Raw genomic sequence first — 72089 nt, 5'->3', positions numbered from 1 at the left:
GAGATGACTTGCAGCAGGTGGTTTTCTCCCGCATTGGGTTTCCACCTTACATCATTGTGTTCATGTGTGTGCCTTATGTGTGATGATCTACTTTATGTTACTGCATCTGTTAACTGATAATATGGTTGTTAATGTTCTAATGCACTCATTGAAGATCGATTAACTTAATCATAAGAAGTTGTGGAAGTAGCATATATGAATCTGATTATGGAAATGAAAAAGTTTTATTAATATGATAATACTGATTCACCCCCCCCCTCTCAGTATTATTTCCAACAATTGGTATCAGAGCAGGTCCTTTGATAGAAGCTTGATCGCTTGAAGGAGATCCGTGGAACAATGGGAAAGAAGCTTAAGAAGAAAGCTAATAAGAAAAAGAAGTCATCTCAGAAGAACTATGACAGTGGAAGAATCAATTGGGGATTAGGCATAAGAAGCTCTTCAGATTCAGAATCAGATTCAGAATCATTATCAGGTATGAATGTGTTATCCTCTGATGTTCCAGCTATATTTCCTTGTGAAAGAGATGAAAGTGATAGCGAAACTATTGAATTTGCTCTTATGGGTGAACAAGAAAGATATCAAATAGAGGCAGAATTTAAAAGGCTGACAGACAAAATTAGAGATCAACAAGATCTATTAAACAAAAAGGAATGTGATTTCAAAGAAGAAGCTACCAAACTAAGGGCACAACTAGAAGAAGGAAACAAGGTAAGAAAGCTACTCAAGGACAAGGAAGACCAATGTCAAAAATTGCAGCATGAAGTGACATCATTAAGAAAAGAAGTCAACGAAAGAAGCACAAACATCAAGAAACTCAAAGATAGATCCAACTACTATGAAAATCTTGAAGCTACAATCCTCTCACTAAAAGGAGATCTTGAAGAATCAAAGAAGCAGAATACAGATCTACTCCAAGCTATTGCAAAACAAGAAAACAAAGTCACCAGCTTAAAATCTCAACTAGAATGTGCCTTCCGAGTTCGTCAAATGCAGCAGGATCTGTATGAAGAACAAGAAAAAGAAATTCTCAAACTAAGGGAATAAATGGAAGAAGGAAGGAACGCTGAAGAAGTTTTGAAAAAGAAATCTCTTGAAAAGGAAGAACAGCTTCAGGTTGAGGTAAATATCTTGAAAAGTAAACTAGAAGAAAAGGATAAGCTTTTACGATTTCAAGATAGCTCTAAAGTATTGGATGATATTCTTAGTAGTCAAAGGTCCCCTGCTATAAAGACTGGTCTTGGTTTCCATAAAGGTGAATCTAGTTCACAAGGTGAGGCAAGAAATTCTAAAGAGAAATCTAAAGTGATCAATGAAGAAATAAAAGATCAATCTCATCATCAACCAAGGAAAGAAATTCCTCAAAGAAAATCCTTTACTCCTTCTATGAATAATGTGGAATGTTATGTATGTCATAACCTTGGACATGTTGCAGCTAGATGTAGAAGAAGAAGGGTTCAAGACCATTATGCAGAAAGATCATCACATTCAAGGTATTTTTATGGATATTGCTTTGCTTGCAATATGTTTGGTCACAAAGCCGCTGATTGTTACAAGAGGAATATGAAACATGTAAGATGTTATGCATGTAACAAAACTGGACATATAGCTAAAGAATGCAGGAACAAAGTGTGGGCACAAGATCAAAAGGAGAAAATGTCATCATCACGCTTGAAGATATGGAGGAAAAAGGAAGTACAGTCAGAAAAGGATGGCACAGTACAATGTACAGACATACCAGAATCAGAGGAAGCTGAAAATACAGGACGCAGTGCAGTAACACGAGACCTGCGTGCGGACGCAGGCGAGACCAAGTTCAGGTGCATCCAGAATGCAGTTCAGTAACTGGAGATCTGCGTGGGGAGGCAGAGTGACTGAGGATCAGGTGCGTCCCTGCAGCAAAAGGACGCGGCGCTATAGCAATTTCTTGTGCGTCCCTGGGTAAAAGGACGCGACGCGATAGTGTTCTTGGGTGCGTCCCTGCAGAACAAGACGCAGTGCAGCAGAAGATGAAGTGCGTACCTGTTTCAAGGCATTTATTAGCTGATTCTTCTTATTGATATGCATTGACAGATGGCACTGGTTCAGGGGGAGCATATGTCCTGAATGCATTGTTGGCATTATGGTCCTTGGTGACAATACTTATGATTCATCTTGCTATTATGAGTTGGTCACTGATCAGATGTATGGTTGATTCTCTAATGATGCTTGCATGAAGTTTTTATTATCCTTGGCACATATATGGATGAGGTTGGCTGATTTCGTGGATGATTACTCAAAGTCGCATTGTTGGAGACATAATGATGATGAGTTACTCATACATGAGCATGATGCATGAATTCTTTCTTGGCACAAATGCATGAGGATTGTAGGCTGGATACAGGGATGATTATTCATACATATGTTGATTGATGCTGATGCTTTCATTTGATGGCTCTTGATTCATATAGATCTGGATGGTTATGAGTTGATGTTGACAGATACTATGGAGCAGATTATACAGTGTTGTTGTTTGATGTTTGGAAGGTTGTAGCAAGACTCATGTTGTAATGGTCTATCTATTATAGTCATCTCTTCAGGTCATGTAACGGCCTATGTTCCCCCACTATGCATGGGATGAAGATGTAATGTATCTGGTTCTCATATTTCTGATGTATTCCCACTTGGTTGGATGGATGATCCTTATTGTGATAGGTGATGGATGTATGTATTGAGTCTTTTGGTGATAGGAAGGTCATTTATGATATATAGAGTCATGTTCTTCTTGTAGAACATCTTTTTGCAGACCTTGCTTACAGTTAGGGGGAGCTTGACCATGAACAAGCACTATACAGAGCAGACATCTCAGCTTGTTCTCAGAAAGACCATTATCAGATTGGAGCACCATGACATATACAAAGGGGGAGCTCATTCAGAGACTTCAGCAGATCTGGTTCATAGTCAAAGGGAGCATGTTCTTAGGGGGAGCATACCCCTTTGCCCTTGATGTCAAAGGGGGAGAATGATCTGGTGTTGTTGCCATCAAGTCCAAAGGGGGAGATTGTTGGCATTATGATGCATGTGTTGTACTTGATGGCAACCCCCCTCATAGAAGACCATCTCACTTATATACATTCAGAAGAGATATCAGATGTAACATAATACATAGATGCAGGACAGCTCAAAGGAATCAAATGGCAAGTTCTTAGTAAGCTTTGCCATCAAGTCCAAAGGGGGAGATTGTTGGCATTATGACTAAAGTGTTGTCCTTGATGGCAACCCATTCAGGTGGTAGTTCACTATTCTTCAAAGTCAGCAGCAGAAGTTGATGATCAGGCTCTCAGTTTGTTGAAAATTAAGAAGGACACAGGAAACGAGTTCAGAAAGTGCGTCCCCGTAGGTATACCATGCAGAACCCGCGTCCAGGGACGCAGGCCAGCCGTTCAGGGGGTGCGTCCACCCAGTGCACACATTTCAAGGCAGAGAAAGGCACGTGGGGGTTTCTTGTGTGGTATCTAGCCGACGGTTTTGTGTTTCTATGGTGTCGGCTCATGGTATTGTTCCATGTTTTAAGGAGGAGCTTGCCTATATAAAGCAAAGGAGATCATTTGGATTTGGCAAGTCTTGGGTTGAATATCTTATGAGGGTTAGATCTGGTCTAGATCTAAACAAGGCGAATCTACTGATGGACCGAGATCTCTTCGGCGCATGTTCAGATCTGTGGATCTGATTGTCTGGGTTACTTCTAAAGTCTTGAAATCATCTATGCCCGGACGGACGCAGGTGCAGTAAGGGTTCAGGTGCGTCCGGGACGCAGGAGCGAAGAGTTTCAGGTGCGCCGGACGCAGGTACAGAAGGGTTCAGGTGCGCCGGGACGCAGGAAGTTCAGTAGACTCAGTGCGACGGACTCAGGCTAGCAGTTGAGCAGAGTGCGTCCGGGACGCAGGCCAGCAGTTGAGCAGGGTGCGTCCAGGGACTCAGGCCAGCAGTTGAGCAGGGTGAGTCCGGGACTCAGGCTAGCAGTTGAGCAGGGTGAGTCCGGACTCAGGCTGGCAGTTGAGCAGGGTGCTTCCTTCTCTTAAAATCTTTGTTTATCATTGTTGTGTTCTGGGTTTGGTCCTATTATTGTTGATCTGGTTACTTCAGTTGATTGGGTGTTTCAGAAGGTTGTTTGAGCTTCAATGTTGTTGTTGGGTCCAGTATGAAAATTGGATGAAATGTGGCCTTTCAATTTATGGGTTGTGCTTCAGTGTATCCAGTATGAAAATTGATGAAACGTGGTACTTGAAGGAGAGAAGATTGTAGGCCGGCGCCTACGTACTAGTATCTAAGCTAGTATAAGAGCTAAAGGAAATCTTTGGAGCATTGTAGCAGGTAGTAGCCTGCGTACTAGTAAATGGATCGGCTAGTACAAGAGCAAAGGGGGTTGTAGCTCCCGTACTGGTATAAGGCTGCACCAGTACAAATATTGTAAAAGAATTTTCTTATTAAGAAGAAGATTGAGATGACTTGCAGCAGGTGGTTTTCTCCCGCATTGGGTTTCCACCTTACATCATTGTGTTCATGTGTGTGCCTTATGTGTGATGATCTACTTTATGTTACTGCATCTGTTAACTGATAATATGGTTGATAATGTTCTAATGCACTCATTGAAGATCGATTAACTTAATCATAAGAAGTTGTGGAAGTAGCATATATGAATCTGATTATGGAAATGAAAAAGTTTTATTAATATGATAATACTGATTCACCCCCCCCTCTCAGTATTATTTCCAACATCCAAGTGGTGAACCGTTTTCTGATACCACTTTGTAACACCATCATCACACATCTACCCAACCAACTGTTCAATCGGGGTAAATATGTGATGAGAGGCCACCTTAAGGAAGGAAGTGGAATCCATGGAAACCCACAACAAAAACCTTCTATACCTACTATAAAACTCCCAGAAGCCTTCATAGTCATCCCCATGACCAATCCCTGGGTCCCACTGAGTTTTTAGACCATTAAAGCCTTGGATTCTCCCTTGATATGGACAAAGGTGCATCTAGGAGGCTCTAGTCGCTCCCACAGTAAGGCATGGGTGCATCTAGGGTCTTTTAACCTCAGTCTTGTGCCTGCGACTTCAAGATTTGTGCCACTTTTTCAAGCCCAGAGCCAAGGTCATTGCCCAGAACTCAATGGCAGGTTCATAAATGGAATTTCATAGCATAATAAAGATACACTTACAAAAACATCAATAAGGACTAGACTGGACGCCTACTAACCATGACAAGAATTTTGTCAAACATGTCACAAACATGAAAGCTACAGGTCGTAACAATATAATTGAGCATATGGGTCTCATTCTTATCTAAGAATCGCTAAGAAACATTCATGCCTCAACACATTAGCTGCAATTTAATCTATTAGGCCATAGATACATTGTTCATTCATTTACAAGTAAAAACATGATGAGATCCATACATAGAAATTGTCATAATACATGTTCATAACTAGCATAAAAACAACAGAAATACCAAGGAAATAACAGCCATATAATCCACATATATACTGGTATAATACTGATGAAACAACAAGGAGAAATAACCTCATATTACTGATGCAAAGGCCAACCAAGTTTGGGACTTCCACGAAACACCCAACCATAGATTGGCATAACCAAATATTTCTTTCAGCTAATCACCTCCATGCCATATTCCAAGCATGAATGTGGGGCTTAAAACCAAACTCATTTAGGGCTTCTCGAGGCTACATCACCTCACCCTCATCAATAGAACCACACTTTACTGCAATCCGTCCTAGATCACTAGGCCATAAGACAATCATGGATGCCACTAGATTTCTCCACCTACAGTGTGAGGATTTTCCCTGTCTCCTAGTCTCTAGGATTTACCGCAATCCACACCCGATCACTAGGCCCTAACCGAGACTCCAACCTCTAGGATTTATCATATATCCTTCCATTAACCGGTTGAGGATTCCTAGGCCCACTGAGGAACACAATACATGGTTTTACCGCAACCCACAATACAGTTTAGGGGTCACTACGGTAGTGGCTTTACCACAATCCACAATCTGGTTCAGGGTTCACCAGGCCATGTGTTCTCTCTTTCGGAGATCCAACTCACTTAGCTTTGAATCCATTTGGAAATCCATCTCAAACAAAACATGAGAATCCCATCATACCATGGCTATCCGGAAATGGAAATTCTAGGATGCAACATTGTCACACCTGTCAAAACCCGTGCCATGATAGCAAGGAACCACATGAAATACCAGGCATGCCAAATCTAACAATGAAATCACACATGCAAATCAATACCTGCAAAGAATCCTGTTGTAGTTGCTCAATCATGCTCTTCCTTGCTTTCTCCTTCCTTCCTCTTGCCTTCTTTTCCTTTCTTGATCCAATGCCAAAGTGCTCTAAGAAAAATCTAAGTGTCCAAGAGTGAGAGAGAGAGAGAGACTAATGAGAGAGCTCCAAAACTAAAATGACAAAAGGTTACATTGACCCCCATAAGCCTTTTATTAATGAGACCTCTATTTCTTAATTTTCCATTATTTTCCTTCATTTTACTCCTCACATGCAACCTGTGACCTTTCACCTTCCTTTTCTCCTAATTTCCATTATTTTCATAAATAATTGTGCCAGAAATGTCATTTTTCCTTTCCAACACCTTTTCCACCACCTTTGCCAATTTCCTTAGCCATAATAAACCAATGAACACCCACATTAGGATGCCTTTCCCAATATTCAGATTGGAATAATTGTCCCATCAACCATGGTTATTATTTTTCCTTTATTAATTTTTATTACATGGAATTTTCACGAGGTTTGTTACACTTTTCCACACTATAACCCACCAGTCACTGATCCTCTTGACCCATTTTTAGTGCAGTTGAATCCTGACAGTAGTAAACAATTTTACATGTGTGTTCCTTACATGCCTAGTGAAGTTACTTCTTCTTTTATGGAGGATTCAAGTCCCACTTTACCTTTTTCATTTGTAGTATTTGATGCCATGACATCCTTACCACCACTAAGTGTAGTGGGATATATACCTCCTTCCACACCTCTCACATCTTTTTGGGGCATTCCACCAGTTATTCCTGTGATCCCATCACATTTTCCACCTGTCTATGTATATTCCTTCCTATAGCTTCGTGTTTGGAGTGGGGCAAAACCTTGGTCAATCCAAAAGAGCTGAGATATTTACTCCTAGCTCATCTCAACCTATGATTCCCAGTTTTACCATGGGTATTTTTAATTCACAGAACATGATGGGGGAATCGTTTGTTGCTTCTAGTCATCCCGGGGGAAAATTTACTTATGGAAGCACTTCTCAACCTTAGTCAACTTCTATGTTGGGAGGGATTCCCTAATATAGAGGTTCATTTTTCTTTGGGGTGGCTAGTATACCTGGGGGAACTGTCCCCATTAGTACTACTATGCATATGAGTTCTCATGCTTACGATGGTGCTTCTACACATGGAGGCTTTTTCTCTAGCACTAGGTACAATCTTATTGGTGGCCAAGCCTATAGGATTCCTTTTTCTCTCTGGGGGAAGTTATCCTATGGGGCATAATCCTTACACCTCATCTATTGGCCCAAGATATCAGTATACTGGGATGAACTATAACCTTGGTCTAATTTTTTCTACCTTTAACTATGGTATAGGGGGGCCTTATGGTCCGTCAGGGGGCTACAAACCCTATGATCCACTTGGTCAACTATAGATTTCTTTTCTAACACCTCTTTGTTGAAATAATGAATTGCCAAGAGGGGGGGTGAATCAGTAATTAAGAAGGTCTTTTTATTTTTCTTATTATGCTTTTAGTCCCTTCTTATATTCTTTAACTTCTAAGAGCATTCATTCACAAAATTAGTGGGTCAACAATATTTCAGACACACATGTTCAAACAATAATCACATGAGCAACACACATTTGACATAGTGTTTTTCATGTGGAAACCAGAGCGAAAAAACCACCAATTTTCTTGTTTTTTTATGATGTAAATTAAGCACCCACTTAATTACATATGTTTTTTGTGAGCACCCACTCATAGGAGGCACCAACCCCCTTTGGTTAGCAAGCACCAACTTTCCAAGAGGCACCAACCTCTTCAGTATGTAGGCACCAACCGACTCTTGCCACTGCTCTACTATTTCATAAAATTTTCAAACTGAAAACAAAGGCACACAATTATACAAATAAATAAAATACCAACAATAGTTTTTCACTGATTTGAATTTTGCATTCTGCCTTCTGAGCTCACTTGCAGCAGGTATCCTCTTTCTCTTCATAGTAACACTTCCTCCGTGCTCTGCCTTCTCTGTCATGGGCTCTATATCGACTGCTCTTTAGCACTACCCTTTCAATTCTCCATATAATCCTCACGCTACTCTTGCTATTTTATTACACAGTTCCCTCCCAGGTGCTTCCATCTCTCTGATTCAGTGCTCTCTCTCACAGCACTATGCACACACACATATGGTCACGTCCCCATATTTTCCATTTTCGATGATGGTTTTATTCCACTGAGGCACTCTGCATGAGGGAGTCTCTCCTCTCTATCCTTTAGCTTCCAATATGTACTTAGGCATGGCTTCACTTGACACTCTTGTGTCTTTCGATAGTTTCTTGTCACAACACCCAAAATAGAGATGTATCTTGGAGTTCTTCATAGTCTTATTGCATAGAACCCCTGTGCTGAGAAATTGATTCTCAGCTGACCTGCACACTCCTCCGAGAGCCCCAATTTCATTTATCATTCAACAGATCTTGACAATCCATAGAGGCGATTGTTCTTTTCTTATTTATGAAAGCCATTCGGTCACGCGAAACAATTGATTTCTTCCTTCATGCTCTTGAATTCATCTCTACTACGAATGTTGTCCTCGATTTCTTGTTACAGATTCTTCTGCAGGTTTAGCCCCTTTCAACTACCAACTCCTTTGTGTGTACATTCAACTTGACAAACATCAACCCATACATTCTTTAATTCTTTGTACTTCCTTATCAGAGAAACTCCATATCGCAACTTCATAGTGGTGCAGTGTTCTGATACTCCTCAGTCCTAGTGTCTTTAGCTCCTCTAATGTTGAGCTCCTTGAGTATTTCTCCTCCATGGGACTGTGAGCTTGGACTTGGAGCTTAGAATAGAGGTCCTAAGGTGTTTTGTTCCTGCCAGGGGCCAATCTTCCTTTTCTACTTCTCTGCGCCCTTAATTCTTTGTATTTACATGACCAAGATCCAACCCAATATCGGAAACCCCCTCCATCGGAACTTTTCAATAACCATCTGTTCTAGAGTTTTGATATCTTAATCCTTTGATATGTCAAGCTCAAATATGATGTCATTAGTCCATGTGGCATATTTATAGTGATGCCACATGTCACCTTGATCTGGCATACTAGGGCACCCAATATCGTTGAATCATCCCGCATGTGTCCTGTCATACGACAACATCATGCTGACATCAGATAACATTGTAGCTTATCGGAACCAATATCATGCTTCCATGTTTCCTGGTGGGAGGAGAGAGAAGAGGGCCCGTTAACCCTAGTATTTGCAAAAAATTCCTTTGTTAATCTTCTATGGAATTACTCGGCACATTTAATACTATTGGAACTTCTTAGTGTATCACAGTTAAGAAGTTCTGATACCTCAATGTCATGGTTCTTCGATATTTCAATGCGCTGATACGCTAACCTCTGATATTCCAATGTGTCGATATGCCAATCTCTGATATTCTGATGCTCTGATCTGCTAACCTCTAACATTATGATCCTTGATGTTATGATCCTTCGATGTCACAGACCTTCGATATGCCAATACTCGGATGTCCCAGACCTCTGATATGCTGATATTCCTTCATTCTTAAGGCTTCACAACCATGAACTTCAGCATACCATATCCTTTGATCTAGGAACCCATTTCTGAACTTCCGCATATCATTGGAAAACTTTTCCAGAGAAATTTGCATTGGATGGGGTCTAATGTAGGATTTGAGTACATTTTCTACCTGTGAGATGGCTGCAAACATTTCTGCTCCTTGAATTTTCTTTACTTTGTGCTTGGACAATTGAACTCTCAATCACCATGGTGATCATTTTATGGCTTCTTCAGTAAGCCTGCTACTGTGATGATTCTCTACAAGAATCCTATAGCTACCATGGAGTTCCATCTAGCCCATCACTGTAATCATCATTTTCTAGCTTCTTCATTAAGCCTGCTATTGTGATGATTTTCTACAAAGCACTTCAACAACCATGGGATTCCTCCCAAACACAAAATCATCATTCTGACCCTTGTTTGAAATCAATGCCAACACTTACACATTCACATTGATGGCTTCTCCCCCTTTGTCATTGATGGCAACACCATAATCTCCCCCTTAGGCTAGGCATGGTCTACTCCAATGCCAATCTTCTCCCCCTTTGACATCAGTGGCAAAGAATACTTCTCGAGCACTCCCCCTAAACCATTGTATCCTACTCTCCCATGAGTTCCACATGCTGAGTAGCTGCCACATCCTACCAAAATGAAGTCATTTAGAGGGAGAAGTCACAACTCCTATCTATTTCTTGAGATATTCAAATGGTTCTCTTGTCAGTGGCTTGGTAAATATATCTTCTAGTTGTAACCCATTCCCTCATGAAATGGAACTTGACTAGAATATGCTTAGTCTTTGAATGCATGATTGGATTTTTGGAGATGCTAATGTCACTTGTGTTGTCACACATTATTGTAATGGGATCAGTCAACTCTACCTATATATATTTCAAGGTTTTCTTCATCCATAGAATCTGTGTATAGCAGGTAGAAGCAACAATACACTCTGCTTCAGCATTCGATAAAGAAATGGAGGCATGTTTCTTGATCACCCATGACACCAAACATTTTCCTAGGAAGAAGGTTGCACTAGAAGTACTCTTCTTGTCATCAAGTATTCCAGCCCAATTTGCATCCATGTAGGCCTTCAATTTGAATTCTTTTCTCTTAGAATACAACAATCCATATTTTGTTATACCTTGAAGATATTTGAAAATCTGATTGACAACAACAACATGACTCTCCTATGGAAAGGTCTGAAATCTAGCCAAAATCCCCACTACTTTCATGATGTTTATTGTTGAATCTATTAGATACAATAAGATTCCTATCATTGACATGTATTCAATCTAATTTAGCAGCAATGTTCCATCTTCTTATCACAATTTGTAGCCTGTAGTCATGGGCGTGCAGACTAGTTTGCAATCTTCCATTCCAAATTTCTTCAGGTTTTCCTTGAGATATTTGGATTGGGATATAAACACTCGTGGAGAATGAGTAATTTGTAGACCCATAAAGATGGATAGTTCTCTGATCATGGACATTTCAAAATCTATTTGCATACATTTTGCAAATTTATGCCCCAATTGTTCCATATCGTTGTCAAATTTTCTGTCATCCACATACACAACTACTATCAGTAGATGGTCGCCTTCAGCTTTTACATACAGATTACTGTCAACTGTGCATTTCTTAAAGCATTTTTGCTGAAGGTACTTATCCAGTCTTTCATACCAAGCTATGGGGGCCTGTTTTAATCCATATAGGGCCTTCTTCAGTTTGCATACGAGCCCTTCATCGGAGGTGAGTAGAAATCCTTTTAGCTACTCAATGTAAAATTCTTCTTCTAAATCTCCATCGAGAAATGTAGACTTCACATTCATCTAATATTCCTTGATATTCTTATGGATGACAAGAGCAAGAAAGATCCTTATAGATTCCAGTGGAGCTATAGGTGCAAATGTTTCTGTTATCACCCCATGAAACTCTCCTAGGTTTTATTTTAGAGATGCTCGGGAACATTACAAACTCAACAAAATGTTGGAAATGGATGAATGGAAGGAATGATGCTTGTTCAAGCTAGATAACCACTTCTACTATGCTTAACTCCAGACATGGGTGAACACTCGCCAGACTACAAGGCTTTAGACCACCAATTTATCATAGTTTGACAGTTAGGTGAACATGGAGAATACTGACCACACCAACAGATGCACAAGACCATGTGATGGCCGGCTGCAACCAGTAAAGAGGTCTACAAATCTATTGCCTAATGCATAGACAGGATGACAGCTCTCTGGCACTAAGTAAATAGAAACCTGCATAACACATTCAATGATACATACTAGACTTCAACACAGAGGTGGGAGACAGCCCCTCTAATGCTAAGTATCAAGAGCACATGAACAAATGCATAACAGGCACAGCCTAGAACAGAGTAGGAATGGAAAGTGAGCAATTAATAGCAAAAGAAGCTTGTATTAGCTGAAAATGATGACCAGACGCTGCAAGTATCAAAGTAGTTACAGTCTCCAGAAGTTGAAACTTACATCAAAACAACAACCATCAACCCTAATTACATCTCTTTTCTGGGTATATATAGAGTTTGATTACAAAAATATCCTGTTGTTCTATGCATGGAGGGGTCATAATTGACCACCAACCGCTCTAACTATCCAGCTATGGGTCTCTACTGCAATCTGACTGCTTCAATGAATGATTTTGACATTCTCTGGTACTTTGTTGTACTCCTCGAGCAGCTGAAGTGTTATATTGAAGAATTTCCATAACTAATAAATGCCATAATCTACTCGAGGCATGTCCTTCTCGTCCTTCGGCCATGCTATTTGTTGAATGCAGTGGTTGAAGATTAACTGCGTAGAGTGCTAGTAGGTGATCGCCTTCTTCCTTCAGATGCATGGGATAGGCCAAAGACATGAAAACTACATGGGGAATGAATGGAGGGCAGGGAATAAATATTAGCTGTTGGATGGAACAGACAAATGGCTGAGATCTCTTGGTGGGAGGCATCAGGAGGAAACGGAGGCACAAATGATTGTGAGCCATCGGATGTTGCAGATGGACGGCGGGGATTGATTTGCAAGAGCTATCAAGAGACATGAGATCGGGATGGACCAAGGCCGTTGGATCTCATATGGTCTGATCCAACGGTGATCGGGGGATGAAGGTGCGCAGGGTATAACAAGCGAGAAGGGCAGTTTTGGCAGTGAGCGGTAATTATTGCACTACCTTTGGAGCTGCGGTGGTATTCTTATAGAGGACTGCGATCACAATCAGTGGGTGATGCATGGTAGATGGGACCGGTGGCAAACTGCTTTCCCCGTAGGTTAATGCACTGGCATCTTACGGGCGTGGGAGGAGCGACTGCCATCTGATCGTGGCAGAGTTGATCGGACGTCACAAGTTTAACGCACATGTTTTGTGTGATGGATGTGACAGGAACAACAGTGGTAAAGGTGTGTGGTCATGTGAATATGGTCGTATGGGTTTAAACTTTGCGCCTGGGGACCTGGGGGAATATGGGTTTATAGAGAAATCTGGGGGAAAATGGAGGTAGCGGGAGTTATAAGATTGCAAGGCAAATGAAGGGGGGGAATGAAATAGACTACTGTGAGCTCCCTTTTTGCGTAAACACCCTGATCAGGCCTGTATTTGGTCCTCCAAATGATGAATTGAATAGCAGAGCTAACACTGGCTCCTTCTGGGGATGAGATCCTCCCTGTGAGGTCTCAAGAACCTGCAGATCAATGCCTTTTCGATGAAAACAAATTAGAAAACTTCCTAGTGTTCCATTGGGCATGGAGTCTGACTGAACCTCCACTAAGACTGATAAAATCAAATATTTACAATTTTAAGGCCAAAAGACCTTAAATTACATAAATTTTCAGAAAACACCCATTAACTGGGCCATCAAAAACTGCCCCTCCTCCCATACTTTTCAACAAGAAGGTGTTGTTCCCTTGAATCTGAGAAATGATAAAAGGCCCTGTCCAGAAAGCATCAAACTTCCCATGATTTCCTTTCTTTTCCTTTAGTGCATCCCACTTCAGAACCAAGTCTCCAACCTGAAAATTATTTGATTTTGTCTTTCTATCAAAAGACTCCTTGATCTTTTTCTGATGTGCTGCAGACTTTTCAACCAGCTGTTCTCGGACTTGATGTACTTCTACCAAATTAGTGATCCTTTTTGCCATGCCTTCCTCCTCATTCTATTTTGGTTGCAGGAACTTCACCACAGGGAGAGTTAACTGAATTGGAAACACAGCCTCAGTGCCATTTACCAATATGAATGGAGAATTCCTTGTGGATTTCTTAATGGTCACTCTGTCGGCCCACAGTGTGTACTTGAGCTTAGAATCCCAATTCTTTTTGTTATCCTCCAACATCTTTTTGATTATCCTTATCAGGCTTTTGTTAGAGGATTCTGCTAGACCATTGCATTGACGATAGTATGAGGTGGAATGAACTAGTTCAATACCCATTTAATCGCACATTTCCACCAATTCTTTTGCCCTGAAGGCTGCTGCATTATCTGTGACTAATTTATGTGGACAACAAAATCTGGTAAATATATTTTCAATTAAAAGCTTCATGACCACATTATGATCAACCTTCTTGGTAGGAATTGCTTCAATCCACTTAGTAAAATAATCAGTGGCTACTAATATCCATCTGTGCTGGCCACTAGAATGTGGATTGATTTCTCCAATGAAATCCAAGCCCCACTGCTGAAAAGGTCCTTTTTCATGTATTGGTTTTAAGGGCAGGGACTTCAATTGCTGTTTCCCTTCAAATCTTTGGCACCTGTCACAAGATTTAACAAATGAAAATACATCAGAAAATAAGGAGGGCCAGTAATATCTATCTCTGAGGATTTCATGGCCTGTAGTCTTCCAATAATGGTGCCCTCCACACATGCTGGAATGAAATTGCTACATAACTTCTATTGATTAATCTTTGTCCAGACACCTCAAAAGCACTCCAGATGGAACCCTCCAGTAGAGCATATTTTCATGAATACAATATTTTGTTGCCCTAATTTTAATAGTTCTGGCTTGACTTTGAGTAAGGCCTTAAGGGATTTCTAGCTTCAGCAAGAATTTAACTATTGCAGAATACCAATTACAAGAAGCTAGATTTTCTGCCACTCGCTACTTTCTCTCTGGTTCAACTGCTTTCTCTTCTTCTGTTTGACCATTTTCTGAAATTAAGCCCATGAGGTTTATGTCTAGTGTTCTGCAATTTTCTTCAGCTAACAATCTGGCAAGACCCTGACCTCTGACCGGCTTGGTGGGCTTTAATTCTATACTAAATTCAATTAACTTTGTGATCCATTTAGCCCTTCTTCCATCAACATCAGGTTGTGTTGAGATATCTTTTATTATAGCAGAGGGTACATATGCAATTATCTTGGAATGTAGAATGTAAACTCTAAAAGCTTTCAAAGACTTGACAAGAGCATATGCTTGTTTCTCCATAATATCATACCTTAGTTCAACATCCCTTAAGTTTTTGCTAAAGAATGCCACCGGATGCTCTGAACCTTCTTCATCTACTTGCAATAAAACTATTGCAATGGTGTCTTCAGAAGCAAATGAGAATGCATGGAACTCCTTGTTGTAATCTGGACTTATTAAAGTGGGAGCCTCCATAATAGCCCTCTTAATGGAATCGAAGGATTTTCTTGCTGAATCAGTCCACTTAATCTCTGACCCTTTTTTCAACATGGAGGTAATGTGCTTTACCAGCTCCGCAAAATTTTGTATAAACCTCCTCACAAAATTAATCTTGCCCAGAAAGGACTGGATGTCCTTCTTTGATCTCGGGATAGACAGGGTCTGTATTGCTTTTACTCTTTTTGGGTCAATTCGGACACCTGTAGCAGAAACAACATCCCCTAACAGCTTGACTTCTTCTAAAGCAAATTGTGATTTTTTAGGATTGACTGAAATCCCAAACCTCCTGCACTTCAGGAACATCTTTTTCAAATGCTGTAAATGGTCTTGATGGCTGATGGAGTATACTGTTATATCATCAATGTAGATAAGGATAAACTTATCCTTCTCTCCCACAAATGCTATATCCATAGCTCTTTGAAAGGTGGCTCCATCATTCATCAGCCCAAAAGGTATCTTAGCATACATAAAAGTGCCCCAAGGAGTGGTGAATGCAGTCTTCTCTTGGTCATCTGGATGCACAGCAATCTGATTAAAGCCTGAAAATCCATCCAAGAAAGACATCACTTTGGCTCCTGAGACCTTCTGCAGCAAATGCTCCATTTTGGGTGGGGGATGATTGTCTTTCTTGGAGCACTTGTTTAAGTTTCTGAAATCAACACAGAGTCTGATTTCTCCATTTTTCTTCCTCACCACCACCAAGTTGGCTACCCATTTTGAATATCTGAGAAGGACTATGATTTTGGTAGCCAACAACTTTTTTATTTCTTTTTCAATCAAAGGAAGGAGCAAAGGATTTATTGGTCTCAGCTTCTGCTTGAAAGGAATGGTATCTTTCTCCAGAGGGATTTTATGTTGAATAATCTTTTTATCATAGGTTTTTAGGTCACTATATTCCCAGGCAAACTAATGATTGCAGTATTCAGAACATTGATCAGCAGACAGATGAGAAGAAATATTTATGTATCTAGGCTGACCTGGACTCCCTATATCATGCTTACAGACAACAGATTGGTATTCTTTTTGGGTAGCCTTGTAAGGCACATCATTTTGGTCAAACAATCTTTCTAGAGGAATTAAACCCTTAGGAATATGATTGCTAGGACACTGGACAATGCCATCTTTGCCAATTTTATTTCTAAGCTGGGATTGGGGGTTTTCTTCTAAGGCTTCATTTTGTTGGTCAATTTGCATTTCAGAAAATTCATCAATGACTTGCAGAAACCTATTTAATTCATCATCATCTTCAAACACTTTCTAATGGTGGACATTATCAGGCAAGGATGGCCTATATTTCATTTGGACTTCATAAACTAGTCTGGGAGGCATGGGAGGAATAAACATGCTGGCAGACACAGCAAGGGAATCAGCAAGCTGATTTTTGGCTCTAGGGATATATGAGATATAAAAATTATCAAAAGAGTCTGTAAGTCTCCATACCTCATCTCTGTATGCTTTCAACCTTGGGTTCTTTGCTTGAAATGTTCTGTTTACTTGCTAAATGATCAAATCAGCATCTCCAAACACCTTTAGGTTCCTGATTCCTCTGTCTTTTGTTGCGTTAAGGCCCAATATCAGAGCCTCATACTTTGATATATTTTTAGTGACTTGAAAAGCTAGCTTAAATGACAGATGTGTGCTTTCTTGCTTTGGAGATACCAGCACCACCCCTGCTCCTGCAGTATCCCTAGAACATGCTCCATCAAAGAACATCTCCCAAACCAAACTTCCTTGCTTTTCCTCGGCCTGATTTGTTGGTTTCTTGAGATGCATTGAGGCCTTCTGAGATTCTTCAATTTGGAGGATACATGCTCCAAAATCAGTGTCCACAGCATATATGGGATGATTAGAAGGATGGTTTTCATCATTGATGATGTATGCCAGTTGTGCTTCCCTGTACAATCTCCTACTTTCTTCTCCAAAAACTGGGATAGTGGCATAAGATAGATCATTCTGTAATGTCCCACCTAGACTCTTAATCCACCCTCTAGAAAACAACATGCCAAATTTGGGAGGGACATCTGCTACCACAATATCCATCATCATACTCTTCATGGGCAGCTGGGTTAGGGTAATAGCCAGGTCATTAATCAACCCTAGACATTTCACCTTTCTTGAATCAAATGAGAATAAATCATGATATGGTCTGGTGATGTCAAGGCCTAACTCTTCCATGATAGCTTTAAGCATCAAATTGTGGCTGGCCCCTGTGTCTAGCAGGCAATTGTGGAGGATTTTGTCATGAATGGTCAAGGAGACATAAAATGATGGATAATTATTATTAGTAGGTTTAATCATGGGGATAAGCACAACTGCAGGCTTGTCATCTTGCAAATTGACAGAGTCAGTGGAGTTTTGTTTGGTTTCCAGCTCAAGAGCTTCAAGGATAAGATTTCTAAACACTTCACTCTTTACCAATTCTACCAGAGGCACAGATATTTTTAACTTTTGGACTTCTGACTCAAAGCTGAAAGAGGAAGGTAACTTATCAAAACCTCTTACCTCTTGAACTGGTGCTTTAAGGATCATTGAATCAGCTGTTGGTCTTCTCTGCCTGATATTCTGTGACTCTGTTTGGGTAGCAGCTCTTTGCACAAGATTCTCCTTAACATTTTTTGCATTTGACCTCAGATTATATCTTCACTACTCCTCAGTTTGTAGGACTGACTCTCTGTCCCACTCCTAACTGTCTTGTTCCTACAGCAATGATTCTTCATATGCGGCCAATGTCAAAAATGCAGCACTGCCTTTATCTTCCATGCAGTGAATTTCATCCTCATCTTCAAACTGTTCCTCCTCCATGAATACACTCTGGAAAGGAGCTTTAACCTTTTGTTCTTCATTTGTTTCTTTACCCTTCTGAATGATTTGCAACTGTTCATTTGCTCTTCTGAATGGGCTTGGATTTTTTGGAGCTAATGTATTTTGAAACCTTGTCTTCCCAGAACTCTGCTCAACCTTCAGCTTAGATATCTCAGCAGCCAATGACTCTATCATTCTAGTCATTTTATCTAATTTAGGCTCTGAAGATGAAGCAGAGGAAGAAGAAGCCTCACTTCTCTGCCTCATTCTATCAGCATGACTTTTGAGCTTTTCTGCAGCCATAATATTAGATTCTACTTCCAGTGCTGCATCCTGCATATCAGCTAGAGTGGCACATCTTCTTTCTCTCAACAATAGGCAGAAATAAGAGTCAAAAGCATTGGCATAAGTGAGTTTGGTAGAGGTGGGGGTAGGCTTTACCTCATCTGGTATCTTACTATACATACGGTTAAATCTTTTATTAAAATAAGGCAATGACTCCCCATTCTCCCTCTTTAGGTTTCCAAACTCAGTATGGTAATAGAGCAGATCTTTTCTATCTCTCCATTGATTCAAAAATGCATCATCCAATGCTTCAATGTCTATTATGGACCTATTGGGTAATTCTCTAAACCATTTCCTAGCCTCACCATCAAGGCTTTGGACAAAAACTCTCATCCATACATCATCCTCACTGATATCTAAGTTATCAACATAACTATAAAAAGATTCAAGGTGTTCTTTAGCTATTACCCCCTCTGTACTAGTGAATTTGGGCATATATTTCTAATATTCTCCTGCAAGCATTGCATTCAAAGGAGCAGGCAAGACTAGGGATCCATACCTAGCAGCAATAATTCTTTCCATCTTCGTGGGTGCTTACTGGCCTACCATGACTGGGATATGTGGAAGGACACTAGTAGATTGAGTAGTTTGAAGCAATGTAATGGATGACAGACAACAGGATGATCTGGAATGTATGGGAAACTTTCTTTGGACTGAGATTCAAATGGGAACTAAATGGACAAGGAGCTTTATTAATCTCTGAACGAATTTCTTTACTAACAGTGCTGGGCTCTAGATCTTCAAACTGTATATCCTTAGCTGTAACCTTATCTTTCAGAGATACATAAGTTTTCTTAGGCTTACCTGATCTTGATGCTCCTTTCTGTGATGTTTTCTTTGGTTTAACAATCTTCTCAGGGTCAAGAACTGGAACAGCTGGTGAATTCTAAGGATTTCTTCGAGTATGTCTCACAAACTAAGCCAGGACTATATTTTGGAGTCGCCAAAGGTTGGTCGTCCTCCAGTGGAGTCGCCAGATAGATGATTACAACCAGAACTGTGCCCAGAATTTGTCTATCATCAAAACCTAGAACTGTGTCGTCTCCTAGGGAAGCTGAGCTTCAATTTCCTTTCCCCGGCAATGGCGCCAATTAATGTTATCACCCCAAGAAACTCTCCTCGGTTTTATTTCAGAGAAGCTCAGGAACATTACAAACTCAACAAAATGTTGGAAATGGATGAATGGAAGGAATGATGCTTGTTCAAGCTAGATAACCACTTCTACTATGCTTAACTCCAGACATGGGTGAACACCCCCAGACTACAAGGCTTTAGACCACCAATTACTCACAGTTTGAGGGTTAGGTGAACATGGAGAATACTGACCACACTAATAGATGCACAAGACCATGTGATGGCCGGCTACAACCAGTAAAGAGGTCTGCAAATCTATTTCCTAATGCACAGATAGGATGACAGCTCTCCGGCACTAAGTAAACAGAAACCTGCATAACACATCCAATGATACATACTAGACTTCAATACAGAGGTGGGATGACAGCACCTCTAATGCTAAATATCAAGAGAACATGAACAAATGCATACCAAGCACAGCCTATAACAGAGTAGGAATGGAAAGTGAGCAATTAACAGTAAAAGAAGCTTGTATTAGTTGAAAATGAAGACCAGATGCTGCAAGTATCAAAATAGTTACAGTCTCCAGAATTTGAACCTTAGATCAAAACAACAACTATCAACCTGATTACATCTCTTTTCTGGGTATATATAGAGTTCGATTACAAAAATATCCTATGCGTGGAGGGGTCATAATTGACCACCAATCGCTCTAACTATCCAGCTATGGGTCTCTGCTGCAATCTGACTGCCTCAATGAATGAATTTGACATTCTCTGGTACTTTGTTGTACTCCTCGAGCAGGTGAAGTGTTATATTGAAGAAGTTCCATAACTAATAAATGCCATAATCTGCTCGAGGCATGTCCTTCTCATCATTCGGCCATGCTATTTGTTGAATGCGGTGGTTGAAGATTAACTGCGCAGAGTGCTGGTAGGTGATCGCCTCCTTCCTTCAGATGCACAGGACAAGCCAAAGACATGAAAAATGCATGGGGAATGAATGGAGGGCAGGGAATAAATATTAGCCGTTGGATGGAACAGACGGACGGCTGAGATCTCTTGGCGGGAGGCGTTGGGAGGAAACAGAGGCACAAATGATTGTGAGCCATTGGATGTTGCAGATGGACGGTGGGGATTGATTTGCAAGAGCTATCGGGAGACATGAGATCAGGATGGACGAGGGCCGTTGGATCTCATATGGTCTGATCCAACGGTGATCGGGGGAGGAAGATGCACGGGGTATAATGAGCAGGAAGGGTGGTTTTGGCAGTGAGCGGTAATTATCACACAGCCTTTGGGGCTGCAGTGGTATTCGTACAGAGGAGTGCGATCGCAATCAGTGGGTGACACGTGGCAGATGGGACCGGCGGCAAACTGCTTTCCCCGCGGGTTAATGTGCTGGCATCTTACGGGCATGGGAGGAGTGACTGTCGTCTGATCGTGGCGGAGTTGATCAGACGGCACAGGTTTAACAAACATGTTTTGTGTGATAGATGTGACAGGGACAGCAATGGTAAAGGCACGCAGTCATGTGAATATGGTCATATGGGTTTAAACTTTGCACTCGGGGACCCGAGGGAATATGGGTTTATAGAGAAATCTGGGGGAAAACGAAGGTGGCGGGAGTTATAAGAGTGCAAGGAAAATGAATGGGGGGAATGAAATAGATTGCTGCGAGCTCCCTTTTTGCGTAAACACCCTAATCAGGCCTATATTTGGTCCTCCAAATGATGAATTGAATAGCAGAGCTAACAGTTTCTTCTAAATCTACCCCTTCTATTTGGGCATACCCTTTGCACACCAATTGATCTTTTTCCTAATTATTTGACCTTGTCCATTTAGTTTGTTCTTGAAAACCCATTTGGTTCCAACAACAGAGAAAAATTGCATAACTTGTACTACCCACAAGTTTCCTTCTGGTTTGGACACCATGTCTTTGATCTCCAAGAATATGACTCTCAGGATGTTCCTTCTATACATACCTGGAGGGTGTCTTTGGCCTTGAAGACATGTCTACTTCCTCACCTTCACTGTTTGAATCTGTTTCATTCAGATCAGTGGACCTCAAATATGAACTTTCTTCATCATCTGAGTTCATATTAATTTTAGAGGATTCAGGTTGTGAACCTACTTCATCTACTATTATGTCGATGCAATCCTAAATCTTACTTTTCTACTTGTTGTAACACTTATATCCTTTTCTTCGAATAGAGTATCTGAGCAATATTCCTTCGTTAGCACATGAGTCAAACTTCCCAGGGTTCTTTTCATTCCTTTTAATGAAGAACTTGCTCCCAAACACCTTGAGGTGTTTAACTGATGCAGGTATTCCCTTCCATAACTCATAGGGGGTTTTATCACTATTAGACTTGAGTTGAGTTCTGTTTGACAGATATACTACTTCCTAGGCTACTTCTCCCCAGAAGTTGTGAGACACTCCTACTTCATCTAACATTGCTCTAGCCATTTCCTGGATTGTTCTATTCTTCCTCTCTACTACTCCATTTTGCTGAGGATTTCTAGCTGTTGAGTACTGCCTCCTAATGTTGTGCTCTCCACAATATTCCTCAAATTCTCTTGACGTGTACTCTCCCCCTCTATTTTATCTTAAGAATTTTATCTTTAAGTAATTCTCATTTTCTACTTGGGCTTTAAACTTCTTGAAATGCTTGAACGCTTCCGACTTTTCTTCTAAGGAACAATCCAAGTAGCCCTAGTGAAATCATGAATGAGAAACATGAAATAATTCTCTCCTTTTAAATATTTTGCTCTAGTTGGGTCACAAATGTCTGTGTGAATGAACTCTAGAGGTCTAGGTGAGGAGAAATCTTTTGATTTGAAATGAGTTCTAGCTTTCTTGCCAAACTGACATGACTTACAGATTATGTTATCGGGATTTGACAGTCTTGGTAATTCTCTCACTAATCCCATTTTTGTTTTTATCAAACTATCAAAATTCATATGCCCAAGCATCTTGTGCCACAACTGTACTTCACTCATTTTTCTCAAATAGCAGTTAACCTCGGAATCGTCAAACACATATACGTTATCGCGGGTTCCGATTTCTTTTCTCACCAGTTTTCCATTCTTTATGTTCTGGATCTCACAATATTTAGATCGAAAGGTCACATCATAGTCATTGTCACACATCTAGCTAACACTGAGCATATTGTGATTGAGACCTTCTACATATAGTACATTTTGTGCTTTTGTTTTTTTATCAAGACTAACTACTCATTTTCCCTTGATTCTTCCTGGAGCATTTTTCCAAAAGTGACATTTCTTCCTTTGTCCTTTTCCTTAAGTGACAGAATTTTGATTTTTTCCCCATTCATATGTTTGGAAAAATCACTATCCATGTACCATTTTTTTCTTGATTATGATCTGATAAGGTGAGTCCACATTGCATGCTCTTTTTAGTATTTAATTTCCAACTCCCTTTATCCTTTTGGATAGCTATCTATCTGACATTGTTAAAATTGGAAACTAGGGAAAAAATTCATGTGGGTCATCTTATTCATGGCTGATAATATTTTTATTAGATTCCTCTCGTCGAGAGGTGTAGGATTGATATAAAGACCATCCGATTCCAATAAGTATTCATGGAGATATGAATTTATTTTGATTATGGAATTATTATCAAGTCGACCTACAAATCATGTAGGCTCAGAAGCCCAACAGTTACATCTATTCAAACACCAACATTGTGTATAAATACAGGAGGAATTTTCCTCATTTGGACTCACTCATCTCATCATCATCTCTCTCTCTCTACTGCGCAAAAAAGAGTCTCTTCTCTACTACGTAGAAAAGGGTCTCTCCCTCACACATGTGAAGCCGGAAGCTGTTGAAACTAAAGCTGCAACTGCAGAGGTAAAGATTGACCTACGTGGACTAGAATATATCCTCATCTGAACTACACTATAGTTTCATTTGAACCTCCTATGAAAGCCGCAACTTTTGGTGGTGGAATCAAGTCAATCCGATGGACGGTTTGCAAGATATCGACTGCCCTAGTTTGAAGCCAGAAGTTGCTGAAATTGAAGCTGCAACTGAAGAAGTAAAGTTTGACCTACGTGGACTAGAAGATCTCCTCATCTGAACTACGCTATGGGTTCATCTGAACCTCCTTTGAAATCTGAAACTTTTGGTGGTGGAATCAAGTCAATCCGACAGACGGTTTGCAAGATATCGACTGCCCTAGTTTGAAGCTGGAAGCTGCTGAAACTAAAGCTGCAGCTGCAGAAGTAAAGTTTGACCTGCATGGACTAGAAGATATCCTCATCTAAACTGTGTTGTAGGTTCATATAAACCTCCTCTGGAAGCCACAATTTTTGGTGGAGTAATCAAGACGATTCGACAGTTAGTTTGTGAGATATCGTCTGCCCTAGTTTGATGATGAAGCTGCTAATGTTGATGCTGCTCATCTAGGGTTTGCTACTGCTGATATAAATCAGATTTATTATACTATTTCTCTCTGCTGTATTATTGAAGATAAAAGAAGATTTGATCAAAGGGTTTCCCCACACATTGTGGGGTTTGTCCCTGGCTAGCCGCCACATCTTGTGTCTCTTGTGTTGGCTTATTTTCTGTCGATCGTTTAATGTTCTATCTGCACTTTAATTTATGTACATGTGATTGCTAATTTGTGGAATATAATAAGAAAAAGAAGTAAACTGTTATAGGCATAGAACAAACCAGAACTTAACATGGAATCAGAGCTGAGGTGAAGACAAATCTCGAGCAAGAGCAAGAGCAACTGGCAAGGCTATCCTAAAAGAACAATGTGGTCCTCAACACTCTTTCTTGCCGAAGACAAGCTTCATGAGAAAGCTGACTATCATGGATGGAAGATGTCTATCGATCTAACCCATGAGGATCAAGGAGTGTTGGATCATGTGAGAGGAAATATTTTTGAGCCTCCATCAAATGCACCTCCTGCTGCTAGGAACAAATGGAAGAACGGAGAAATTAAAGCGAGGAAGATCATCCCGGACTCTGTCGACAAGCGCTTGGTGGCCTACATCTCTGAACTAGACACCTCGAAGGAAATCTATGATAGACTAGTGAGTTTATTTAAAGTTAATGATGCAAATCAAGTTTTGTTTCTTAGAAATAAGCTGACGAAAATCAAGAAGGGTAAAGATGAGAGTATGCAAGCATACTTCTTAAGAATCACCAAGGTCAAGAACGATCTCCTATCTATTGGAGAGAATATTATTGACAGAGAAATGGCACTCACAACTCTTGGAGGATTACCATCCAAATGGTATGTGTTCAGGACTACTCTTTTGAAAAATAATGTAATTCCTGGTTTCGAGGAATTAATGGCTAGATGCATTCAAGAAGAAACAAGGGTAGAAGAGCAAGAAATGCCCTTGCCTAAAGGTCTTCCTACTACTTTTTCTTCTCATGCTAAGAAAAGAAATAATTCTGGGTCTAAATAAAAAAGAAAGGCTGGACCTAAGGGTGGAAGAAAAGGATGATGTTTCATTTGCAATAACTATGCAAGGGAATGTCTTGATAGAAAGGACTCTCACCGTGACGATGATCAAAATCCCTCTCATGGTAATCGAAGGAATGACAAATGCAATAGCAAAGGTAAGAGGAGAGGTGGGAATCAAGGAAGAGGACAACCATTCAAGAAGGCTAGAAATTCTAGGATGTATTAAATGCACCTGACCTCTGAAAGAACCTGGTGTCCATCTCAGCAATGGAAGAGAAAGGCTACAAGGTAACCTTCAGTGATGGCAAGGTACGTGTATCGAAAAATAAAGTTAAAGATGCCTTTACTCTTGGGTTTCGTGTTGATTCATTATATCAGGTCAATGGAAGTCTGCTAGGTGTCATGTCTTATGACACATCTCTTCAGTCCAAACTTTGGCATCGGAGGTTTGCCCCCCTTCAATATAAAGCTATACTTAATGTAAGACAAATGGTGACAGGGATGCCCGAATTTCGAGTAGAGAAAGAAGGTGTATGTCCAGGATGTGTCGAAGGAAAGCTCAAAAGGGGACCATTCCCCTCAAGTCAAAGCAAGACCTCCGATATATTACAGTTGGTTCACTCAGGCATATTTGAGGCTGGCACTACTCCTGAGCAGAATGGTGTGGCGGAAAGGAAGAACCGTACAATTGTGGAAGCTATCTCTATGGGTAGATGATGTAACAATGCTTGATGTGGAGGAACCCATGGATCCTATTTATCCACCTGAGCCTTCTTCTTCTAGGAAGAGGCCTTCATGGCTTAGGGGGATACTTAATGATGCTGAAGGACATGCTGCACCCTGAGGAGCCTTCTGTGAAAGTAAGAAACCTAATAGGTATCAAGGATACTTGACCATCATGAGCACGATCATACAAAATGAGCCTTCATCATTCTTAGATGCCGTCAAGCATCAAGTATGGAAGGATGCTATGACCATTATGGAGAATGATGTCTCGGAAGTAGTTCCCAGACCTCAGGACAAGACAATTATTACTACAAAATGGCTTTACAAGATAAAGCTACAGCAAATGGAAGTACAAAATAGTATAAGGCTCGTTTTGTTGCTCGTGGCTTCTCCCAGAAAGAAGGTATAGACTATGATGTGATATTTTCAATTGTTGCCAGATATACAACCATCCTCTCAATCATAGCCCTTACGGCTTCACAAGGATGGAACCTACATCAGATGGATGTCAAGACTGCGTTCTTGCACGGTTCGACCAAAGAAGAGGTCTATGTGGAGCAACCCGAAGGATTTGAGATTTATGATTGAAAATCTCATGTATGTAGGTTGAAGAAGGCTCTCTATCGGCTGAAGCAAGCACCCTGAGCATGGTATGAGAGGATTGATAGCTACTTGATGAAGCTGGGATTCACTAGGAGTGAAGTCGATCCTAACCTTTATTTTAAGGTTGAAGATGACAAACCTCTCATACTGGTGCTGTATGTGGACGACCTCTTTCTAACATGTGCATACCCTCTCATTCACAACTGTAAGAGGGAGTTGGCCTCTGAATTTAAAATGAAGGACCTAGGACCAATGCACTATTTCCTAGGACTTGAACTGTGGTAGAAGCCAAGGGAAATTCTCCTATCTCAAGGAAAATATGTGGTGAAGATCCTAAAAAGATTTGGTATGGTGGACTGCAAGCCTGTGACTAGTTCGAGGATCTTAACTTTCAGAAGTTATATGGTAGTGATGTCGGACCAGATTTGGGAAATGCTTATGAGTTTCAAAAACTCATTCGCATTCATGTTCTTGGTGAACCTCCATCTGAACATATGTTTTGCAGTTAGCATTGTGAGCTAATTTTTGGTTAAGCCTCACTAGATTGGTGCCAAGAATCTTCTGAGATGTCTTCAGGACACAATCTCTCATGGATTGAGATACACTACCAGAAATATGAAACTACATGATTATTCGAATGTTGATTAGGCATGTAGTGTGGAGAATCACTAGAGCACTTTTAGTGCTGTTTCTCTTTGGATTCTGCTTCGATATAATGGATGAGCAGGAAGCAGAAGTCGGTTGCCATAATCACTGCCAAGATTAGATACATATCTACGAATATGATCTCGTATGAAGTTTCCTAGTTGGGGAAGCTCTTCAGTGAGCTGTTTGATCACATGCCACTGTGATTCTCTGTAACAACCAGAGGTGGGATTCGATTATTGAGGAATCCCGTATTCATCGATTTCTACAGCAGATAGACATCATCTGGGATATGGTAAGTTGATGAGCAAGGAGGCTCCATCACATTAAGATGATGTACAGGTCGATACACCTTGTCAAAGCCCTGAGGAAAGATCTAATCTGTGATTTTCTCAAACGAATTGGAGTCGTCAAGAAACCTTGTACAAGGGCCCTGCATGTTGCATACATTGAGCTCTAAGAGCTTTGAGGGCTTGCGGTTCTTACTGGAACAACATACGACCACAGGGTGACTCACCCTCCCTTGGTGGTGCGCACTGGAACAAGATGATTCACTCTCTTGTGAGACAAGATGATTCACTCTCTTGTCGAATAGGATGATTCGCTCTCCTATGTAGGAGGATGATTAGTTCTCCTGTGAGGCTTGGATTGATGTGTTCTCCATGGCGATTGTAGCAGGATTGAAGTGTTCTCCTGTGAGCCCTGGATTGATGTGTTCTCCATGGAGATTGTAGCAGGATTGATGTGTTCTCCTGTGAGGCCTGGATTGATGTGTTCTCCATGGTGATTGTAGCAGGATTGATGTGTTCTCCTGTGAGGCCTGGATTGATGTGTTCTCCATGGCGACTTGGATTGATTTGTTCTCCATGGCGATTGTAGCAGGATTGATGTGTTCTCTTGTGAGGACAGGATTGATTAGTTCTCCTGTCGAGGCATCCTACCCCTGCAGTCTAGGAATCATGGGAAGTACCTCTCATCTGATCAATGAGCAGGGAAATGAAGTTAGGGACCATAGTAGTACCGATGGACACATTGTTGTATCTACCATACTCCCTATGCTAGGATGACCTCCATTGATTTGGGATCAATGATACTGGTCTGGGACTAGTGGTAGGAGTTGTACCATACTATGACATTGACTTCGGGTCGGTTGAGACTGGTCTAGGACTAGTGGTACATACTCTGAGACTGACTTCGTGTCAGTGTAGTACTGGTCTAGGACCAGTGAGAGTGGTACATACTATGACGCTGACTTCAGGTCAGTTGAGACTGGTCTCGGACCAGTGGCACACTCTCTGAGACTGTGATACTGGTCTGGGACTAGTGGTAGGAGTGATACTTACTATGAAGCTGACTTCGGGTCGGTTGAGACTGGTCTGGGACCAGTGGTACGCACTCTGAGACTGACTTTGAGTCAGTGGAGGATGATACTAGTCTGGGACCAGTGGAGTTGTACTCACTATGACGCTGACTTTGGGTTGGTTAAGACTAGTCTGGGACTAGTGGTACATACTCTGAGACTAACTTTGATTCAATATGATACATCCTTGATCATTTCTTCTTCTTCATAATTCAGACAAAAGCAGAGCAGAACAGAACAATGCAAGAGCAGAGAAGAATAGAGCAGAACAATACAGATCAGTATAGGGCAGAACAAGACAAGGCATAATAGAGCAAAGCATGGCAAGGGATAAGCTGTATAGGGTAGTGCATTTGATGGATGAATAGTAATGACCAATAGACAGAATGCAGATGAAGTTCTCCCTAGTTGAGAGGGAGTGTTAAAATTGGCAACTAGGGAAAAAATTCATGTGGGTCATCTTAATCATGGCTGATAATATTTTTATTAGATTTCTCTCATTGAGAGGTGTAGGATTGATATAGAGATCATCTGATTCCGATAAGTATTCATGGAGATATAAATTTATTTTCATTATGGAATTATTATCAAGCCGACCTACAACTCATGTAGGCTCAGAAGCCCAACAGTCGCATCTATTCAAACACCAACATTGTGTATAAATATAGGAGGACTTTTCCTCATTTGGACTCACTCATCTCATCACCATCTCTCTCTCTACTGTGGAGAAAAGAGTCTCTTCTCTACTACGCAGAAAAGGGTCTCTCCCTCACACATGTGAAGCCAGAAGCTGCTGAAATTAACGTTGCAACTGCAAAAGTAAAGATTGACCTGCATGGACTAGAAGATCTCCTCATCTAAACTGCACTGTAGGTTCATCTAAACCTCCTCTAAAAGCTGCAACTTTTGGTGGTGGAATCAAGTCAATCCGACGGACGGTTTGCAAGATATCGACTGCCCTAGTTTGAAGCCGAAAGCTGTCGAAACTGAAGCTGCAACTGCAGAAGTAAAGTTTGACCTGCGTGGACTAGAAGATCTCCTCATTTGAACTATGCTATAGGTCCATCTGAACCTCCTCTGAAAGCCACAACTTTTGGTGGTGGAATCAAGTCAATCCGATAGACAGTTTGCAAGATATCGATTTCCCTAGTTTGAAGTCAGAAGCTACAAAAACTGAAGCTGCAACTGCAGAAGTAAAGTTTGACTTGTGTGGACTAGAAGATCTCCTCATCTGAACTATACTGTAGGTTCATTTGAACCTCCTCTAGAAGCTGCAACTTTTGGTGGAGGAATCAAGCCGATCCAACGGTCAGTTTGTGAGATATCGTCTGCCCTAGTTTGATGATGAAGCTGCTAATGCTGATGCTGCTCATCTAGGGTTTGCTACTGCTGATATAAATCAGATTTATTGTACTATTTCTCTCTCTTGACTTACTGAAGATAAAAGAATATTTGATCAAATGGTTTCCCCACACATTGTGGGGTTTGTCCCTGGCTAGCCGCGACATCTTGTGTCTCTTGTCTTGGCTTGTTTTCTGTCGATCGTTTAATATTCTATCTACACTTTACTTTATGTACATGTGATTGCTAATCTGTGGAATATAGCAAGAAAAAGAAGTAAACTGTTATAAGCATAGAACATACCATAACTTAATAGACATTTTGGGACTTAGACAGGTATTCAAACCTTCTTCTTCACTCACTGGAGTTTTTCCCAAAATTATTACATTTTAATCATTCTACTTAACTTCACAAGGGAGAGAAGACATTATTATTTTTGAGAGAAGAGTTTTGAGACTTAGAAATATGATGTATATTATATCTAGGATTTTCATCTCTTTCAACTTTGATCCTTCTACAATCCATGGCTTTATGTACAAAGATATGACACTTATAGAAGTGACCATAAAACAAATAGGAATGCCTATTGTTAGAAGCATTATGATATTGTGCAGGAAAATGCCTTGGTCATTTGACTGATTGGTTCATTCTCCATTGATGATCTCCTCTATTTTCGACTGTTCCTTTGTCTTCATTAATTCTTTCATGATTCTTATTCCCATGGCTCTGTGGTTCTTCGAATCCTATAGACCTGAATTTTATCTTCCCAATAGAATATTCTTATGTCTTAGAGTATCCTAGACTGGTTTTGATTCCTAAGGGCCTTTGACTATTCAGGATCTGATCTAGTCTCCTTGTCTCTTCAAAAAAAATTTCATTTACACCCTTCTTGGTCTTTGTTTTCTCAAGATTAGTTCTCAGAGAGACAACCTCTACTTCAAGGCTCTAATATTTCTCTTCCCATTCTTGAATGAGGTCTTTAAGAACCTCTTCTTTTTGTTTGGCTTCCTCTAGCTCAGATTTCAAAGACATAATATCATCTTTTCATATCTGTGAGATCGTTTCCCTTTTTAACTTGAGAAGCTCTCATTTTAACTGCTTTTTCTCCTCTTAATGTCTCTTATAGTTTCCTTGTTTTTCTTTCAGTAGAAGGACTAAACTGTCCTTGCTCTTGATAGCTTCTTCAAGATTTTATTTTTGATAGGAAAAATCCTCATTATTAGAGTTATACATACCTTCCTCTGCATGTTGTAACTGTTCCTTCAATTGATTATTCTTCTTCCTTTATTTCTTTAACTCGTCAAAGGCATTGACGAGTTCCCCTTCAAGGTCTACTACTCCTTCTTCTTCTTCCTCTTCAGAGTCCATAATACCCTGTTTCTTGGAGTCTGTTTCAAAGGCCATAAGAATATACTTATCTGACTCATTCTTTGATGAGTCTTCATAGTTTGACTCTTGTGCTGAGCTATCCTCTTTAGAGTTGAACCCCTTCTTCTTATAGGGATTTTTCTTCTGATGTGTATGAGACTTATTTCCATGTTTTTTATCCTCTTCCCTTTCATCATTTTCTTTGTAAGGGAATTTGGAATAGAAATGTCCAAATCTTCCACAATAAAAACACTTAAAGGGCAACTTCCCTTTATATTTTCTTGAGCCATGTTTCAGTTTTCTAGATAGTTGATCCAACTCCTGATCAAATTCATAGCTAGAGCAGTCTTGATGATATTTGTGATCCTTTCCCTTTCTGGATACTTTGAACGCTACTTCCTTCGGTTCATATTTTTCTAATCCTACTCTCGTATCATAGGCTGTGAGAGTCCCATGTAGCCAATCCATCTTGAGATCCTCTAAATTAGCCATTTCCTCAATAGTTGAGATTTTGGCATTAAATCTCATGGGTGGAGATCTTAATATTTTCTGAACAATCATCTATTCCTTGACTTCTTTACCAAGTCCTCTAATCATATTAGTCACTTCATCAACTCTAAGGAAGTATTCTTCTATGAATTCATTCTCATTCATTCTAAAGATTTCAAACCTCATTCTGAAAGTCTGAAGTTTCACTTGCTTGACTTTGTCATCTCCTTCATGACTCTGGTTAAGCTTTACCCACACTTCTGTAGTAGACTTACAATGCATAAATTTTACAAGTTCTAATTGAGTAAGACCAAAGAGAATGGAATTATTGGCTTTAGAATTGTTCCCATATAATTTTTTACCATGTGCATAAGTGGGAGGAATATTAGGGACACTATATTCTACTAGTACTAATGTCCAAACATCTACTCCCAGGGACATAAGATATTCTTCCATTCTCACTTTCCAAAAAGCATAGTTGGTCCCATCAAAGATTGGTATTATTATTGAGTAATCCTCTTGACTCTCTTGCCTAGACATAATTCCTTATAGATCTACCTTCCAGTGTTTAAACTATTGTTGAAAGAAACTTGGCTCTAATACCAATTGTTGGAAGAAGGAATTGTTGACGGGGGGGGGGGGGGGGGGGGGGGTGAATCAGTAATTAAGAAGGTCTTTTTATTTTTATTATTATGCTTTTAGTCCCTTCTTATATTCTTTAACTTGTGAGAGAATTAATTCACAAAAATAGTTAGCCAACAATATTTTAGACACACATGTTAAAACAAAAATCACATGAGGAACACACATTTGACATAGTGATTTTCACGTGGAAACCTAGAGGGAAAAAACCACCAATTGTGTTGTTTGTTTATGATATAAATTAAGCACCCACTTAATTACATATCTTTTTTTGTGAGCACCCACTCACAGGAGGCACCGACCCTCTTTGGTTAGCAAGAACCAACTTTCCAAGAGGTACCAACCTATTCATTATGTAGGCACCAACCTGTTCTTTCCACTACTCCATTATTTCATACAATTTTCAAACTAAAAGCATAGGCATACAATTATACAAGTAAAATATCAACAATGGTTGTTCACTAATTTGACTTCTACATTTTGCCTTTTGTGCTCACTTGCAGTAGGTTTCCTCTTACCGCTCATAGTAACACTTCCTCTATGCTCTACCTTCTCTATCAAGTGCTCTACACTGACTTCTCTTCTGAACTACCCTTGCAATTCTCCACAAAGTCCTCATGCTACTCTTGCTATTGAATTACATAATGTCCTCCCAGGTGCTTCAACCTCTCTGATTTGATGCTCTCTCTCACAACACTGCGCACACACACATATTCTCACTTCCCCATATTTTTCGTTGTCGGTGATGGTTTTGTTCCATTGAGGCACTCTACACAAGGGAGTCTCTCCTCTCTGTCCTTTAGCTGCCAATCTGTACTTAGGCATGGCTTCACTTGCCACTCTTGCATCTTCTGATAGTTTCTTGTCACAACACCCAAAATAGAGATGGACCTTGCAGTTCTTCATAATCTGACTACACAGAGCTCCTGTGCTGAGAAATTAATTCTCAGGTGACCTGCACACTCCTCCAAGAGCCCCAATTTCATTTATCATTCCATAGATCTTGATATTCCATAGAGGTGATTGTTCTGTTCTTATTTATCACAACCATTAGTGCATGCAAAACAATTGATTTATTCCTTCATGCTATTAAATTTATCTCTACTATGAATGTTGTCCTCGTTTTCTTGTTACAAAGTATTATGCATGTATAGCCCCTTTCAACTACCAACTCCTTTGTGCCTGCATTCAATTTCGTAGTTTCCAACCCATACATTCTTTAATTCTCTATACCTACATATTGGAGAAACTCCATATCGCAACTTCATGGTGGTGTAGTGTTATGATACTCCTTAGTCCCGGTGTCTTTAGCTCCTCTGGCGCTGAGCTCCTTGAGTATTTCTCCTCCACGGGACCATGAATTGTTACATGTAGCTTAACATTGAGGCACTAAGGCATTTTGTTCCTATCAGGGGCCAATCTTTTTTTACTATTGCTCTGTGCCCTTGGTTCTTTGTATTTACATGACCAAGAGCCAACCCAATATCGGAAGCCCCCTCCATCAAAACTTTTCAATAACCATCTGTTCTAGAGTTTTGATATCTTAATCCTCTAATATGCCGAGCTCCGATATGACATCATCACTCCACGTGGTGTCTTTATAGTGATGACATGTTTCACCTTGATCTGGAATATTAGGGCACCCAATATTGTGGAATCAGCCTACCACGTGTCCTATCATACTACAACATCATGTTGACATCAAATAACACTGTAGCTTATCAGAACCAATCTCATGCTGCCATGTGTCCTACTGGGAGGAGAGAGAAGAGGGCCCATCAACCCTAGGATTTGCAACAAAATCCTTTGTTAATATTCTTTGGCATTACTCGACACTTTTAATACTATCGGAACTTCTTAGTGTACCACATTTGAGAAGTTCTGATACCCCGATGTCACAGTTCTCTGATATTCCAATGCGTCGATACATTGACCTCTGATATTCCGATGCGCCAATACACCGACCTTTGATATTCCAATGTGCCGATCTGCTGACCTCCAACATTCCTATCCCCAATGTTATGATCCTCTGATGTCATGGACCTATGATACGCCAATACTCTGATGTCTCAGACATCTGATATATCGATATTCCTTCCCTCCTAAGGATTCACAACGGTGAACTTCAGTAGACCATATCTTTTGATCCAGGAAACCATTTCTAAACTTCTGCATATCGTTGGAACTTTTTTCCAAAGCACTTTACATTGGATGGGGTTCAATGTAGGCTTTGAGTACATTTTCTACCTATGAGATGACTAAAAACCTTTTCCTCCTTGAATTTTCTTTACTTTGTGCTTGGAGAGCTGAACTCTCAATCACCAAGGTGATAATTTTATTGCTTCTTCAGTAAGTCTACTATTGTGATGATTCTCTACAAGAATCCTGCAGCTACCATGGATTTCCATCTAGCCCATCACTGTAATCATCATTTTCTAGATTCTTGAGTAAGCCTGTTACTGTGATGATTTTCTACAAAGAACTTCAACCATGGGATTCCTCCCAAACACCCAATCATCATGTGTTTGACATCATTGCCAACACTAACACAACCACCCATACACCATAAAATTTCCAACACGCATAATTTACCAAAATTGGATAAGCTGACCAATGACCCATCTGTCATGATCCTAGGTGGCCACCTATGCCTGCCAAGTTACCTTTTAATATTCCTAAGTATGAAGGGAAACCTTAAGAGAATACTTCTACAGACATCACCACCTTTCATTTCTGGTGTCCATCTAATTCTTCGGTGGATGACTTTGTGCATTTTCTACTTTTCTAGTGAACCCTAATAGGGAATGTCACCAAATGGTATATTGAACTCAATCAGGAATCCCATAGTGACTTTTCTTCTTTGGCTCGTACTTTCCTGAACCATTTTAAATTTCCTACTAGGAAAGATCTTGGGACTTACCTTTTTTCAAACTTTAAACAATATGACGCCACCCATATCTCTACTCATATCCATGAGTGGCGAAGACGCAAGAGTTCAATACAAATTAAGCTCCCTAACGATGTTCTTAGAGACTGGTTCACCTAATCCCTTCACTCAAAAATTGCCAAGGATGTCATTGTAATTGGGAAACTACTAAGGACTAGGCCATATTATATGCTCAACATATTGATCTAATTTAATCTCAATTGGGAACATACGATAATATTCATAATGCTCCTTTCCCTTCAAAAGACCCTCAATGACCCAAGCTAGGAACACACTTTGATGGAGTGATTAGTTCCCTTTCCTATGATACTGTGAGCTGGCTAGCTACTCATTTAGGGAAAATGATTGTCACTTCTCAAGCCCCAGTAAGTTATTTTGGCTCTCAACAAGCCCCCTCTTATTTTGAGTAGTCCATTGATGTTCTTACGGTGAATTCCACATCGCCTTAGAATACTTAGCAACCTGGTGGTAAAAAGAACAAGAAGAATAAATAAAAAAATAAACTTGCTCTAGAGAATCAACAAAACCAACCTAATTAGGATGGGGGGAACTAGTGAGCATCATTGAAAGATTAAGTTTCCTTTCAACATTTTTTAGGAAAAACACTTAACTCATGAGTTCTTGTGTATGGATGAAGTCCATTGTCTCCTTGCACCACAAATAGCTACCTAACAGCTAACCTTATTGACTCATCCATTCCCCACTCAACCACAACAACAGATGGCTGCAGAGGCTCCTCTACCTCCACAAGAGAGAAATGGTGGGTCACAATTTTATCTTTTTGGCACTAATGTACCTATCCTTATGTGTCAAGAAGAGGTTAATGTGACAACATGACCAAAATATTATGATCCTCTTGAGTCAAGTGCTTCTTCTAAGGACTTGACCACCCCTATTTCTTCCACTAGAACTTTCACATTAGAAATGATTGTAGAACTAATATATCTCCCACCTAATGGTGTTGTCCAAAAGTTAACACATAATCCAAATACGTGGGCTACCCAACACTACAATATGGTTGAGGACCTTGCCCAAACACCATGTGACATGTCTTCCCTATAGTTTTTGCAAATATTCCTTCAGAAAAGCACAACCTTGTTGATTGGTATCGAAGGGGTGGATCCCTCAGAGTCTAGTCTAATTACATTTGATGTAGATTATCTAAACTATACACTCTCCCATCAAGTTTCCTTTCATATCTTAGTGTGTATTTTTAATCATGACATATATCACACTTTGGTGGATGAAGGCTTTTCTACTTGTGTTATGTTAGAATCATGCTAGAACTATCTTGGGTCTCCACCACTCGCCAAGTCTAGTACCAAATTACAAGACTTTGATGCAAACCATTTTGTGCCTCATGGGATTATTCCAAAATATTCCATCGAGCTAGGGGAAAAGACTGCCTATGTTGATGTTGAAGTTGTACATGCTCCCTTAGATTATAATATGCTCCTTGGCCATAGCTAGTTTTATGCCATGTGTGATATCGTGTCTTTTGTGTTTACTGTGCTTCACTTTCCCCATGAAGGTAATATTTTCATGATAGATCAACTTGAATACTACATATTGTTGACCAAGTCTACCACTACAGGAAATATCATGCCATTCATTGGAGATAACCCTGGAAGCTACGAGAGTGTTGGGGTGGGATTGTTTAAATCTTGTCTCTCATCAAAGTATTTCCTTTACCCCCACTTGAAATTCCTTCTTCTTCTACCACTGATCCTATGCATATGGCCTCTTTTGTTAGCTAAGGACCCCATGTGTCACTTGACCCTTAAGTGGTGTCTTCTTCTATAGATGTATATCAGCATGGTGATCATAGGAAAAATTTAGTGAAAGAGATTTTCTCTTAGGTAGTCTCATTAGTACCTCTTGTCATTGATCAGAAACTCCATGACTCCCTTGATGATGCCAAGTATTTTTGTCGAAAAGTCATCTTAGAGATCATGGATTCACCTATTGATCATCCTAAGGAGCTTATGCCTCTTGTTTCCTCTAATATACCCACATTGGAAAAGGTATATATTAGCAAACAAAATCTTAAATCAATATAGGCGACATCTCCTCGGCCCTCCTTGGAAGTGCCACCCATGTACCAAGTCAAGTATTGGATTTATAATGCTAAACTTACCAATGAATTGTCTAACTCATATCCATCTATTGACGAGTGTTTTGTACCCCATTTATGTCTGGATATTACTTGTCAAGGAGTTGCACTAGCTCATGAGACTACTCACTTTCTATGTCCTTGATTCATTCTTGATAACATTATGGTTCTAGGTTTTTCGTGGTATCATCACCTTTAGGAATCAAGAAATTCAAATTTTTATGGCATGGCCCCATCATGGTGTGCCATATGGTACCTCCACTCCTCCCTGAGTTCATGTATGGAAATCATTGGCTTATTCCTGACAGTGGGCACTCCTTGATGTGACCTATTAGACTGAGTTGTGCTTTGTACATTTTGTACATAGGAGTGTGTGTGATGTTTTTGTCTCTTTTTTGGTTTGGTGTGTGATGTGAGAGATTTTCTAGTACATCATATATTCCAAAAATAAAAAAAAATTATAAAACCCAAAAAATTAAAAATATATGGTCTAGTTTTATCCTAATCCATGTTTTATCTCTTTTAGTATGTGATTTAAACATAGGTCTAGTCTTTGTGGATGGTTTTTACAAGATAGGGTGGCATTTCTATTGCAACATTTATTGGATCTCAGGTGTGTTATTCTTGATCCTAGCATATAGGGGTAGGTAACCCATCACCTTCTCTATTGCATTTTTTACCATCATTACTAGTTTCATTATGCCTTAGGTCTGACCTCGTTAAGTTGCAACTTAGCCCATCTCTTTTATGCATGCCATAAAATGGTGGTAGAGCCTACCTTTTCATGGATGCCCTAGATTAGAACCTATATTCTATATTATTGTCCATGCAATCTTGATTTTGACCTCTTTTTGGAATTCCTCCTTTTAACCTGCAATGACTTAGAATATGAGCCTCATTACTCTCTTCTTCTTCATTTTTTGACCTTACCCCTAGAGGATTCAAAACTTTATATCCTTGTGATTGTTGCATCTCTTTAGCCTATTTTAGAGGGGTTGTTGTGATGAGTGATCCTATTTTCTAGCCCCTCTGCCTCCTTATGCTTTGAGTGGTTCTATCCTGCTAGAACTAGTTACTATCCTTTTACCACTTGTTCCTCCTAGATGAGCTTCCGTTTGGCATTGTTTTCATGATCATTAAATAATGAAAACCGTGAGATCCTTTTTCTATATTTTCATGCTCATTAAATCTATATGAAAAAGATAATTCCATTTTGGTCTTCTTTTCATGACTCGTTAAACCTATGAAAATCCCAAGCTTCTTACATTGAGTAGCCAGAAGAATTTGACAATGGCTTCTCCCCATTTGTCATTGATGGAAACACCATAAGCTCCCCCTTAGGCTAGGAATGGTCTACTCTGATGCCAATATTCTCCCCCTTTTACATCAGTGGCAAAGAATACTTCTTGAGTACTCCCCTAAACCATTGTAGCCTACTCTCCCATGAGTTCCACATGTTGAGTAGCTGCCACATCCTACCAAAATGAAGTCATTTGGAGGGAGAAGTCACAACTCTTATCTGTTTCTTGAGATATTCAAATGGTTCTCTTGTCAGTGGCTTGGTAAATATATCTACTAGTTGTAACCCATTCCCTCAAGAAATGGCACTTGATCGGAATATGCTTAGTCTTTGAATGCATGATTGGATTTTTGGAGATGCTGATGTCACTTGTGTTGTCACACATTATTGGAATGGGATCAGTCAACTCTACCTATATATATTTCAAGGTTTTCTTCATCCATAGAATCTATGTATAGCAGGTAGTAGCAACAATACACTCTGCTTCAGTAGTCAATAAATAAATGGAGGCATGTTTCTTGCTCACACATGACACCAAGCATTTTCCCAGGAAGAAGGTTGCACCAGAAGTACTCTTCTTGTCATAAAGTATTCTAGCCCAATCTGCATCCATGTAGGCCTTCAATTTGAATTCTTCGCTCTTAGAATACCACAGTGCATATTTTGTTATACCTTGAAGAAATTTGAAAATCTGATTGACAACAACAACATGACTCTCCTGTGGAAAGGTTTGAAATCTATCCAAAATCCCCACTACTTTCATGATGTCTATTGTTGAATCTATTAGATACAATAAGATTCCTATCATTGACCTATATTCAGTCTAATTTAGCAGCAGTGTTCCATCTTCTTATCACAATTTGCAACCTGTAGTCATGGGCATGCAGACTAATTTGCAATCTTCCATTCCAAATTTCTTCTGGTTTTCTTTGAGATATTTGGAATGGGATATAAACACTCGTGGAGAATGAGTAATTTGTAGACCCATAAAGATGGATAGTTCTCCGATCATGGACATTTCAAAATCTGTTTGCATACATTTTGCAAATTTATGCCCTAACTGTTCCCTATCGTTGTCAAATTTTATGTCATCCACATACACAACTACTATCAGTAGATGGTCGCCTTCAACTTTTACATATAGGTTACTGTCATTTCTTAAAGCATTGTTGCTGAAGGTACTTATCCAGTCTTTCGTACCAAGCTATGGGGGCCTGTTTTAATCCATATATGGCCTTCTTCAATTTGCATATGAGCCCTTCATTGGAGGTGAGTAGAAATCCTTTTGGCTACTCAATGTAAAATTCTTCTTCTAAATCTCCATTGAGAAATGTAGACTTCACATTCATCTGATATTCCTTGATATTCTTATGGATGACAAGAGCAAGAAAGATCCTTATAGATTGCAGTGGAGCTACAGGTGCAAATGTTTCTTCTAAATCTACCGCTTCTATTTGGGCATACCCTTTGCAGACCAATCGAGTTTTTTCCTAATTACTTGACCCTGTTCACTCAGTTTGTTCTTGAAAACCCATTTGGTTCCAATAACAGAGCAAAATTGCATAACTTGTACTACCCATAAGTTCCCTTCTGGTTTGGACACCATGTCTTTGATCTCCAAGAATATGGCTCTCAGGATGTTCCTTCTATACATACCTGGAGGGTGTCTTTGGCCTTGAAGACATGTCTACCTCCTCACCTTCACTATTTGAATCTATTTCATTTAGATCAGCGGACTTCAAATATTAGCTTTTTTCATCATCTGAGTTCATATTAATTTTAGAGGACTCAAGTTGTGAACCTACTTCATTTACTATTATGTCTATGCAATCCTAAATCTTACTTTTCTACTTGTTGTAACACTTATATCCTTTTCTTTGAATAGAGTATATGAGCAATATTCCTTTGTTAGCACGTGAGTCAAACTTCCCAGGGTTCTTTTCATTCCTTTTAATGAAGAAATTGCTCCCAAACACCTTGAGGTGTTTAACAGATGCAGGTATTTCGCTTCCATAACTCATAGGGGGTTTTAACATTATTACACCTGAGTTGAGTTCTGTTTGATAGATATACTACTTCCTAGGCTACTTCTCCCCAGAATTTGTGAGACACTCCTACTTCATCTAACATTGCTCTAGCCATTTCAGGGATTGTTCTATTCTTCCTCTCAACTACTCCATTTTGCTGAGGATTTCTAGCCACCGAGTACTGCCTCCTAATGTCTTGCTGTCCACAATATTCCTCAAATTCTCTTGACATGTACTCTCCCCCTCTATTTGATCTTAAGAATTTTATCTTTAAGTAATTCTCATTTTCTACTTGGGCTTTAAACCTCTTGAAATGCTTTAACGCTTCTGATTTTTCTTCTAAGGAACAATCCAAGTAGCCCTAGTGAAATCATGAATGAGAAACATGAAATAATTCTCTCCTTTTAAATATTTTGCTCTAGTTGGGTCACAAATGTCTATGTGAATGAGCTCTAGAGGTCTAGGTGAGGAGAAATTTTTCGATTTGAAATGAGTTCTAGTTTTCTTACCAAACTGACATGACTTACAGATTATGTTATCGGGATTTGACAGTCTTGGTAATCCTCTCACTAATCCCATTTTTGTTTTTATAAAACTATCAAAATTCATATGTCCAAGCCTCTTGTGCCATAACCGTACTTCACTCATTTTTCTCAAATAGCAGTTAACCCCGGAATCGTCAAACACATATACATTATTGCGGGTTCTGATTTCTTTTCTCACCAGCTTTCCATTCTTTATGTTCTGGATCTCACAATATTTAGATTGAAAGGTCACATCATAGTCATTGTCACACATCTGGCTAACACTGAGCATATTGTGATTGAGACCTTCTACATATAGTACATTCTGTGCTTCTGTTTCTTTTATCAAGACTGACTACTCATTTTCCCTTGATTCTTCCTGGAGCATTACTTCCAAAAGTGACATTTCTTCCTTTGTCCTTTTCCTTAAGCGACAAAAATTTGATTTTTTCCCCATTCATATGTTTGGAAAAATTGCTATCCACATACCATTTGTTTTCTTGATTATAAGCTGATAAGGTGAGTCCACATTGCATGCTCTTTTTAGTATTTAATTTCCAACTCCCTTTATCCTTTTGGATAGCTATCTGTCTGACATTGTTAGAATTGGAAACTAGGGAAAAACTTCATGTGGGTCATCTTATTCATGGCTAATAATATTTTTATTAGATTCCTCTCATCGAGAGGTGTGGGATTGATATAAAGATCATCCGATTCCGATAAGCATTCATGGAGATGAATTTATTTTGATTATGGAATTATTATCAAGCCGACCTACAAATCATGTAGGCTCAGAAGCCCAACAGTCACATCTATTCAAACATCAACATTGTGTATAAATACAGGAGGAAATTTTCACATTTGGACTCACTCATCTCATCATCATCTCTCTCTCCCTACTATGCAAAAAAGAGTCTCTTCTCTACTACGCAAAAAAGGGTCTCTCCCTCACACATGTGAAGCCGAAAGCTACTGAAACTGAAGCTGCAACTGCAGAATTAAAGATTGACCTGCGTGGAATAGAATATATCCTCATTTGAATTGTGTTGTAGGTTCATTTGAATCTCCTTTGAAAGCCACAACTTTTGGTGGTGGAATCAAGTCAATCCGACGGACTATTTGCAAGATATCGACTGCCCTAGTTTGAAACCGGAAGCTACCAAAACTGAAGCTGCAACTACAGAAGTAAACTTTGACCTACGTGGACTAGAAGATCTCCTCATCTGAACTATGCTATAGGTTCATTTGAACCTCCTCTGAAATCTACAACTTTTTGTGGTGGAATCAAGTCAATCCGACGAACGGTTTGCAAGATATCGACTGCCCTAGTTTGAAGCTAGAAGCTACTGAAACTGAAGCTGCAACTACAAAAGTAAAGTTTGACCTGTGTGGACTAGAAGATCTACTCATCTAAACTACGTTGTAGGTTCATCTGAACCTCCTCTGGAAGCCGCAACATTTGGTGGAGGAATCAAGCCCATTCGACGATCGGTTTGTGAGATATCGTCTGCCCTAGTTTGATGATGAAGCTGCTAATGCTGATGTTGCTCATCTAGGGTTTGCTACTGTTGATATAAATCAGATTTATTGTACTATTTATCTCTGCTGAATTATTGAAGATAAAAGAAGATTTGATCAAAGGGTTTCCCCACACATTGTGGGGTTTGTCCTTGGCTAGCCGCCACATCTTGTGTCCCTTGTCTTGGCTTGTTTTTTGTCGATCATTTAATGTTCTATCTGCACTTTAATTTATGTACATGTGATTGCTAATCTGTAAAATATAATAAGAAAAAGAAGTAAACTGTTATAAGAATAGAACATACTATAACTTAACATGGAATCAGAGCTGAGGTGAAGACAAAGCCTGAGCAAGAGCAAGAGCAATCACTGAAGAGAGGATTGGCAAGGCTATCCTAAAAGAACGATGGGGTCCTCAACACTCTTTCCTGCCGAAGACAAGCTCCCTGAGAAAGCTGACTATCATGGATGGAAGATGTCTATTGATCTAACCCTTGAGGATCAAGGAGTGTTGGAACATGTGAGAGGACATATTGTTGAGCCTCCATCAAATGCACCTCTGGCTGCTAGGAACAAATGGAAGAATAGAGAAATTAAAGCAAAGAATATCATCCCAGACTCTATCGACAATCGCTTAGTGGCCTACATCTCTGAACTAGATACCTCCAAGGAAATCTATGATAGACTGGTGAGTTTATTTAAAGTTAATGATGCAAATTAAGTTTCGTTTCTTAGAAATAAGCTGAGGGAAATAAAGAAGGGTAAAGATGAGAGTATGTAAGCATACTTAAGAATCACCGAGATCAAGAATGATCTCCTATTTATTGGGGAGACTATCACTGACAGAGAAATGGCACTCACAACTCTTGGAGGATTACCATCTGAATGGTACGTGTTTAGGACTACTCTTTTGAACAATAATGTAATTCCTAGTTTCGAGGAATTAATGGCTAGATGCATTCAAGAAGAAACAAGGGTAGAAGAGCAAGAAATGCCCTTGCCTAAAGGTCCTCCTATTGCTTTTTCTTCTCATGCTAAGAAAATAAATAATTCTGGGTCTAAATCGAAAAGAAAGGCTGGACCTAAGGGTGGAAGAAAAGGATGATGTTTCATTTGCAATAAAGCAGGTCACTATGCAAGGGAATGTCCTAATAGAAAGGACTCTCACCGTGACAATGATCAAAATCCTTCTCATGGTAATCGAAGGAATGAAAAATTCAATAGCAAAGGTAAGAGGAGAGGTGAGAATCAAGGAAGAGGACAACCATTCAAGAAGGCTAGAAATTCCAGGATGTATTAAATGCACCTGACCTCTGAAAGAACCTGGTGTCCATCTCGGCAATGGAAGACAAAGGCTACAAGGTAACCTTTAATGATGGCAAGGTACGTGTATCGAAAAATAAAGTTAAATATGCCTTTACTCTTGGGTTTCGTGTTGATTCATTATATCAGGTCAATGGAAGTCTGCTAGGTGTCATGTCTTATGACACATCTCTTCAGTCCAAACTTTGGCATCGAAGGTTTGCCCCCCTTCATTATAAAGCTATACTCGGTGTAAGAAAAATGGTGACAGGGATGCCCAAATTCCGAGTAGAGAAAGAAGATGTATGTCCAGGATGTGTCGAAGGATAGCTCAAAAGGGGACCATTCCCCTCAAGCCAAAGCAAGACCTCTGATATATTATAGTTGGTTCACTCAAGCATAATTAAGGCTGGCATTAAGAGGGAGACTACTACACCACATACTCCTGAGCAAAATGGTGTGGTGGAAAGGAAGAACCATATGATTGTGGAAGTTGTCTCTATGGGTAGATGATGTAACAATGCCTGATGTGGAGGAACCCATGGATCCTATTTATCCACCTGAGCCTTCTTCTTCTAGGAAGAGGCCTTCATGGCTTAGGGGGATACTTAATGATGCTGAAGGACATGCTGCACCCCGAGGAACCTTCCGTGAAAGTAAGAAACCTAATAGGTATCAAGGATACTTGACCATCGTGAGCACGATCATAAAAAATGAGCCTTCATCATTCTCAGATGCTATCAAGCATCAAGTATGGAAGGATGCTATGACCATTATGGAGAATGATGTCTCGGAAGTAGTTCCTAGACCCTAAGACAAGATAATTGTTACTTCAAAATGGCTTTACAAGATAAAGCTGCAACAAATGGAAGTACAGAATAGTATAAGGCTTGTTTTGTTGCTCGTGGTTTCTCTTAGAGGGAAGGTATAGACTATGATGTGATATTTTCAACTGTTTCCAAATATACAACCGTCCGCTCGATCATAACCCGTGCGGCTTCACAAGGATGGAACCTACATCAGATGGATGTCAAGACTGCGTTCTTGCACAGTTCGATCAAAGAAGAGGTCTATGTGGAGCAACCCGAAGGATTTGAGATTTATGATTGAAAAGCTCATGTATGCAGGTTGAAGAAGGATCTCTATGGGCTGAAGCAAGCACCTCGAGCATGGTATGAGAGGATTGATAGCTACTTGATGAAGCTGGGATTCACTAGGAGTGAAGCCGATCCTAACCTTTATTTTAAGGTTGAAGATGACAAACCTCTCATACTGGTGTTGTATGTGGACGACCTCTTTCTAATAGGTGCATACCCTCTCATTCACAAATGTAAGAGGGCATTGGCCTCTGAATTTAAAATGAAGGACCTAGGACCGATGCACTATTTCCTAGGACTTGAACTGTGGTAGAATCCAAGGGAAATTCTCCTATCTCAAGGAAAATATGTGGTGAAGATCCTGAAAAGATTTGGTATGGTGGATTGCAAGCCTGTGACTACTTCGAGGATCTTAACTTTCAAAAGTTATATGGTAGTGATGTCGGACCAGATTTGGGAAATGCCTATGACTTTCAAAAACTCATTCACGTTGATGTTCTTGGTGAACCTTCATCTGAACATATGTTTTGTAGTTAGCATTGTGAGCTCATTTTTGGTTAAGCCTCACTAGATTGGTGCCAAGAATCTTCTGAGATGTCTTCAGGACACAATCTCTCATGGATTGAGATACACTGTCGGAAATATGAAACTACATGATTATTCAAATGCTGATTAGGCATGTAGTGTGAAGAATCATTAGAGAACTTTTAGTGCTATTTATCTTTGGATTCTGCTTCAATATAGTTGATGAGCAGGAAGCAGAAGTCGGTTTCCATAAGCATCACCGAGATCGGATACATATCTACGAATATGATCTCGTATGAAGTTGCTTGGTTGGGGAAGCTCTTTAGTGAGCTGTTTGATCACATACCACTGTGATTCTCTGTAACAACAAGAGGTGGGATTTGATTATTGAGGAATCCTGTATTCATCGATTTCTCCAGCAGATAGACATCATCTGGGATATGGTAAGTCGATGAGCAAGGAGGCTCCATCACACTAAGATGATGTACAGGTCAATACACCTTGTCAAACCCCTGAGGAAAGATCTAATCTGTGATTTTCTCAAATGACTTGGAGTCGTCAAGAAACCCTTGTACAAGGGCCTTGCATGTTGCATACATTGAGCTCTAAGAGTTCTGAGGGCTTGCGGTTCTTACTGGAGCAACATACGACCACAGGGTGACTCACCCTCCCCTGGTGGTGTGCACTAGAACAAGATGATTCACTCTCTTATGAGACAAGATGATTCACTCTCTTGTGGAATAGGATGATTCGCTCTCCTGTGTAGCAGGATGATTAGTTCTCCTGTGAGGCCTGGATTGATGTGTTCTCCATGGTGATTGTAGTAGGATTGATCTGTTCTCCTATGAGGCCTGGATTGATGTGTTCCCCATGGCGGCCTAGATTGATGTGTTCTCCATGGTGATTGTAGCAGGATTGATGTGTTCTCTTATGAGGACAAGATTGATGTGTTCTCCTCTCGAGGCATCCTACCCATGTAGTCTGGGACTCATGGGAAGTACCTCTCATCTGATCAATGAGCAGGGAAATGAAGTTAGGGACCATAGTAGTACCGATGGACGTATTGTTGTATCTACCATACTCCCTACACTAGGATGGACCTCCATTGATCTGGTATCAATGATATTGGTCTGGGACCAGTGGTAGGAGTTGTACCATGCTATGACACTAACTTCGAGTCAGTTGAGACTGGTTTGGGACCAGTGGAGTTGTACTCACTATGACGCTGACTTCGGGTTGGTTGAGACTAGTCTAGGACCAATGGTACATACTCTGAGACTGACTTTGAGTTAGTATGATACATCCTCGATCATTTCTTGTTCTTCATAATTTGGAAAAAAATAGAGCATAACAGAACAATGCAAGAGCAGAGCAGAACAATACAGATCAGTACACGGTAGAACAAGACAAAGTAGAACAAGCAGAATAGAGCAGAGTAGGGCAAGGGATAGGCTATATAGGGCAGTGCATTTGATGGAGGAATAGTAACAACTGATAGACAGATTGTAGATGAAGTTCTCCCTATTTGAGAGGGAGTGTTAAAATTGGCAACTAGGGAAAAACTTCGTGTGGGTCATCTTATTCATGGCTAATAATATTTTTCTTATATTCCTCTCCTCAAGAGGTGTAGGATTGATATAAATATCATCCAATTCCGATAAGTATTCATGGAGATATGAATTTATTTTGATTATGGAATTATTATCGAGAGGTCCTACAACTCATGTAGGCTCAGAAGCCCAACAGTCACATCTATTCAAACATCAACATTGTGTATAAATATAGGAGGACTTTTCCTCATTTGGACTCACTCAACTCATCATCATCTCTCTCTCTCTCTCTACTACACAAAAAAGAGTCTCTTCTCTACTACGCAGAAAAGGGTCTCTCCCTCACACATGTGAAGCCAGAAGCTGCTGAAACTGAAGCTACAACTGCAGAAGTAAAGATTGACCTGCATGGACTAGAAGATCTCCTCATCTAAATTGTGTTGTAGTTTCATCTTAACCTCCTCTAAAAACCTCAACTTTTTGTGGTGGAATCAAGTCAATCCGACGGACGGTTTGCAAGATATCGACTGCCCTAGTTTGAAGCTGGAAGCTGCCGAAACTGAAGCTGCAACTACAGAAGTAAAGTTTTACCTATGTGGACTAGAAGATCTCCTCATCTAAATTATGCTGTAGGTTCATCTGAACCTCCTCTGAAAGCTGCAACTTTTGGTGATGGAATCAAGTCAATCCGATGGCAGTTTGCAAGATATCGATTGCCCTAGTTTGAAGCCGGAAGCTGCCGAAACTGAAGCTGCAATTGTAGAAGTAAAGTTTGACCTGCATGGACTAGAATATCTCCTCATATTAACTGCACTGTAGGTTCATCTAAACCTCCTATGGAAGCTGTAACTTTTGGTGGAGGAATCAAGCCAATTCGAGGGTCAGTTTGTGAGATATCGTTTGCCCTAGTTTGATGATGAAGCTGCTAATGCTTATGCTGCTCATCTAGGGTTTGCAACTGCTGATATAAATCAAATTTATTGTACTATTTCTCTTTGCTGAATTATTGAAGATAAAAGAAGATTTGATCAAAGGGTTTCCCCACACATTGTGGGGTTTGTCCCTGGCTAGCCGCCACATCTTATGTCTCTTGTCTTGGCTTGTTTTCTGTCAATCATTTAATGTTTTATCTGCAATTTACTTTATGTACATGTGATTGCTAATCTATGGAATATAATAAGAAAAAAAAGTAAACTGTTATAACCATAGAACATACCATAACTTAACAGAAATTTTGGGACTTAGACAAGTATTCAAGCCTTCTTCTACACTCACTGGATTTTTTCCCAGAATTATTACATTTGAATCATTCTACTTAACTTCACAAGGGAGAGAAGACATTATGATTTTTGAGAGAAGAGTTTTGAGACTTAGAAATATGATGTATATTATATCTAGGATTTTCATCTCTTTCAACTTTGATCCTTCTACAATCCATGGCTTTATGTACAAAGATATGACACTTATAGAAGTGACCATAAAACAAATAGGAATGCCTATTGTTAGAAGCATTATGATACTGTGCAGGAGAATGCCTTGGTCATTTGACTGATTGGTTCATTCTCCTTTGATGATCTCCTCTATTTTCAACTGCTCCTTTGTCTTCATTAATTCTCTGATGATTCTTTTTCCCATGGCTCTCTGGTTCTTCGAATCCTATAGACTTGAATTTTATCTTCCCAATAGAACATTGTTATGTCTTAGAGTATCCTAGACTGGTTTTGATTCCAGAGGGCCTTTGACCATTCAGGATGTGATCTAGTCTCCTTGTCCCTTCAGAAAAATTTTCATTTATACCCTTCTCGATCTTTGTTTTCTCAAGATTAGTTCTCAGAGAGACAACCTCTGCTTCAAGACTCTAATATTTCTCTTCCCATTCTTGAATGAGGTATTGAAGAACCTCTTCTTTTTGTTTGGCCTCCCCTAGCTCAGATTTTTCAAAGACATAATATCATCTTTGCATATCTGTGAGATCATTTCCCTTTTTAACTTGAGAAGCTCTTGTTTTAACTGCTTTTTCTCCTCTTAATATCTCTCATGGTTTCCTTGTTTTTCTTTCAGTAGAAGGACTAAACTATCCTTGCTCTTGATAGCTTCTTCAAGCTTTGGTTTTTGATAGGAAAAATCCTCATTATTAGAGTTATACATACCTTCCTCTGCATGTTGTAACTGTTCCTTCAATTGATTATTCTTCTTCCTTGCTTTCTTTAACTCGTCAAAGGCATTGACAAGTTCCCCTTCAAGGTCTACTACTCCTTCTTCTTCTTCCTCTTCAGAGTCCATAATACCTTGTTTCTTGGAGTCTGTTTCAAAGGCCATAAGAATATACTTATCTGACTCATTCTCTGATGAGTCTTCATAGTTTGAATCTTGTGCTGAGCTATCCTCTTTAGAGTTGAACCCCTTCTTCTTATAGGGATTTTTCTTTTGATGTATCTGAGACTTATTTCCATATTTTTGATCCTCTTCCCTTTCACCATTTTCTTTATAAGGGAATTTGGAATAGAAATGTCCAACTCTTCCATAATAAAAACACTTAAAGGGCAACTTCCCTTTATATTTTCTTGAGGCATGTTTCAGTTTTCTGGATAGTTGATCCAACTCCTGATCAAATTCATAGCTGGAGCAGTCTTGATGATATTTGTGATCCTTTCCCTTTCTGGATACTTTGAACGCTACTTCCTTCGATTCATATTTTTCTATTCCTACTCTCATATCATAGGCTATGAGAGACCCATGTAGCCAATCCCTCTTGAGATCCTCTAAATTAGCCATTTCCTCAATAGCTGAGATTTTGGCATTAAATCTCGTGGGTAGAGATCTTAATATTTTCTGAACAATCATTTGTTCCTTGACTTCTTCACCAAGTCCTCTAATCATATTAGTCACTTCATCAACTCTAAGGAATTATTCTTCTATGATTTCATTCTCATTCATTCTAAAGCTTTCAAACCTCATTCTGAAATTCTAAAGTTTCACTTGCTTGACTTTGTCATCTCCTTCATGAATCTGTTTAAGCTTTACCCACACTTTTTTAGTAGACTTACAATGCATAAATTTTACAAGTTCTATTTGAGTAAGACCAAAGAGAATGGAATTATTGGCTTTATAATTGTTCCCATATAATTTTTTACCATGTGCATAAGTGGGAGGAATATCAGGGACACTATATTCTACTAGTACTAATGTCCAAACATCTACTCCCAGGGACATAAGATATGCTTCCATTCTCACTTTCCAAAAATCATAGTTGGTCCCATCAAAGATTGGTATTATTATTGAGTAATGTTCATGATTCTCTTGCCTAGACATAATTCCTTATAGATCTACCTTCCAGTGTTTAAACTATTGTTGAAAGAAACTTGGCTCTGATACCAATTGTTGGAAGAAGGAATTGTTGAGGGGGGGGGGGCGGTGTCGAATCAGTAATTAAGAAGGTATTTTTCTTTTTCTTATTATGCTTTTAGTCCATTCTTGTATTCTTTAACTTGTGAGAGAATTAATTCACAAAAATAGTGAGCCAACAATATTTTAGACACACATGTTCAAACAACAATCACATGAGCAACACACATTTGACATAGTGTTTTTCACATGGAAACCCAGAGGGAAAAAACCACCAATTGTGTTGTTTGTTTATGATGTAAATTAAGCACCCACTTAATTACATATCTTTGTTTGTGAGCACCCACTCACAAGAGGCACCAACGCCCTTTGGTTAGCAAGAACCAACTTTCCAAGAGGTACCAACCTCTTCATTATGTTGGCACCAACCTGTTCTTGCCACTAATCCATTATTTCATACAATTTTCAAACTGAAAACATAGGCATACAATTATACAAGTAAAATATCAACAATGGTTGTTCACTAATTTGACTTCTACATTTTTCCTTTTGTGCTCACTTGCAGCAGGTCTCCTCTTACTACTCACTGTAACACTTCTTCTGTGCTCTACCTTCTCTATCAAGTGATGTACAATGACTGCTCTTCTGAACTACCCTTGCAATTCTCCACAAAGTCCTCATGCTATTCTTGCTATTGAATTACACAATGTTCTCCCAGGTGCTTCAACCTCTCTGATTTGATGCTCTCTCTCACAACACTGTGCACACACACATATTCTCACGTCCCCATATTTTTCGTTGTCAGTGATGGTTTTGTTCCACTGAGGCACTATGCACAAGGGAGTCTCTATTCTCTGTCCTTTAGCTGCCAATCTGTACTTAGGCATGGCTTCACTTGCCACTTTTGCATCTTCTGATAGTTTCTTGTCACAACATCCAAAATAGAGATCGACCTTGCAGTTCTTCATAGTCTCACTGCACAAAGCTCCTGTGCTGAGAAATTAATTCTCGGATGACTTGCACACTCTTCCAAGAGCCCCAATTTCATTTATCATTCCACAAATCTTGACATTCCACAAAGGTGATTGTTATGTTCTTATTTATCACAACCATTAGTGCATTCAAAACAATTGATTTATTCCTTCATGCTATTGAATTTATCTCTACTATGAACGTTGTCCTCATTTTCTTGTTACAAAGTATTATGCATGTATAGCCCCTTTCAACTACCAACTCCTTTTTTCCTGCATTCAATTTTGCAGTTTCTGACCCATACATTCTTTAATTCTCTATACCTACTTATTGGAGAAACTCCATATCGAAACTTCACGGTGGTGTAGTTTTCTAATACTCCTTAGTCCCAGTGTCTTTAGCTCCTCTAGCGCTAAGCTCCTTGAGTATTTCTCCTCCATGGGACCGTGAGTTGTTACATGTAGCTTAACATTGAGGCGCTAAGGCATTTTGTTCCTGTCGGGGGCTAATCTTCCTTTACTATTTCTCCGTGCCCTTGGTTCTTTGTATTTACAGGACCAAGACCCAACCTAATATCGGAAGCCCCCTCCATCGAAACTTTTCAATAACCATCTTTTCTAGAGTTCTGATATCTTAATCCTCTAATATGTCAAGCTCCGATATGACGTCATCACTCCATGTGGTGTGTTTATATTGATGACATGTTTCACCTTGATCTGGAATACTAGGGCACCCAATATCGTGGAATCAGCCTGCCATGTGTCCTATCGTACTACAACATCATGTTGCCATCAGATAACACTGTAGCTTATCAGAACCAATCTCACACTGCCATGTATCCTACCGGGAGGAGAGAGAAGAGGCCTGTCAACCCTAGGATTTGCAACAAAATCCTTTGCTAATATTCTTTGGCTTTACTCAACACTTTTGATACATTTGGAACTTCTTAGTGTACCACATTTGAGAAGTTACGATACCCCGATGTCACAATTCTCTGATATTCCAATGCACCAATATGCTGACCTCTGATATTCCGATGCGCCAATACGCTAACCTTTGATATTCCAATGCGCCGATCTGCTGACCTCCAACATTCCTATCCCTAATGTTATGATCCTCTAATGTCATGGACCTGTGATATGCCAATACTCCGATGTCTCAGACATCTGATATGTTGATATTCCTTCCTTCCTAAGGATTCACAACCGTGAACTTCAGTAGACCATATCTTTTGATCCAAGAACCCATTTCTAAACTTCTGCATATCGTTGGAACTTTTTTCCAAAGAACTTTACATTGGATCGGGTTCAATGTAGGCTTTTACATTTTCTACCTGTGAGATGAATGAAAATCTCTTTGCTCCTTGACTTTTCTTTACTTTTTTCTTGGAGAGCTGAACTCTCAATCACTATGGTGATAATTTTATGGCTTCTTCAGTAAGCCTGCTACTGTGATGATTATCTACAAGAATCTTGTAGCTACCATGGATTTCCATTTGGCCCATCACTGTAATCATCATTTTTTGGATTCTTGAGTAAGCCTGTTACTGTGATGATTTTCTACAAAGAACTTCAACAACCATGGGATTCATCCCAAACACCCAATCATCATGTTGACCCTTGTTTGACATCAATGCCAACACTAACATAACCACCCATACACCACAAAATTTCCAACACTCATAATTTACCAGAATTGGATAAGCTGACCAATGACCCCATCTGTCATGAACCTAGGTGGCCACCTATGCCTGCCAAGTTACCTTCTAATATTCCTAAGTATGAAGGGAAACCTTAAGAGAATACTTCTACAAACATCACCACCTTTCATCTATGGTGTCCATCTAATTCTTCGGTGGATGAATTTGTGCATTTTCTACTTTTCTAGTGAACCCTAATAGGGAATGTCACCAAATGGTATATTGAACTCAATCAGGAATCTTATAGTGAATTTTCTTCTTTGGCTCGTACTTTCCTGAACCATTTTAAATTTCCTACTAGGAAAGATCTTGGGACTTACCTTTTTTCAAACTTTAAACAATATGATGCCACCCATATCTCTACTCATATCCATGAGTGGTGAAGATGCAAGAGTTCAATACAAATTAAGCTCCCTAACGATGTTCTTAGAGACTGGTTCACCTAATCCCTTCACTCACAAATTTCCAAGGATGTCACTATAATTGGGAAAACTACTGAGGACTAGGCCATATTATATGCTCAACATATTGATCTAATTTAATGTCAATTGGGAACATACGATAATATTCACAATGCTCCTTTCCCTTCAAAAGACCCTCAATGACCCAAGCTAGGAACACACTTTGATGGAGTGAATAGTTCCCTTTCCTATGATACTATGAGCTAGCTAGCTACTCATTTAGGGAAAATGATGGTCACTTCTCAAGCCCCAGTAAGTTTTTTTGGTTCTCAACAAGCCCCCTCTTATTTTGAGTAGTCCGTTGATGTTCTTACGATGAATTCCACATCGCCTTAGAATACTTAGCAACCTGGTGGTAAAAAGAACAAGAAGAATAAATAAAAAAAATAAACTTGCTCTAGAGAATCAACAAAACCAACCTAATTACAATGGGGGGAACTAGTGAGCATCATTGAAAGATTAAGTTTCCTTTCAACATTTTTTAGGAAGAACACTTAACTCATGATTTCTCGTGTATGGATGAAGTCCATTGTCTCCTTGCACCACAAATAGCTACCTAACAGCTAACCTTATTGACTCATCCATTCCCCACTCAACCACAACAACAGATGGCTGTAGAGGCTCCTCGACCTCCACAAGCGGGAAATGGTGGGCCACAATTTTATCTTTTTGGCACTAATGTACCTATCCTTATGTGTCAAGAAGAGTTTAATGTGACAACATGACCGAAATATTATGACCCTCTTGAGTCGATTTCTTCTTCTAAGGACTTGACCACCCCTATTTCTTCCATTAGAACTTTCACGTTAGCAACGATTGTAGAACTAGTATATCTCCCACCTAATGGTGTTGTCAAAAATTTATCACACAATCCAAATACGTGGGCTACCCAACACTACAATATGGTTGAGGACCTTGACCAAACACCATGTGATATGTCTTCCCTATAGGTTTTGCAAATATTCCCTCAGCAAAGCACAACCTTGTTGATTGGTATCGAAGGGGTGGATCCCTCAGAGTCTAGTCTGATTACATTTGATGTAGATTATCTAAACTATACACTCTCCCATCAAGTTTCCTTTCATATCTTAGTGTGTATTTTTAATCATGACATATATCACACTTTGGTGGATGAAGGCTCTTCTACTTGTGTTATGTTAGAATCATGCTAGAACTATCTTGGGTCTCCACCACTCGCCAAGTCTAGTACCAAATTACAAGACTTTGATGGAAACCATTTTGTGCCTCATGGGATTCTTCCAAAATCTTCCATCGAGCTAGGGGAAAAGACTGCCTATGTTGATGTTGAAGTTGTACATGCTCCCTTAGATTATAATATGCTCCTTGGCCATAGCTAGTTTTATGCCATGTGTGATATTGTGTCTTTTGTGTTTACTGTGCTTCACTTTCCCCATGAAGGTAATATTTTCATGATAGATCAACTTGAATACTACATATTTTCGACCAATTCTACCACTACAAGAAATATAATGCCATTCATTGGACATAACTCTGGAAGCTACGAGAGTGTTGGGGTGGGATTGTTTAAATCTTGTCTCTCATCGGAGTATTTCCTTTACCCCCACTTGAAATTCCTTCTTCTTCTACCACTAATCCTATGCATATGGCCTCTTTTGTCAGCTAAGGACCCCATGTGTCACCTGATCCTTAAGTGGTGTCTTCTTCTATAGATGTATATTAGCATGGTGATCATAGGACAAATTTAGCAAAAGATATTTCCTCTTAGGTAGTCTCATTAGTACCTCCTGTCATTGATCAGAAACTCCATGACTCCCTTGATGATGCCAAGTATTTTTGTCAAAAAGTCATCTTAGAGATCATGGATTCACCTATTGATCATCCTAAGGAGCTTATGCCTCTTGTTTCCTCTAATATACCCACATTGGAAAAGGTATATATTAGCAAACAAAATCTTAAATCAATATAGGGGGCATCTCCTCGGCCCTCCTTGGAAGTGTCACCCATGGACGAAGTCAAGTATTGGATTTATAATGCTAAACTTGCCAGTGAATTGTCCAACTCATATCCATCTATCGATGAGTGTTTTGTACCCCATTTATGTCTTGATATTACTTGTCAAGGAGTTGCACTAGCTCATGAGACCACTCACTTTCTATGTCCTTGATTCATTCTTGATAACATTATGGTTCTAGGTTTTCCCTGGTATCATCACCTTTAGGAATCAAGAAATTCAAATTTTTATGGCATGGTCCCATCATGGTGTGTCATATGGTACCTCCACTCCTCCCTGAGTTCATGTATGGAAATCATTGGCTTATTCCCGACAGTGGGCACTCCTTGATGTGACCTATTAGACTAAGTTGTGCTTTGTACATTTTGTACATAGGAGTGTGTGTGATGTTTTTGTCTCTTTTTTGGTTTGGTGTGTGATGTGAGATATTTTCTAGTACATCCTATATTCCAAAAATCCAAAAAAATTATAAAACCCAAAAAATTAAAAATATATGGTCTAGTTTTATCCTAATCCATGTTTTATCTTTTTCAGTATGTGATTTAAACATAGGTCTAGTCTTTGTGGATGGTTTTTACAAGATATGGTGGCATTTATATTGCAACATTTATTGGATCTCAGGTGTGTTATTCTTGATCCTAGCATATAGGGGTAGGTAACCCATCACCTTCTCCATTGCATTTTTTACCATCATTACTAGTTTCATTATGCCTTAGGTTTGACCTCGTCAAGTTGCAACTTAGCCCATCTCTTTTATGCATACCATAAAATGGTGGTAGAGCCTACCTTTTCAATGATGCCCTAGATTAGAACCTATATTCTGTATTATTGTCCATGCAATCTTGATTTTGACCTCTTTTTGGAATTCCTCCTTTTAACCTGCAATGACTTAGAATCTGAGCCTCATTACTCTCTTCTCCATCATTTTCTGACCTTACCCCTGGAGGATTCCAAACTTTATATTCCTTGTGATTGTTGCATCTCTTTAGCCTATTTTATGCATGTTGATAAGCCTTGGTGTTTTTACCCTTTCCTAGAGGGGTTGTTGTGATGAGTGGTCCTATTTTCTAGCCTCTCTGCCTCCTTATGCTTTGAGTGGTTCTATCCTACTGGAACTAGTTACTATCCTTATACCACTTGTTCCTCCCAGATGAGCTTCCTTTTGGCCTTGTTTTCATGATCGTTAAATAATGAAAACCATGAGCTCCTTTTTCTATATTTTCATGCTCATTAAGTCTATATGAAAAAGATAATTCCATTTTGGTCTTCTTTTCATGACTCGTTAAACCTATGAAAATCCCAAGCTTCTTATGCCCATGCTTTCATGTTCATAAAATCTAAAAGAAAATGTCGAGTTCTTTCCATATTTTCCTGCTTAATAATTATATTGAAATTTGGCGAGCAATATATTTTCAATTCTCTTGCTTGTTAAACAATGATAAGGACATGAGTGTACTTCTATCTCTTTTTTTTCCTCATTAAAACTTATGAAAAAGGAACTTATTGAGCATACCCATTAAACCATGAAGGCGACTAAAAACAGAAAACAAGAAGTGAATCATTTATTTATGATAGTCATCAAAACGGAAACTTTAGTCACATCGCCCTTGAAAATGGCACCTATTTGATTCATTATATCACATTTGTGTTTTAGCTTGCCTAGGAGCCATACCATTGATCCAAGATCTTTTACTTATAGATGCATTAGAATTATATGAAACAAAGCTTATTAACCATGGAACTTAAAAGAACATAAAATAATGTGGAACTAACAAGATAAGCATGAAACCATGACAAAAAGATATGATTACAGAGTTCATCCAATTTGGACTACATCTCCAGGCCCTGCTCAATAGTGGGGAGGCCTTCTTTCATTAAGTGGCATAAAAAGAGATAAAGTACAAGAAAAATTCATTTACAATCCTTATACCTCCAAGTTGGAATATGGACGAATAATGGAGAGCCCAGCTTCAAAAACAGACAGTACCACTAAAATCTTGGTGAAAAATCATGCAGAATCACCTATCTGAACACCCAATTCGAAGAAATGAAGCTTCTGCACCCTCTCAAAACCTCCCTGCTGCTCAAGGCGAGGTTCCAGCCTGCTGCTAGGTCAGGTTACTGCTACACACAATGTGTTCTGAACTATTGTGCTAGTCTCCTCTTTTTTCCTGTGTGGATAGTCCATTATATATTCTGGATCGACTAACTCCTCAATCCTGACAGTTCCTAACAAATGACAAGTATAGCAGGCGGGTAGTTTTTCCACACCGAGGATCTCAGACCTGGAATAGTATGCAGGTAATAACTTGTTTAAACATAGAAAAACCTCTTAACCGCACATTAATCCTTAATCTAGAAGCTTTAACATAGATGATCAACGCTTTTTTAAATCGATGGACAATATTGTGCCTTTACATTAAGTGATGAGAGAAAAGTGATAAAGGTAGACCTGTCAGCAATTATCAACTGCAATATAATATATATTAGATCCGAAAACCCCATCGCAAATAGAAATCGGCAGAACCGGGGTTGTACTTGTTATCAAGATACTGCGATGTGCAATATGCGATATCGTAATCGCAACCTAATCCTACATGGGTTGATTCTGTAATGTCATTCCTTACGATGTACGATATACATTTTATCACATCACAACCTAATCCTGTCAAGGGCCAATTCTTTACCACCGACCTGCCTCCAATCTGTTGGGGCCAATTTCCTTAACCGCGGACCTCTTCCTTCTGCGATATGCAAAATGCGACACTAATGGCAGCATGCCACTTGGTGCTTCCCCATTCGCTTAGAGTTTTGCCATGTCATCTTCTCCTACCACCTGTCCAAGTCAAACCTAAACTTTGACTTGCTCTAACTTCTTCATATGAGCTCGAATTCGAGTGTTGTTCGCATCATTGGAATTAGGATGATGAGTACTTTGATCTAATGCTAAGTTTATCTAGATTCTTCCACTTTGAGTTTTGAGCCTTCTTACCATGCCACTAGTACTTTTTAGAGATCCACCTAGATCAATCCTCCCCACTAAGAGCTTTTGGACCACCAAAATCCTTTTCAGACAATTGGTGAGTGAGGAATTTTCTCCCTCACTTTTTCTTTCTCCATCCACCGAGATTTACTCGGATGCATTCCTTTGAAGCCAACACAAAAGTACTCCACATCTCCCCATCATGAAGTTCAAGTTTTCCTGTCAAGTATGATATCTTTGGGCAACTTGTCTAGATAATCTGGTGCAAAATCGTCCACTGTAGGAATCTATGAAACCTCTTCGGTGTCCATAATTAATGGAGGTTCATAAAGCTTCAGGTTTTCAACATTTACTATTGAGTACATTTGCATATAAGTGGGCAAGTCAAGATGAAAAGCATTGTCTCCAATATTTGCCAATATGGTGAAGGGACCATATTGAATGGGTCTCAATTTCTTCCCTTCTCCCTTCATTCTATCCTTACTGATATGGAGCCATACCTTGTCCCCAACTTGAAACTCATGGTCAACTCAGTGCTTATCATGTCAAGCTTTATACTGATCCTGACTCTTCCCCAACTACTCCTGTACTACCTGATGAATCACTTGTATCCGTTGAATAAAATTTCATGCTTTGGCCCTATCATCTCATCCATTTCCATCCTCATATTTCCCAAAGACCATGTCTAAGGGATCCCTTGGTAGATAACCAAAACATGTCTCAAATGGTGAGCTTTGTGTGGATTAATGTGTTGCTTGATTGTATCCATGTTGCACATAAGGAAGTTGTTCATCCCACAACTTGGGATTTTTTCCACAATAGCCTCATAACAAGTGTACCACGATGCGGTTGACAACCTCTTTCTTCCCATTAGTCTATGGATGAAATTTTGTACTTCTTTTTAGCTTAGTGTCCATCGTTCTCCACAAGCAGGTCCAAAACTCTCCAAGAAAGAGAGAGTCTCGATCTGACACAATATATGTGGGCAACCCAAAATGGACCCAAAAGTGCTTAAAGAAAAGATAAGCAGTGTGCTCAACAACGACTTTCTTTTTACAAGGCATTAAAATACACATTTTACTAAAATGATCCACGATGACATACAAATAGTCGTGACCTTTCCTAGACATAGGAAAACCACCTACAAAATCCATGGACACACTTTCCTATGTTCGACTCAAAATAGGGAGTGGTGTTTAGAGCCCAAGTTTTCTATTAGAGGAATTTGAAACAAAACACAACACACAACCCTTTACAAAACGAATAACAACATTTCTCATCTGAGTCGAAAAAAAAACCTCTGTAAATGACATAAAGTTTTTTCAACCCCAAAATGACGAGACAAAAGAGAGGTATGAGCCTTTCGGATTACATGAACCCTTTCATCAATGGGTATGCATAGTTTTCCAAGGTGATACAATAGTTTTCCCTGCAAATAATAATTGTCCACCTACAATCCACAAGTCATTTTTGCATAAATCTCTTTAAAATAATTATCGTAAGCATATTTCTCAGCATAACTTTCTAACGATAAAGAAGCATTTTTCAAAACTACAGATGCAGAAATAGGAGGGAGAGAAAGCATATTTGCTACTTTTTTACTGATGCCCTTCTTGTATTTTATTACCAGATGAAACTATTGGAGGAATCCCATCCATCAGAAATGACGGGCTTGTTGAAGCTTGGTGTGTGATAAAAGGTACTGCAAGGGCTGATGATCCATATGGATGATGGTCTCCTTCCCGATCAGGTAGTGTTTCTACTTCTTTACACTTTGAACCAGGGCATACATCTCCCTGTCATACGTGGGATAATTCACAACAACCTAGGAGAAAGTCTCTGAGTGGTAACATACAAGATTCCTTTTCTACATCAATACAACTCCCATGGAATATCTGCTGGCATCTGTTTCAATCTTAAAATTTTGTTGAAGGTCTGGTAAGGCTAGCACTGGTGCTGTGTTGATGTTCTCTTTCAGCGTGTCGAAGGATTTCTGCTGCTTTCCTCCCCACTAAAAGGCCTGCTTCACACTTGTCAATGTGTGTAAGGGGGCTGCAGCAACATAGAAGTTCGCAATGAACCTTCTCCAATATTGTACCACACCTAAAAATATTCAGACCTTTGTAACATTTGTGGGCTCATGCCACTTCATAATCACATCTGCTTTAGAGGGATCTATTTTCAATTGTCCATTACTGACTATGTGACCTAAATAAACTAGAAAGGTCTTCCCAAACTCATACTTTGACATTTTTACATACAATTTTTCATTTTTCAGAATATCAAGCACTTTCTTCATGTGACATACATGTTCATCCCATGTCCTACTATAAACAAGAATATCGTCTAGATATACAAGCAAAAAATTATCAAGAAAAGGCCTAAACAGATCATTCATTACCCTCTTGAAGCATTGCACAGTCTGAATGGCATCACCATCCATTCAAACAACCCCTTCTTGGTTTTGAATGCAATCTTTCAAATGACTTGTTCTGCAACTCTAACCTGGTGATATCCACTACGCAAATCAAATTTTGTAAAATAGACAACACTTTTCAACTGATCTAATAATTCATCAATGAGAGGGAGAGGGTATCAATTATTCACCGTAATTTTGTTTAGCGCCCTATAGTCTATGCACATTATCCATGTGCCATCTTTCTTTGGCACCAACACGATCGGTGAGCCACATGGAGAAGAACTTGGTCTGATGACCCCTTGATTTAACAACTCTTGCACCTGTTTCTTGATCTCCTCCATCTCAATAGAAGCCATCCTGTACATGCCAATATTCGGTAAAGGAGCATCCTATTGTAAATGGATCTCATGTTGGATTTCCTATTTTGGGGGAAATCCTCTCGGTTCCTGAAACAATCCATCATAGTCAGAAATAATTTCAAACAATTCTTTCTTATGATCAGGATCACAACCTTTGAAAGTGTCAGCTGTCTCGGCCTCTTTCGCTCTCACTACCATGAGCATGCACCCTTTGCTGGAATTAACCAGTTGTTTAATCTGTCTTGCACTTACAAGGCTAGCACTGACTTTCATATGATGAGCTCTGACTATATATTCTACCCCATCCTTCGTGAGGTGGTATTTATTTTCGTGTTGAAATAAAATTGCCTTTCTGTCATATAGATATGGACTTCCCAAGATAATTCCATAGATATCCAAAGGCACAACATCTAACTCTACCTCATCAATTAATTTGGAAGAAATAACAAATTTGGCCCTACATTGCTTGGTTACTTGTAATTTTTCTTTATCGCTTACCCAACCAAGTAGGTATGGACTCAGATGAGGCTTAGTTTTAAGGCCTAATTTTTTCACTAAGGACTCTGAGATTAAATTTTCTTGGGAACCTGAATTGAACAGAGTTTATGCCTTTGTGTGTTTTATAATAACCCTAATGTGGAACAGTTCAATTCTCTTTCACTCATTACTTACAGTGTCATTCAAATAACTAGTATTTGCAATTGAATCAAAATTATTACTAACAGAAGGAGTACTTCTTGCGCCCACTGCTGTGATCAATGTCTCATCGATGGAATCTAATCCAAGGTCCTGATACACTGTTGCCACCATCTTTCGCTTGCCATTTCCGCTGAATCTATTTGTTCTCATCTCTGGATGTAGCTTCCAATAGTGGTCCTCTTCATGACTTTCTCTCTTGTAATGAGTGCAATATGGCATTGCTACGTCCCTTTTCTTGGCTATGACTGTCTTCTTATCCCTCCCCTTTCCTTTCTTCTGGAATTTTCCATGCTGAGGGTTGAACGGTGTTTTCTTGGCTTGATCATCTCTATCACTATTGCCTCGGATTTCAATATGAATCGCCTTTACGTTACGTCAATCATAGTAGGATCGAACAATAATAGTGAGTATCTTATGTAACGATGTAACACACCAACATACTTTGTTACAGTCTTAGGCGAATCTAATGAGATTTCCAAATTCAATGTTTGTTTCCAATATTCTTCAGTGAAGCTTTGTACAGTTTGGCCTTTACCTTGCCTTAGATATTTCCATTCCATTAGTTCCTTTTGTTTATAACCTAAAGGTTAAAATTAGTCTTTCAACGCAGAAATAAAATTGGACCAAGAGGAAAGAAGGTTACCCGACATTTTGTTGTCCTTCTGTAACTTTGTCTCCCACCAAACAAGTGCCACTCAGCCAAAGAGATGCTAACTGGACCTTTGCATCATCTTCTTCAATCTACTAAATCAGGCAGTATACCTCTATCTACCTTATCCAATTATTAAGTTTTTTTCACTACACTCTCCATTATACATGGGCAGGTCAAACTTTACTTCTAGCTTGAAGAATGGTTTCTTAGATGTATGTTTGGAATCACGATTAAAGTGATGAGAACTATCACTTGAAGAAGGAGAGGGAGGAGGCTCTTCTCCACCACCTTCATGATTTTCTGATCTATTGTCATCGACATCTTTCTTCTCATGCCTAAGTGCCTTCTCATACTTTGAAAACAACTTGTCCACTTTCTCTGCCATATTGTAGAATACCTTGCAGAAATTTTGTTCCTCTTCCCAACGAGCTTCTTCATTTGCCACGTTTATTCTTCGTTGTGCATGTCATACTTTGGGATCAAAGGACTTAAGCATTCCTTTGTATTTTCACAACTTATTTTGGGTTAGCATATACTCATGCAATTCGCATTGACAAAGACCTTCTATGATAGCAAACTTGATCCAAGATCTTTTACTTATATATGCATCAGAATTACATGAAACAGAGCTTATTAACCATGGAACTTAAAAGCACATAAAAAATGTGAAAATAACAAGATATGCATGAAACCATGACATAAATATTTGATTACAGAGTTCATCCAATTTGGACTACGTCTCCGAACCCTTCTTAATAGTGGGGAGGCCTTCTTTCATTAAGTGGCATAAAAGGAGATAAAGTACAAGCAACATTCATTTACAATCCTTATACCTCCAAGCTGGAAGATGGATGAAGAATGGAGAGCCCAGATTTAGAAATAGATAATACCACTGAAATCTTGGTGAAAAATCGTATAGAATCACCTATCCGAACACCCAATTCAGAGAAATGAAGCTTCTGCACCCTCTTAGAACCTCCCTGCTACTCAAGGCGAGGTTCCAACATGCTACTAGGTCAAGTTACTGCTACACACAATGTGTTCTGAACTATCATGCCAACCTCCTATTTTTTCCTGTGCGGGCAGTCCATTATATATGTTGGATCGACTAACTCCTCAATTGCCACAGTTCCTAACAAATGACAAATATAGCAGGTAGGTATTTTTTCCACACCAAGGATCTTGGACATGGAATAATATGCAAGTAATAACATATTTAAACAAAGAAAAACCTCTGAACTGCACATTAATCCTTAATATGGAGGCTTTAACATAGAGAATCGACGCTTTTTAAATCGGCGGAAAATGTTGTTCCTTTACATTAAGCGATGAGTGAAAAGAGATAAAGGCATACCTATTAGCAATTATCAACTACAATATAATATATATTAGATCCAAAAACCCCATTGCAAATCGAAATTGGCAGAACCGCGGTGGTACTTGTTATTAGGATACTACATTATGCGATGTGCTATATGTGATATTGCAATCACAACCTGATCCTGCCACGACCAATTCTGTAATGTCATTCCTTGCAATGTGAAATATGTCATTTATCACATTGCAACCTGATCCTACCTAGGGCCGATTCTTTATCACCGACTTGCCTCCGATCTATGATTGCGATATCGTAAATCACAACTCGATAGTGTTGGGGCCGATTTCCTTAACTGCGGACCTATTCCTTCTGCAATCTGCAAATTGTGGGACCATTGGTGGCCTGCCACTTAGTGCTTCCCCATTTATTGAGAGTTCTTCCATGTCATCTTCTCTTGTGACCTATCCAAGTCAAACTTGAACTTTGACTTGCTCTAACTTCTTCATATGACCTCAGATTTGAGTGTCATTTGCATCGTTGGAATCAGGATGACAAGCACTTCAATATGATGCTAAGTTTATCCAAATTCTTCCACTTTGAATTTTGAGCCTTCTTACCATGCCACCGGTACTTTTTAGAGATCCACCTGGATCAACCATACATATGAGTTTGTCTACTCCTCCCGTTGGTTACTCTTCCAGTCACTATGGAGCATGATTAAATGCCTCTCGTGTTGTTTCATGATATTACGTGGTGCTCATTAGTCATGTTTCCAAGTCACTTTTGTGTCATGCTATTATATGTTCAAGGGATGTCTCAGCTTGTGTTGGCCATCTATAGTCCATGTTTACCTTTTTGTGTTGGCCATCCCTGTGTCAGTTGTACTTAATCATAACGTGACTTCATCCATTCACATCATCTCTCAGTCTTCTCTATGTTAATTGTTGGGGGATACATCAAGGTCCTCCTTCAAAATAGCTTCTCCTATAAACTTTATCTCATTATCTAGGAGTTTGATCTGGGAACCATTTAACACCTTGGAGCTTGACATCCTTAGTGGTAGGATTCCTCACGATCGATAGTGGGTTTTTCTCATTGACTCATAATCAGTCGATTCCACGAGTGTTTGATGTCATCTCATCTCTTCACACTCAGTGGACTATGATAAGTACCTTAGGGTCCATTTTCATCATTGGTGGGTTCCCTCCCATCTATAAATGATACACCTCATTGACTGGTAATTAGGTGGTTTCTACCATGCTTGAAATCAAAACCTCTATTCTCATGTTGTAGAGTTGTATCATCGGGGTTTTGTTGAAGACCCTAAGTTAGGGACATATCACTCTTATATGGCACCCTTCCCATGATACATTGGCATTATGAATTATTCATGTACTTTGAGGACTACTGTAGGGCACCACATATGTTATGTGTCCATAGTACTATTGATGTATACTATGACATAGATCCACATTGTATTTTCTGGTGGCTATGATCTTTCTGATGTGTCACATGGATCAACTGTGTATTATTTGTGGCCATGTATTAGCATTTCATGTCATGGATCCGTAGTGCATGTTTGGCCACCATGTTTAGTTTTTCTTTGTGACTGAGCATGGGTATGCCTGTCTTGGGGATGTTATCAGTAGATTTTAAACTTAAGAACTTGAGTTACTATGATCCAACTTCACAATCTTGGCTCCTTCCTCCCATTTTGATATTTTATTTTGTTGTAATGCATTTCATCCATCACTTTCTCTTCTAACCTCATGCATTAGGGGGCATCTGTTATAACCCTATTTTCCACTCCATTATAGTAAGAGAGACCCAAGTTAAACTTACTTCATATGCTGGCTAGAATGCATTTCTTTTCACCTTCGATTTTAATTATGTGGGATTTATTCCATGCTAAAATGGTGAAATTACATAATTGAGTAATTTCTTATAAATATTTTGTCAAAATTTTATGATTATGAGATAATACTAATTAATAATTGAGACAATTAAGAAAAATCTCATAATTGAGAAAAAGGTTTCTAGAGTTTGTCATTCCCAAGTAGATCAACTTGAACCACTTATGTATGAATTGACTAGGGGTCCATTATTGTAGAAGTTTCCTAATTTCTCAAGCCCCTAGGTGTCTAGATACATTCTCCTAGAGGATAGAATGAACCCATATAATCTCACCAAGAGGAAAGGGGGCTAGATCAAGTATCCATATTATAGCATGGGAGATCTATTGCACTAGGAGAAGGAAACCAAGCTTCAAGTTGGAGGAGAGTCTCCTCATGCATGGAAGGTCTATCACTTTATGTATTTTCCATTCTTTATTAATGAAAGTTCATGATTCATTTCTATTACATGATATTTTCATCATGTGTTCATGTATGTTTTGTTTATGCTAATTTACCCTCTATGGACAATATTTTTTCTTTGTTTGTTGGTGTATGTGTGTAGATATATCATATCGTGATAGCTAGGAGCAAGTTCTTCAAGTTTAATTTTGTTCTCTAGCATTAAAATCAACACCCTACACCAACTTGCAAGGGATCAGGTGCATCTCTTTGAACCATTTACTTGAGATCTCATGCATGAATGCTATGGATGTTTAGGAATCTAGTTGATTTTATTTCATTGATCTTTGTACACTTGCACACATATCTTCTTCTAGGTAGATTCTCAATTAATCTACTGGGTTAAAAGTAACCTACCTCTATTAGGTGAGATTATCCTATAACAAAAATATAATTTCTCTAGACAAGATTGTTGATAATGCTACACCCTATGGATCTCGTTTAAGGAGGAAATGATATCATTCATCTATTCATGTTTCTCATTAAAAAATCATCTCGATAAGGTCTTCAAATACCAATGTAAGGTGATGAAATCCATGTATTGGTTCCTTATTCCCTTAGTGTGATCAAGGTCAAGAATCCAATTAGAAACATCCTCCATAATTTCTGAATATAAATAGGCTTGGTGATCATTCCTGGAAGTTCTCTAGTTGATGAATCTCCTCTCGAATATTAGGAGAAGCCAATAAGTGATAAATGGAAACCACTTCTTGGGCCTAAATCGAGGCATGCAACCAAACTTACACCAAACTCTCTATGGTTATGCATCTTCTATCTTGGTATTGAGAACACGTAATAAGGAGACCAGACACACCAAAAATGAATCCCGCATGAAGAGAATGAACCAAATAGTTCCCCCTTGACTTTGAACCAATGATAGAAGAGATAGTTGAGGCCCCTGAACCTGTTGGAAAATCAGGAGGCTCGATAATTAGATTAGATTTTCCTTTCTTTGATAACTTCTTGTGAAATTAGTTGTCTTCTTATTTATTTAATTATGTTCTTCTTCATTAAACATTTATCAAAGCTTAAACATGAAGATCACAAGAAAGCATAGAACACAAGATATAGACTCCAAGCCAGAGCAAAACCCCTCCAAGGGGAAAACCTAAGAAATTATCTTCGTATAGAATCAGATCAAATGAGACATCCAAGACCTTTCCAACATTCTAGAAGTCAATTCCAACCCTCCTTTTGTTCAGATGTCATCCCTCCTCTTTCTCTGCGAAAATTTCATATTAGATGCTCCAAATTATGTGTCCAAAATGAACTCCAACTTTCTTCTATTTATACTTGTCCAATTGGGTGCAAATAGTCATTTCCCTTGGGGTAGAGCCTACATGATAGGTAGGGTAGACTTGACTTCTAGAGGGAATTTTTCCAAAAATACATAATTAAAAAACCATTTTCCTTTTTCTTTACAATAGGTCCAAATAGGACTTTGACTCTTTGACTCAAGAAAACCTAGAAGCATGAAGAACATGCTTATCTAAATAAAATAATAATTCTTGAGCATGCAACCCATGCTTGAAAGAATAATATTTCTTTTTCTTTTGCATTTTATATAAAATATATAATGGCATGAGTATAATGATAAGTATGAAGACTAAACCTAGTTACATTTTCCAACACTCCCTCTTAATAGGGAGGTATTCATAATTCCATAATCAGTAAAAGGATACTTCTCAAATTGAAATATCCTCATAAGAAGAGTCAAATCATACTATTCGAGGGATCTAGATACCATCTAGGCTACTGCCAAGTTATCAACCCAAGATATTTCATGGATCTAGGTACCATTGAGGCCACTGCCAAGGCACCAACCCAACATATCATAGGGATATAAGCACCATCTAGGCTACTGCCAAGTCACCAACCCAACATCTCACGGGGATCTAGGTACCATCTAGGCTATTGCCAAGGTACCAAACCATCTTACAGGGATCTAGGTACCATCTAAGCTACTGCCAAGGTACTAACCCTAAGTATAAGAACTCTATGTACCATCATATAGGCTTCCTATCCTAAGGTACAACAACTAGTCACCATGATATGGTCGGTGCCTCAACCTCATGATATACAAACTAGTACAAGTTTTCCATAACCAAGGTCAAACCTCGAAGAGCATTTATGTCCCATTATGCAGAGTTAGCCAAAACCTTGAAGATATTCAAATCCTCACACCATATGGTAAAAAACATGAAGGATTCTTACATTACAGGGTTTCCATTATCTTGATCAAATCCCAACATCATAGGCCTCACTCTAGGCGAAAAAAATCTCTCTCAATAAGTAATTGATCTTGAAATAAGACACCCACTCTTATAGAGTGATTGGGCCTACACAAAAATACACCTACTCTTTTGAGTAACTGAGCGTTAAGGACCATTCTTCCTAAACTATGAGAATGTATTCCCTTCACAATAGTCTGGGTCATTCTTCCTAAACTGGAGAATTTCTGCCACTATTATTATCTTATTAATGCTCCCTCTTATTGAAGAAATGTATCTTAACAAGTACAAGCTTGTCCCTGAAATACATGTACTTATCTAGGATAGATGCTTATCACAACTTTAGTCTTTAAATATAGTACCTTAAAACTCAAGAGTTGAATTTCTCCCTATAAATCAAATCTTCTTTAATTCATACTTCTTTCTGTATCTAAAGCTCCCTCTGAATCTAGGGCTTGTCAAAAAAAATTGTTTTGATATTATAACTTCTTCTAGCCTAGACAATTTTCAATATGTACCTGCAATCCTATTTAGGGAGATCACAAAAGAATAGTTACAATCAAATAAAAATAAATCAAGAGACTATAATTACTAAATAAATCAATAATAGTACAAGAAGAGAGATAGAGCACTTATCTATTGTGAACAACAACATTTCCCTCTTTCCATTATGCTCACCATTATCAAGAAGTCATCATCAAGCATGAATCCTACATTACTTTTTCCTTCCATCTTTCTCATATTGCTTCCATCATTTTGATAGCCTTCATTATGTATCTTCAATTCTCACCAACAAGTACAAGCAAGAAAAATATGAAAATACTAGAGCATGATGTCAATCCTGTCAATCTAGGGTTTCTATGATTATTCAATAGTGTAATTCTAGGGTTCTAGCTATAAACTCTATAAATTCCTTGACCAACCCCTTATTAAGGTTTTTAATTTTAGTAGAAACATCTATCCCTAGGGTTTCAAGCCCTAGATTATTATCATATTCAACCTTTGCTAAGCTTTTTTTTTGTTTTTTTTTTCATATGCCCTAGATTATTCTTTCAATTACAACCCTAGATGTTATTTTCCAAGTGATAGGTTTCATAAGAGGGAACAAAAAGTTAGGAATAGGGTTTTCACTTTTCTATGGTTTTCTAATCCAAGTCCTATCTAGGGGTTATGAACCTTAGATCCTAAAAACCTTCAAAAATGTAAAGTTTTCAAACCCTAGATTACCATGCAAAGTATGCTAAAAAACCCTAATGCATTTCTAATATGCATCATGTCATTACTCTATCTCTAGTAAGTATGTAGACCCTTTATCCATCATATGCTAGACATGCATATAATGATTATACATACCTTATATAAAAAGACCACATACCTCTTAGACTTTGTTGGACACCTAATCCTCAATGGGTTAGTGTGGAAGCCGAATAGACAAAAAGAAGTCCAAGAGACCTTGGGATGTGAAACCCAACGGTCAAACCATGTACTATAAATGTATATCAATTTTTAATAAAAATGGATTCTCATGTTTTGTCTTTCATATTCTATTGCTGCCCATGTGTGTTTAACATGGTATTAGAGCTAGTACGTTCATAACCCACTCAATCTTAAGTGAGCCACTTGTTTCTGTGACCTTTATGTCTATTCTACTATCAGACCTACGCTGCTCAGAAATGCCATTTTAGTGAGCCTGCTAGCACTAACATATAAATTATGTGGCCATGAGTGTTTGTCAGTCCTTAACGCTCAACACTGCCATACGCTAATTCCTTCCATTTTTCAAGTTTTCCATTATTGCATAACGCTCCTCTGGAAATGAAAATGGTTTCAACAGTTACTCTGCTGAACCATTGTATGTGAAGATGAATTCCATAAGACTCTCTTCTGTGTTACCTGACCTCTGGCACTGTATACGCTGCACCTGACTCTTTGGCTATTTTAATGCCCCCGCTAAATCCTGAACTCTCTGTGGTTGTCAGTGATATCTGGTTTTGACTGTTTCAACAACTTTAGTGCGTTCTACCCATCAATTTAGAATTTCATTAAATTTGAATAATAAATTTTCATTTTAAAGAAATGGCTCTAAATGCTCTATATTTATCGATTTCATGACTTGCATTATAAACAAATTTCAATTCAAGCCTCTATACTTTGGCCTATCAACATGGCTGATGAGAGGTAGACCATATGTGTCCGCTACACCCACCGATTGGTCTAAGGATTTCAGTAAATTTGGTCTTGGGATTCTAAGAATGGCCCGAAGGACTTCAACCCTCCAGTCATGCGAAAGAGCTATCTGAGGCTTCCATTAAGGAAGCGCCTTCTTTGTAATGGGAAAAGCATTGGCACGGGCCGTTGTGATGTTGAGTCCAATCAATTGGAGTGTGTATTCAAAACCCTATGCGTACGATGATCGAAACTCCTGTAATGAGAGGCCGATTACATACAGCTGCTGGTAATGGTATGTATATGTGGTATATGCATTGAACTTATATACATTCCACATTAACTTACTCTTGAAGGCCGATATATGCATTATGGTGGGCGTACATGCATTGAAGTTTTTTCAAAGGTCAATCAGATGATTCTTTTAGAAATAAAGGCGAAATCCGAGATGTTACAAAGGTTGCCAGTTGGATTGTTGGACAGTTCGGTATTTTACTACCTCAACTTCGTTGTTTATGTCTTATTTGTTACCTTTGTTAGTCCAGCCTAGTGTTTTTCTATATTAGATGACGCCGAGGCATGAATGGAGTTATCATGAGTCAGTAAGAGACATTTGACACACGTTGTTTCTACCATTCAGCAAGTGCAACAGGCCACACTCAGATTCTCTGAAAGCAACAATACCAATGTGCCAACTCAAATGCCAGCGTCCTCTCACTTCTCACGTTTCATGAAAGATCCATCGCAGGTTCGATCCTTGGCCGGAACGAACAATTTCGCGAAATGTATTTTGGTTGTGTAATGCTCGAATCAGAGAAAATCGATGGCCGAATGCAATTCAACTCCCAGTTCCTGCACATTCACTATGTCGTTCCATTGGCTTGCAATCTTATGAAGGAGAGAGTATGATGTAGAAGACCGGTTGGTATTCTATGGTATATTGAATGATGAATGTTTGCTTTGGGCCTTGAACTGTTTTGAAGACCGTTTTACATGTGTTCATTGAATAATGGTATGCTGGAAACTCATTTAGGAGTATCGTTATATGTTGACTGATGTACGTTGGAAATCATGTGTGTTTAACAAAATAAGTACAAGAAGTTGCAGGCATGTACACATTAAATAGAATGCAGGCCATTCTTTACGGAGCCAAGTCGAAACTTTGAATTTGTTAAGA

Source organism: Pinus tabuliformis, chromosome J, assembly GCF_031772625.1.
Source record: "Pinus tabuliformis cultivar Carrire ecotype Pingquan chromosome J, CPIR1, whole genome shotgun sequence".
Lineage (NCBI taxonomy): Eukaryota > Viridiplantae > Streptophyta > Pinopsida > Pinales > Pinaceae > Pinus > Pinus tabuliformis.
The sequence above is the reverse complement of the archived record's forward strand: the minus strand, read 5'-3'. Positions refer to the sequence as shown.